The sequence below is a fragment of the Lepisosteus platostomus genome, chromosome 1, assembly GCF_059453375.1.
Source record: "Lepisosteus platostomus isolate fLepPlt1 chromosome 1, fLepPlt1.hap1, whole genome shotgun sequence".
Taxonomy (NCBI): Eukaryota; Metazoa; Chordata; class Actinopteri; order Semionotiformes; family Lepisosteidae; genus Lepisosteus; species Lepisosteus platostomus.
The window spans coordinates 19765396-19837484 of NC_142611.1; the positions used below are offsets into that span (position 1 = coordinate 19765396).

Here is a 72089-nt window from a genome sequence, read left to right on the forward strand (position 1 = left end):
TTGTAAGAGTGTTTTGGCCCAACATAAGCATTCTTACTTTTACCGCTGGGGAGCACTGACCGAATTAAATTGACACAATTGAAAGTCGCACATACAGAGCAAACAGCATTGTGCCCTTTAGCACAAATCCATCCCAGCAGAAATACAGCGAGGCAACAGAACAAAGTGCTACATCTTCGTAGTTATCTTGTGTATGGAGCTGGAACTTGAACAGCACAAACAGACACCTTAGCAAAGTTTCATGTCCCTGGCTTCAGGCTGAGCCTATAGCTACGGCCCAAGTGCTGTGGTAGCAGCAAAGCAGAAGAGTGTAGTGTGCATTACTTCAGAGGCGATAGAAAGACTATGGGCCTTTTTTTTTGACTGATGCCAAGACCTCCGCCTTTGCAAATATGATAAGGGAAAATGTGCCACTGCTCTCCACATACCCTGTTAATGTTTAAGCCTGATAACCCCCTTTTTTTTGGGCGGGAGTTGCAAACTGACAGATCTGAAGCCAAAAGTGACTGATCACAACTTGCTTTTTCCTCTCCTCACCCAAAGTGAAGTTTCTCTTTTTTTCTGGGGGGGAAGCAACATGGAGGATCGAGGTGAGAACTATCCACGCTCTGAAAAAAAGGACACAAATGACAACGAAGGTATTTCCTGTACTAACAAGAAATGTAGTCTTGGCAATGAGGGGATAGACAAATGCAAGGCTAATACTGTTGTAGTCACCGAGTTAGGGGGAGGACGAGTACACTAGACAATGACCTACAATTCAGAGACATTTTTGTTTTTGTTTTGTATTTTAATTTGTTAAATGGCTGAACAACACAAATTAGATTAACAATCTTAACCAATATGATACTGTTCTGTGTGCATTTTATACATTTCTAAATAACATAGAATAAAGCATACTGAATAGGGTGCTATTGAGCTACTTAATATGGAGAGGATTTCCTTATACTCAGGATGCAGACCTAGTTTTACAATGAGAATTGTAGTCACAATCATTAATAATCATTGTGATCATTAGAGACATATTGTATTTTATTTAGAAATTTCTAAAGTTTAATATGAAAAGTATATATTCATTTATCCTGATTTCGACTAGCAGTGTCCATGTATATTACTGAATCAATACTGGGTTTTAAGGCATATGTGATATTTAGTGGAATTTTAACATCATTATGACACTTATGCTGTCACATAGTACATCAGTCATCAGTTCCTTTATTTTTTATTGTAGCATAAAATGTATATTGCCATGTATATCCATCACCATGACAAAAAGTTAGGTATTTTAATGATATTTTGAGAAACAGAGCTGCTTGTAAAACCATTAAAATAACACTGAACAGACAGTGAAAATCATCTCATTTGAAACACAATAACACATCTCTGGACATTCATCTACAGTATGTAAATATGACTAAGTGTAGCAAATGAGTAATATGAACAGCACCATCTACATCATCTGTGTATTAAAAAAAGTCAATTTACTTACCTCTTGCTCATAAAAGAAAACTGATACAGTATCCTGTTTAAACTAAGAATCTATTATTGGGGTGCAAAACAATTTTGTGTAGGTAAACAGAAACTGGCTTCTGTTTTTTTCTGTTTTTCTCCATGTTGTTTACAAACAGTGCAAATTATTTTATCCAGAAAATTATCTTCATTTTTTTAAATGAAACGTGCAGTAATGTGAAATAGACAGGAGTATCATGTGGATTTGATTTTTATAGAAAGCAGAAATCAAATGTGCTTGTAAACCAAACAATAATAAATGATGTCAGCAATGTAATTTTAGCAATGCAGAGTAACAATGTGAGATGAAAAATGACAGCCTGGCATCCTACATACTATGTACATACTACATACTGGTATGTAAATGTTTATGTAAAACAGTATCGTGCATCACAGCTTTATTTGTTGTAATTGAATCCATAACATGGACTTCATTCACAATTTTACAATTAAGACAAGAAACAGCCCTTTTCTTGAAATATAAATACATAGTTATTTACTGTACATGTAAAAGTTAACTTAATTCTAAAGCAGAAAATCACTTTAGTTCTGCATATAGGGATAATTTCATACCCGATTAGATGCTCTTGTGTGAAGAATGTTGTCATGCAAGGTATTGACTGCTGAAGAGAAAAATATTTTAATTATACATTCTTTAATATATTACTACAGATATTCAGATCAGTACACTATAGTAACATATTTCATCTTAATTTATTGGTTAATTAGGTCCGTCAAAGAGTTTAAGTTAATATTAGTCAGCCTGTGCAGTTAAATAGATGAAACTAAATCTATTGGAAAGGCATTTTAGTTTATTAAAGATTTAAAAAATTCCTTAAATAGATTAGATGAATACAATAAATAAATAGAATAGATTGCATTTCATTCATAACGGGGGTATTTCTCTTCATCCACAATTGAAATGACATGTGGCAGCCATTATGCAATAGCCACATCACCATACAATCCAGAAATGAATCTGCAGACTGTCACTGCAGAAATAACAGTGACTTGTGTTGCTCCAGCACCTTTGGAAGTCACTATATATATTGTGTGTCTATTATACCTTGCAACAAACTGAGCGCACACATTTTTAATTCAGAACCTGAAAGCTCAGACTGGACACTTCTAGGGAAACAGTAAATGTCATCTAAAACTAAAAAGAAAAAAATAAATATGTTGACGGTAATAAGTAATCAGACCTCCGAATTCAATATTTGCTGGATGTATCTTAAGTCTCTACGTATTTTGTTCTTTGGAATAATGCAATATTTTCCCATATTTTCCTTGACTAATTTGTTCATGCTCTCTTTGAAGTTTCTTGGGTATTATGTATGAACAGCAGTTTTCAAGTCTTTTCACAGATTCACAAAAGGATTCAAGTCATTACTTTGACTAGGCCACTCAAGGACATTGACTTCCTTATTCATTAAACTACTGCAGTGTAGCTTGGGCCTTATGATTTGAATCCGATTGAAAGGTTAATTTTCACTCTAGTTTCTTCAACAGAATGAAACAGGTTTTCTCCTTATATTTGCCTATGCCATACATTTTCCCTCAGTCCCATCAAGCTTCTCACATGGCAAGCAGCCCCATAACATCATAACATAATATTGTCAACACTATGCTTGACAGTAGGGATGAAACACTGTGTTCTTGTCACTAAGATGTAACATTTTGCATTTACTCCAAAACGTTCCAGTTTTGTTGCCTGACTACAAAACTAATTTTGCCGAATGTTTGGAGTATTACATAAATACATTGTTACAACATCTATGCAGGATTTGAGATGTGCTTTTAGTAACGTCTTTCTTCTTACTGCATGTCAGCTTTGACTTGTGGACATTTTCTCCCATCTCAGCAATTGAAATCTGAAGCTTTTTCAAAGTCCCCATTGCTCTCACCCAGCTGCTCAGTTTGGAGGGACAGCCTGATGTAGACAGTCTGGACAGTATGATAAACCTTCCACTCCCTAATGATCCACTTCACTGTGCTCAAAAGAATATTATGTGTCTTTTTTAGAATTTAGTTTTCTTATAACCTTCTCAGGGTCTGTGTTTTTCTCCAACTTTATCTCTTAGTTGTTTTTAATGGTCCTTAGTCTTCATGATCAAATCTTTGCTGATATTTGCCTTCCTGACTGAAGGACCGTATGCAGAAAGTTGTTTTAGATTCTGAAATTATGAAATACCTTTATACTCATTACTTTAGCATTTTGTCACGTTAATCATCTGTGTAGTTCTTTTTATGTTTTACTTTGTGTGGAGTAGTTTGTGTATACAAGAAATACTCATTGCAAATTCAAAGTATCATTCAAAAATTCAGGTGTCACAGCAAGCTTTAAAGCAACATAATGTGAAAACTGTAAAAATGAAGTGTTTGATGATTGTTTTTGGTGTATATTAATAAATTGATCTTTTGTGATTGACTATGATACGCTTAAGTGATTTTAATGCATAAAAGTTTTGCGTAGATTGATCGATGTCACAGAGTCTAGTGCAGAATGATACGCTAATTGTTGCTAGTAATGGGAAAATCCAAGTTCAGTTCAGTTCAGTTTATTGTCATATGCACAAATGCAATGAAATGTGTATTTGCATGTATGCTCCAATACAAAGAATACAAAGACATTAAGAAAACACCAGAAACATAAACACAGAAAGTGTGATGGTTTAAGCAGTAACTCACTAACTGCCCTTCCTGTGGGCTTATCCTGATGTGACAACATTCCCACAGGACACAAAATGCTGTCATGCTACTCATATACAGTGAGTATATATATACACATATACAGCGCCGTCCTTCAGATGCTACTTAAAACCAATGTTCTGACTCTCTGTGGGCATTAGAAATTCCAAGACGATTCTTGAAAAAAATAGGGGTGTTACCCTGCCATTCTAGCCAAATTTCCCATTGCCCTTCTAATAATCCCCATCTATGAATTGGCTCTGACTCTGTTCTCCTCCCCACTGACAGCTGGTGTGTGGGGCGTGTACTGGTGCACTATGGCTGCCATTGCATCATCCAGGTGGGGGCTACACATTAGTGGTGGTGGAGGGGTTTGCTTTAAGTGGAGCGTCCAGAAAAGTGTTACAGTATATAAGTGTAAGGAAGTATAATTATTTTCTGTTAGAGGAGAATGTGACAGTTATTTTATGGATGCCCTATCTACCAGGCTTGAGGTACATCGAATACTTGTGGATTCTGGACAATGTGTGCAATGTGTCCAGACCACTAAACAGGCAGGTTTGAAGGTAGTATTGGTTGACCATTAGGATGTCAGTAGGTCTCTCCGGATTTGAATTTCTAAACTGATGTCCCAAGATAGTGACTAAGGAACATTGCACTATAGGAGATGCTATCCTGGGGATGGGATGTTAAACCCAGTTCCTTACTACTTGGTCATTAAAATATCCCATGGGACTTTTCAAAAGAAAGGCGTGTGAATCCCAGTATCTAGGCTAAATTCCACTCTGGTCTCCCAATTGTGCAATTTAGTCTTCCGATACAATGCCCCTTTAATTTAACCAAAGCAGTAATTACTCAGTTCTCTATCTGATCTTTTGTGTAGTAGGACTGGTGGCATACTGAGTAATGGCATAAAATGGCAGGTACCTGCAACCTAGGTGCAGGCAGAACTTCATTTCTGGAAACACTCTGTGGCCTTTTAGGATAAAAGTTTTTATACATGCAAGAAATTATTATCACTATTAGTAGTAGTAGTAGTAGTAGTAGTAGTAGTAGTAGTAGTAGTAGTAGTAGTAGTAGTAGTAGTAACTAAGCAATCTTAAAGTATTTGAGATTTGTTCTTGCATTTTAACACATACACAGTAGTTTTTTTGTTTTTGTGTCTCTCTCCTTTTAATTCACATTGGTCGTTTTGACTCTTTCAGGTCAAGAGAGATATGTAGGGGGATATTCAGCACAAACATTTTTCTGGTTATTGAACATTTTTTAAAAACTTCATGACTGTTAATTATGGGAGCACGGTGGAGCGTGGTTAGCATTGTTAACATTGTGATTTCTAAAGAGTCGGGGTGTTAACTGCAGTGTAGGAGTTCAGAAAGCAATGTAATTGGACACAAGTTTAACTTAAAACAAGGCAATGAGAGGGAAAATAAGCATGCTTGTTTTAGAGAAAACCTAGAAATACTTGAAGACAAAAAAATATGTAAGGATGATCAACAATTCAGAGTTTAATAATAATTGCTTACAGTTATATAGCACTTTTCTGGACACTCCACTCAAAGCGCTTTACAGGTAATGGGGACTCCCTTCCACCACCACCAATGTGTAGCCCCCACCTGGATGATGCGACGGCAGCCATAGTGGGCCAGTACTCTCACCACACACCAGCTATCAGTGGGGAGCAGAACAGATGAATAAATCCAATTCATTAATGGGGATTATTAAGAGGTCATAATTGGTAAAGGCCAATGGGAAATTTGGCTAGGATATCAGGGTACAGCAGCTATATCACCCTGCAACTCACAACTAGTAACCACTGAAACTAAGCAGGTGTGAGCCTGGCCAGTATCTGAATGGGAAAGACAACGTTGCTACTGGAAGAGGTGTTATTGTGGCCACTAGGGAGTACTTACCCTGTGGTCTGTGAGGGTCTTAATGCCCCAGTATAGAGATGGAGAAACTATACAGTAAAAAAAATCGCCGTCCTTCGAATGAGACGTAAAACGGAGGTCCTGACTCTCTGTGGTCACTAAAACATACAGTAGAATACACAAAATAACTGAGATTTTAAAAACATAACAAGTAGCTCAATTCACAACTCAAACATTATTCCAGCTTTATAAAGGTCTAGTTAATGGTCAGTCTGTGCTGAAAGTCATGGTAATAATAATAATAATAATAATAATAAACTTTATTTTATATAGCGCCTTTAAAGGTGGCTTCTCAAAGCGCTTTACAGGATGACAATAACAATAAATAAGAAGACTACAACAATAAATAAGAAAAATTTCACAAGACAGGACACAATTATAATTACAGCAATACAACAATAACAATAGAGGAGACCGTGGAAGATGGTATTAAGAAGAGCAGAGGGGTGAAGAATGGAACCAGTTAAGTAAAGGCTTTTCTGAAAAGGAGGGTTTTGAGTCTGGATTTGAAGGAGTTTAGAGAAGGTGACTCTCTAATATCCTTGGGCAAGGAGTTCCAGAGCTTGGGGGCATAGCAGGAGAAGGCCCTGTCGCCCATACAATGTAGACGGGCTTGGGGGACAGTAAGGAGGGCAGAATTTGAAGAGCGGAGGTTGCGAGGTGGGGAGTAGGGCGATAAAAGTTCAGACAGGTATTGAGGTGCCAAGCCATGTAAAGCCTTGTAGGTGAGCATGAGGATTTTAAAGTCTACGCGGAATTTGACCGGAAGCCAGTGCAAGGACTCCAGGATAGGAGTAATGTGAACACTTGCACTAGATCTGGTCAGGATTCTGGCTGCTGAATTTTGGACATACTGCAGCTTGTTCAGAGTAGATTTAGATACCCCAGGGAGCAGAGCATTGCAGTAGTCAATTCGAGAGAATACAAATATGTTGATCAGCTTTTCAGCCACAGTTAATGATAGCATAGGGCGTAGTCTTGCGATATTTCTAAGGTGAAAAAAAGATGTTTTGACAGTATGCTGTACATGTGGGTCGAATGTTAAGCCAGAATCGAATATAACCCCAAGGTTTTTCAATTTTGATTGGAGCTCAAGTACAGAGCCATCTACAGACAGGGTTACAGGACTGGCTTTGCGAAGTTGATGGGGGGTACCAATAAGCATGGTAGTCATGGTAGGCCCTAATGGCTTGTTTTTCAGATGGGATACGTCGCCGGCTGAGAGACAGAGATCTTCTCCGCAAGAGGAAGGCAGAGGCGCAGGAGAAGGAAACTTACCAGTGGGTTCATCGGTAAATTGTGACAAATTAAAAAGCCAAAGCCAAAACATTGCATATAACTTTTAGTGAAAACCATGTTGATAAACACCAAAATGTCACCATCTGCTGTTTACCTTGGGTAGTGCACCACAATAGAACTTTATGACTGAGAACCATGAACCTTCAGCGGTTCCTATAGTTGAAGTTGGGAATCAAGATGTTGATACCAAATTATTTATCTAGGAAATGTTATATGGCTTGTGCACAAAGTAAATACATATTTTTTCAGTTCCTAAAAGGTGTTATTTTTCAAATTGTAGACTACTTTTTGTAGTTCCACTTTCCTCTAACTTTTCAAAAATGATGAGATATAATTAATTCTATAGATATTACAAATATTATAATGTTTGCTTATTCAATGTGCCTTGAAATAAAAAAAAAGTTAAATCAGCCACATCAAGGTTTAGCTTCCAAAACAACTTGTTCTTTTTCTCAAAAACAAAGATTTGACTGCAAAGTACACCTCCAAGGACTACTTAAAAATAGTCAAATCAAGAGAGGCTAAGTAAATACTATTTTCTGCTCCTAACAAAATTTGACTCATTTTGTCAATATAAGCAAATGAGAGTAGGGCCTCTGGCTCTTATTGCTTGTTTGGTTGCTAATATTTGATGATCAGAGGATCTCACCCAGAAATTTTAAAAGGAATCTGTATTGGCTTCTCAACAATATGGTTTCTTCCTCCAGATCCCAATAACCTTTGGTGTAAAGAAGGATGATCAAACCCAAAAAGACTGACTTCTTTTTTACTTTTTAAACTCAGATGCTTAATGTCATGTACTGATCGCCTTCCTCAGGTCAAACTGTCTCAAAATTCAGTGGAATAACTAGATGACCACTGACCATTGTATTGCTAATGTATTGGGGGCAACATGGTGGTGGAGTGATTAGCAATGATGCTTTGTAGAGGCCCTGGGTTCAATATCTGGGGTGTTATCTGCGTGGAGTTTGCATGTTTTCCCTGTTTCTGGGTGGGTTTCCTCTGAACGCCCCAGTTTCCTTCAAAATTGCAAAGACATACCGATGGGTTAGTTCGCTTCAGGGAAAAGTGACCCCAATATGAGTTGTGTGTGCCCTGTGAAGGACTGGAATCCCACCCAAGTTGTATCCTGCCTTGCACACAATTCTTCCTGGGAAGGGCTCCAGGCTTTCTTGACCGTGAATTGGATAAGTGCTGATTGAAATTTGATTGATTTATTATTTTAATATCTGCATTTGCCCTTGCTAAATTGAACATCTTACAACCTTTACAAGCGTTAAGCGTTCAGCCAACAAGAAGTACAATTTATTTTACTCATCTGGCTCTGACAACGTAGCCGTTAAGCAATGAAAGTCTTAAGGTTCACACTGACCTGTTTCTGATCCCTTTCGCTCCGACTGCAGAGAGAAGAGTAGGAAGAAGAGGGAGAGGAAGGAGAAGAAGAGCACTTCCAGCCGGAAAGGAAGACCAAGGAGAAAGGAGGCCGACCTGGACACCCAACCCATCGAAGAAGCGCCTTTGACAGGGGAGGGAGCAGCTGGAGAGGAAGTCCCCAGCAGCATTCCTGTCCAAGACCAGCCTGCCAAGGTCCACATCGGGCAAGACCAGGTCCAAGGACAGGAGGAGATGCTCCCTGGTCCCTCTCAGACAGACAGCACATTGACAGAGCTCCCGAGCGGCCAGCTGGAGGAAGTAGTGGTGATCGAAGACTTGGGGCCAGACGAGAAAGAGGACGTGCCGAAAGCTGCGGAGGACCTGTCCACTGTTTCAGGTAGAAAGACACTCAGATTACACACTGATGAGTAACTAATTACAATGCTGTATTATTTAGCCTCTGAGGTGAAGCAGACTGCGCATCAATGTTTTCATTTCTGAATTGTTATTCTTGGTTCATTTTTTTAAAGGATTGATTTTTAAACACAGGAGGCACAGGCTTAGCATTGTCACCTCGCAGCACTGGGTAGTTCTGGGAAAACTGGCCCTGTAGTGTGTGTGTGCGTGTTTGTGTCTGTGTGTGCCCTGCAATGGCCTGGCATCCTGTTGGGATGGATTTTTAAACTTTTGAAAACTTCAACATGAGACGATGCTTGCTTAAATGCAAGATTGTTCATGCCCCACAGCCATGTTTCTATGTCGCATTTACCTCTCGAAGCTGACTCCACTATCAGTACCATTATTAGTGCCTGTAACGGCGTGGTGTGGAAAAGTAAAACTTTGAAATAGCTTTGTCCAGCTTTCAAGCTAGTGATAGCTTGTTATAAACAGAAAATCATAACAAAAGTATGATAAACCATAGTCACTGCATGAAACTATGCTATGGCATATCAGGCAGTGTAAATTTTAACACGGCATAATCTCCTGCTGTATAAATATAATCTCAATGTTGAGCTGGACTCCTAAATAAAGGATTGAAGGTTCAGTTCCCAGAAAGGGACCCAGTTGTCTCCCTGAGAGAGGTACTTCACACAGATTGTTCTAGCACACACATTTGAATGAATGTTGACTAAGAGTGACCAAAAACTGTATGGTTTATGACTGGAACAAGTTGGCTTTTGGCTTCTTTCAGGAAATGATGGGATGAGATGAGATCAATTAGCTGCTACCAAACTGGCTTGGTGGACCAAATGGCTTCATTTCATTTGTAACTTTTCTCATGTTCTTACGAATGCAGTTCATTCAATTGAGGGGTATAAATATAAAAATAAATCAATAAAATGTGTAAAATAAAAGTATACACTGTTGCTTTGTTGCATTCAATTATAAAGCCTATTTCACAAAAGAGTTGATTTCTTGCTGAAAAACAGGGTAATGACAGCTTAGACAAGGGAGAACAAAGTTCCAAAATCTTTTTGTTTCCAATATTATTTTTAATGGAGTTAAATAACCTGAATGTTGAGTAGTGATTAGGATTTGGTTCAATTCCCAGAATGGGATCCAGTTGTCTTCCTGAGACAGGTACTTCACACAAATTGCTCTAGCACATGCAGTTGAATAAATGCTGACTAAAAAATACAATTTTAATCTTTGTAAATTGCTTGCACAAGACTGCCAGAGTAATAACAATTAATTATTAATATTCACTTTCTTTCACAGACTCCGGAGGAGAAGCAGCACCTATGACAAGCTTTCACACGTTGGAACATGAGTACTTCTCCACAGTGTACTTCTGAAGAGTCTCCTCTCTATTCCGATCCTCTTCCTTTAAAACTCCTGTGATACAGATCAGTGATAAAATTCATAGGCTGTGCAGAAAGGAGACACTGATGTTACCAATTGCTCTTTGAATTCAGGCATACAATACATACAAATATACAATGTTTTGAATAGTTAATATGATACCTAATGTAATCCACCTTACTCATTGAATTATGCCCCCCTTTTTATAGTGCACCATGGCATGTGTTTATTTTGGAGTATATGGGGATTTTCCACGAAAAAAAAATACTGTGTATTACACAACGTTTGGGCTGTTTGGTGTTTCATTCATCGTATATTCCAATTCTTCTTATTATGGGAAAACCCAGTTTTCCACTAAAATGAGATAAACTAACTGGATAAGCTAGTAATTAAATACAATATGTTGTTAATTGTTATATAGAGGATTACACACCGGAAACCCCTATATGAGCTGGTAGTGTGAAAAAACCTTACAGGTAGCACTTGAGGTCAGACACATCCATTTTAATCATGGGCTGTGCTTCTAATTGAATTGCTGTTAACAATGAAGGTGAACCTATAAGCAAATGTTACTGCTTGTTTTATTGAGAAGAATTTGCAATAAAATGTAGTGTTTCTCACAAAACTCTGATTATTATTGTATTATCTCCACCTGGGGTGTCAGCAGGCTGATCTCAAAGTGACCAACCTTAACTGTTACCACATAAGCTCTGTTCCACATAGTCCACGGCAGTCTGAACTTCTCATTGTGGCTGTGGCTGCACACAAGTGAATGCTAACTTATCTTGGAGGGCTTGACTCCTTCTTTGCTTTAACAGGACCATATTCTCTATATGCTTTGACAAGATTCCATTTTCTTTGGTAGAAGTATATTTAAAGCCATTCAGTTGACCAGTAGATCTCACAGATCTCCCCTGCAGTTTCAAGGAAAGTGTTTTCAGCGCATTTGGAAGAAATTATGTTGTTTTAATTTTTGGATAGCTTGAGAAATGCTACCTCCTTTATTTATATATTATTTTCCATTTAAATTGAGATCAGAAAAGAGGGGATTCATTTGAATTTAAAAGCCGGGGATATAATGTATGTTTGCTTCTTTGGTTTCAGTTCTCCTTTAATTCTAACATTTTTGACATCTAGACATGTATTTAAGTGCTGTACAGTTTCTTAATAGTAAGTGAAACTCCCCCCCTCAATTCTGTCACATGTACTGCTTTTTAACATGCATTATTAGTATAATGCTGGGTATATTTAATCAATCTTCACATGGTTCAGACAGACAATTTCCAAGAAAACAACAGTGACAATTGAAGTTAGCATATCCTTACTGCTTTGATAGACACCCTTAGTACAGTATGTTACAGTACAGGAGGTACTGTATATAAAAGCCACTGGAACTGAGCACTACACAAGGAGGGTGTTACAGAGAAGGACTGCCTAATCTAATGTTTTTTAGACACCCTTTCTTTTCAGACACCAAGTGTAGGTCCTCCTGCTGACTTTTAAAGACCCACACTGCACGAATATTTGTGATGAGTCACGAACACGAACCATGAAACAGCTTTCTAACCTGTAGGCCACTTTTCATGTGTTCTCACCATTGTTTGTCAACATTACTGTATATGTCAAAGGAGAACATACTTACCCAAATATTAAGGTATTTTGGTTTTGATTCCAATTGAAAGAGCTGTCTTTAATGAGACACCGATTGATGATTAAATTAATGACAGCCATGGCTGGAGAGTGATATTGTGTATCATTACAAATAGAAAGCAGTTTCTCTGTGGCTAAGGATCTGCACCTGTGGCTGGATGGTTGCCGGTTTGTATCCCATGGCCAACAGTGGAATCCTACTCTGTTGACACCCAGAGCAAGGCCCTTAATCCCAACTGCTCCAGGGGTGCTGTATAAATGGATGACCCTGCGCTCTGACCCCAAAGCTTCTCTCCCTGTCTGTGTGTCTCATGGAGAGCATTGGGGTAAATGAAAACACAAATGCCTAATACAAGAAATTGTATATGGCCAATAAAGTGATCCTATCTTATTCATGCCATGTTGTCTACTAAAGGTGTTAACCCCAGGGTGTTGACTAAATTCCACTCGTGGTTTGCACAGTCTGGCCTAAATAAATTTCCTCCTACTGACATAAACCCTAACTTACTTTCAACAAATCTGTGTGTTGGGTTTGATGGAATATGAAATATCTTGTTGTGTGTTTGATAGAGGAAGCAGGTTCTCTCCTACATAGTATGTATAAATGTAAAGCACGTTGGATGATGAAAAATATTATTATCATCATCATTATAATAAGCTGCACAGGACTGCTTAAACAATTTTGGTCACCAATAGATAAATACTAGCTTTCAGCAAAACAACTTTAACCTTACCAAGCTTTATTCTGAAAGGGCACTAACAGCTGTGCATTTTGAAATATTGGAGTCGACGGTGTCCTGCAGATAATTTGGTTTAGAACTTCGCCTGCAGTTAAATTCCTACGTTTTTTATTATATTTGATAAATAATCATTTGCAAAATCAAGTCAATAATCATAAATACCCCGATTCACACAGAGATCTTAATCAATCGTATAATAACGTTGCTCTAATATTTTCATAGACCCAATTTCTTATTTTCATGCAATCGACGTCTTTTCGTTCGCCGACACAGGGTAAGTTTTTAGTTGGCCAGCAGCAAATAGTGTTACTCTTCTGCTAAACACGTTATATCTTGCAGTGCATGAACAGAATACTTTGGTTTCAATTTGACAATACGTAAAGTAACTTGCAGGCACAAGAAAAGGAAAAATATAAAACGTCTAGAATGTCTGAGTCGTGCAACTGTGGACAACATGTGCAAAAACTCCAGCAGCAAGTATCGGTAATGAGGAAAGAAATAAAAAATCTGAGGTAATGTATTAAAATATATTTCCCACGAGGTACATTTCTCACATTCAACACAAGGACGTAATGAATTCTAATTTTATTTGTAACACATCAGAAACATGTATTTTTTTAATTGTAGCCCGATTCATTTTTGGTAAATAGTAATTAATTCTGCACTGATACTGAAGCCATTTCCCTTTCTCACAGAAACATTACTTCAAACATGTATGCAGAAACGACACTATCCTGCGATTATCACAGTTTAAAGTACAATAAATACAGTAGTTGCTTCTCAGACGTACACTAAAAAACCTGGAGTAACGCTGTTAAGAGGCCGTTCAACTTCAATTCCATCCTGTTTAAGAGTTCCGGTGCTCCAGGGGCCAGAATCATTTTGGTCAACTTTGAAAGGGAATTTTAGTTAAGATTTATTTAAGTAAGCTAGAAAAAGGTTATGATACACTATAACGGAGATAATATTGGGTGTCTGACTAGTATATATATTTTTTCATTCTTTATTCTTTAACACAAGTTGTATTTACAGTTCAAGGAAAATGTAATTCCCCGAAAGGCTGGACTTTCCCTTCTTCAAAAGATTCTTAATTTCTTAATTGAAGAAAAAAGTTCCATAATTGTCCAGATTGACAGTGTTTCTTGATTTATATTAACATGCACAAAATAGCCCTTCTGTAACAGGGTAAATGAACCCTTTGAGTCTTTAATCCCTTGTTGCATGCACAGGACATTGACAGCGACATTTGAAAAGCGTCTATCTTTGGTTTAGCAAGAGCCCTCATTTTTGCTCCACTTACAGACAGCTCACTGATGGCGCAGTTCGCTCACACAGGAAAAACCTGAGCTCCCTCCAGTCAGTTCTGACAAGCATCAAGGAGGACAGGACTCGGGTGGTTTTACCACAGTCAGACAGAGAGCCTTCAGACCTGTCTTTGGAGCAAGGTATGTGTCACTCTGCATTCAAACTCTTCTTAACAAAGAATCCTCCCCAAGAAATAGTCTGTGTACTTGGAGTGTAATAACTGTCTTCCATGGATTTAGACCAACAGAACACAGACAGTTCTTGTTGAATAACTGATTGTCGTATAAAGAGTATAACTTTTAGGTCTTCCTTTAGCCAAGATAGATTGGCTTGTACAGAACCATAAAGCTGAAAGGGCCCCATATTGAAACTTGTTAAAGTATTAGTACTTATTTTAATGGTACTCCTTTGGAGATGATGACTTGACAGGTTAGACCAATATTGTTATGTTCTCCACCTTCAATTCTAAATGCAATAGTTTGCAGAGACAAAGGTTCTAAACAACTTTGAACCTGAAACATTAGTGGTAATATTTTCAATAGTAGAACCATTTCACCTTCATGAAGAAAATTGAAACAGTTGTTTTCTGATGAGAACAACCGTGAGCCCCTTGTAAAAATCCCATTGAATAATATCATGGTTAGCAATTTACAGAACACATCAATTTGGAATAGTAGACTATCACTGTGTTTTATTTACAACAAGTGTTGAATTATAAGAATATGTTTAATTGATATACACATGTACATTAATATAACATAATCCCATTTTTTCATTCTGTCTTCTGTCACATTCCATATTGGCTGTTTGTCTGGGATGATCTCCATAGACTGATATATTAATAAAAAATGGGGATCATCACCAGAAAGCCATTATTCCTATTAAGGGTCATAGCAATCTGGAGAACGGAACCAATGTATTGCTGAAGTTAAACCTGGATATACCTTTAGTAACTTCATTAAATTTTAAGTTATTTATTATTTGCTCTTAGTTACAGTACATGCATAGCTATTCAGTCAAAAGTTGAGGTGGAAGTCAAAAGATGTTGAGGAAGCTCTTCTCTCATTCTATTCTATTGGTTTGCAATACCTGCACAAAAATCCAACTAAAAAACGTAGCACAAAAATTTGACTTAAAGATTTGACTATCAATGATGATCAGATGGAACTGTGCAGTATTTTCAATGTGCAGAAAAGCTGCTGAAAAACACAGTGGCCTTCCATGGGAAGAAGTTAAAAAACGGAACTGAAAGTGAAAAAATATTTGTTTCTTTTTTTTTCCCCTAGGAATTATTCAGACTGTTCCAATTGGGTACATTGAGTCTTGCTTTGCTACAAAAACTGGCACCCCAAGGCAACCTACCATCTGCACCTCATCTAGAGCAACCTTGCGTATCAGGAAGGCGGTGTTTAACAATCCAGAGCATTCTCTGGTAGGCTTGGACCAGTATTCCCATGTTTGGTAAGGAAGAAAAGTGGCAACATTTTATTTACTTGATTCACACAACGCAAGGAATATAGGATTTTATATTAATTTTTAGGGAGGCATTCATTTATTTTTCCTTTTTCTGTCCTCGTGTTTTCTGTCTCCTGTAAAAATAAAACATATTATACAGCAGAAAAAAGTATGTGCACTCATCTAAGAGAATATTTTAGTTTGAGCACAAGATGACTTTTACCTTTATAGCTAGGTCTTTGTTATTGAGCAAAGAAACTCCAGTATGATTATACACAGTGTAATATGTGGTGCTCAATAGAGTGGACAGTTGTTAGGCCTCTGGAGTGCTAGGGTTTCAAATCCTGGATTGAATAGTGCTGTTGTACTCTTGAGCATGTTAATCAGCTTATAACTGATCCAGTAAATGCCCCCGCTGTATGAATAGATACTCTCTATGTTTTCATTCTGAACTATAGCCTTTTTCTCAGTCATCATATATTTAAATAAGATTTAAAGACATTTTAAAATTTAAAAAGGATTATTATATTGAAATTCTTTTGAAATTCTGAATTTCCGTTTTCCTGTTGCATTAATGGGTGGCAATGTGACGTAGTTGTTAGCAATGTTTTGCTAACAGCTAACAGCTAACAGCATTTCCTTACAGTGCTGGGGCCCTGGGTTCAATTTCAGACCTCTAGTGTTGTCAGTGTGGAGATTGCATGTTCTTCCCGTGTTTGAGTGGGTTTCCTCTGGGTGCTCCCGTTTCTTCCCACAGTCCAAAGACAAATTGGTACTGTAGATTAACTGGCTTCTGGGAAGACTTGCCCGGATGTGAATGCATGTTTGCATGTTTGTGTCTGTCTACCCTGCGGTGCACCGTTGTCCTATCCAGGGTGTACCCTGCCTCGCACCCGTCGTTGCTTGTCGGGATAGGCTCCAGATCCTCCAGTTGACAAAGTAAGAAAAAGGAAAGACGGGTATTGCATAAATTTTGATCCATATTAATTTTTTGTTTCCTCCATTTTGATGTACTCTTCAGAATGTAACAAAAATTATGCACATTCTCAAGTAAGTAATAGTAATGTTTGTGTCTAAAAGCTTTGAACAAGAAATGAATCAGCTGCTTTTTGTTTTGAACCAACATTATTTTTCCTAGAATATCAACAGAAATCAAAACCAATACCAAATCAGTATGTCAGAACAATATGTTCTCAAGGATTGGCACTTTTGGATGTAAACCTCAGTTTAGGCCCTGTTTAATTCCAAGAACTGGTATTCAGTTAGTAAAGCCTTGAATGCCCTCAGTCTTACATTTTTCTGGTAGTGTTTCTACTACAGCTGAATTTTGGACGATGCTAGCATCCTATTATGTCTCCCGCCTACAGGATTATTTTTATTTTCCACAAAAATGGGCACCAGAGCTACAAGGCAAAGGTGAAGCCTCCCAGACTGAATGGCCTAAAGACTGGGGTTTTCTCCACGCGGAGCCCGCATCGCCCCAATGCTATAGGGCTGACTCTCGCAAGGCTGGAGAAGATTGCTGGTAATGTCTCAGAAGAGTATATAGAGGCTTAAATTAGTTTGCTCAAAGGTTTTCCCCAAGGAGTGAGAATTTATGGGTGAATGAATCCTTTTTCTAAATTTGTTATGTAGCAGTAGTCCAGGACCAGAGCATAAACCTTTACTGAAATAGTATAGTATAAAAGTGTCAAAACAGTCATACGTTTCAGTTCTAAAAGGTTATTTAATTTCAATTGGTAAATATTAAGACTAAAATAACTTTACAAATATTACAACATCTATTTTTTGTAATCTGTAAAAAAATAATATTGTCTATGATTTTAGGCTTGTGCTTTCTCAAAATTAAACCGGGAGTGAATTTTGTTTAAAATAAAGCTGCAACATTAAAGGACATATCTTCAATATTATTACACTAATAGCTGCATCACTGATGGAACATTACCGAAATTTGGTTAATAAAAACACTAATAGTTAGTATAGTCATATCTGTTATATAGAATATATGATAGTGTTCTTTAATGGCTGTTTAAAATGACAGTTGAATAGAGCAAACACCAACATTAAACAAAACAATTTAGCCTTTTGGATCAGGACACTTGTTCTTTGTGTTTTGGGTTTTGAAGGTTTAACGCAGATATAATCAGTTGCCTTGCTGTGTTTTCCCTAAGTCAATAATAAGTTATGTTGCCAAATAAAAGAAATGTAGTTCAAGAAGGTAGCTGTATCAGTATGCATAGCCTGCAAAGGAACAAGTTACGTGTTTCTTCATTGTATCTTTATTGTATCGTTGTGTCTTCGTTGTTTCTTCAACTAAACACAAGAAGAAACACAACATCCTGGCTGTGGAGCTTTCTTTAGGTCTTCTTTAATCCTTCACCCAAAGAAGGCTCCACAGCCAAAATGTTGTATTTCTTTTCCTTTCTTTTCAGCATGAAATAAACCTTTACTTGTTCCTTAAAAGAAATGTTACTTAGCACAGGAAAAAATGCATTGAGAAAATGCTGCAGACTTAAACAGAACCTGTTTTTCTATACAGGCGACACAGTGCATTTATCTGGAATTGATATGATCGAAGGTACCCCTGTACTGGACATCAAACCCTACATACCAGACTATGATGCACCACACAGCAGAGCTCTGGACACTGTAGGCTCAGCCAGCACTGAACAGCATATGTCAGAATGCATATCTTCAGATGAGGAAACTGATGCTCTAAAACAGCAAAATACAAAGACTGAAGATTTGTCTGGGAATCCGTTGGCTTTGGAGGATGGCAGAGGCCTGCAGGAAGAAGGACAACATGCCAGCTCACATTCAAAGGTTATGTTCTCTGAAGATAAATCAAAGGCTTTTTTGATGACCTCCACTGGTGCTCTCGGTGACTCCAAACCAAACAGGCCTTGCCAGATTCCCAGGGAGAAAGACATTCCTTCTGTTTTAGCAGAAATTAAAAGCTATGTCAGTCACAAAAATATTTTCACCAACTTGGCTACAGAAGAAAATGTCCTGCAGGCAAACAGCTCTACTGTCAGGCCCTGTGAGGATGAACGGCTTCAGTCCAGTGAAGAGGTACAGTTTGGCGCAGATTCCTACACCACCATAGCCTCTTGGATCAGAGAGCCACCTGTGTCCAGTCTCAACGTGCGCTTTACTCCACATGCTGAGAGGAATCTTAAGGAGTTTCAACTACCAGGACAAGCAGGTATACATTCAAGGCATTTTTTATAAAATACTTAGGGAAAGGAGTCTAGTGTTCGACCACAGCATTTCAATATATATAAGCACATGTATATGTTTTTGTGAGAGATCATTCAGCACTGGATATTTTAGTCCATTCCAGCTATAAGGTACAACTGGCTGCCTAATAATGTAATTGTTTATAAACAATAAATAATGTGGGCATACAGTAGAAGTAATTGAAAGACCTGGTGTTTGACAACAATTAATTTTTAGTTTTTTCAACCAGAGTTCAGTGATTCTGACTGGTAGTCACCAGGATGAATGGGTGATGAACCAGTGAACTCAGTCCTTTTGGAGACCAGATTTTCAGGTTTCTTTGAGTATCCACGAGATAGCTAATGAGTGTGATTATGCACTACAGTGATATTGCATATACCCTCTGTAAATAAAAAGATAAGCCTCAAAACTGGATCTTCCATTTTCATATGGCAAAAGGGTATAGATGATGCCTCTGTACTGAATCATGAGTTTTTGTGTTCTGTACAGTTATAGGACAAATCCAGATTTACCTCCCTTTCAAAGAATGGAGCACATGGAGGTGAAGTGACTTTTTCAGAGTGTGACACAACAAGTCAGTGGCAAAGTCTGATCTTGATCCAGGGAACCTCCCTGTAATAAGTACTGTACAAAGAATCATCAGATCCACAAAGGCAAGGTGGCTGTTTGACACATAATGCTTGTTTCGTACCATTTCTCTATTGTCTGTCATATGTATGATCCAATATCTATATACAGTCTAACAATTATGCAGAAGTATGTTCAGATTTGAGTAAAGGTTAGATTGTAAAACAGTCCTGATGTTAAACAGGACGATGTTTTAAAGACAGGGATGGGGAGGTAGTGTAATTCCTTGAAGCCAATGGCAGTGACCTTGGAATCTCTCTGTGTTGTTGTCTAGTTCCAGGGAAGCCCTCCTTCCAGTTTCTGCAGTCCACAGAGGAAGCCGCCGCCGCCATCAGGGGGGTGCTGTCTGCTGACCCCCGCTCTGTGTACCGCCGCACACGCTGTCAGGACCAGCTGTTCCACTTCACCCTGGACACCGCGCACATCACCTGCTGGTTTGGAGAGGGCTTTGCAGAGGTCCTCAGAGTCAGACCTGTTCAGTCCTCTTGAGTGCTGCAGCAAAGGCAGGCTGTAAAGCCAGCACCTGTCTGTCCCCGTCTACAGGTGGCGTTTGGAATCACTGCTGTGGGGAATATATTGATTAATTTGTCTCCGTGGTTTAATAGCTAACTACTTTATATATCCTCATGTGAAAGGCTGCTGGTGTTACTTCACATTTTCACTTTCCTAAGAGACTTCACCACGGGTTATGGATCGCATTGTAGAATCCTTACTCTTAACTGGTTAGTCTCTACTTCATTCTCTTTTAGTTTCACATTTACCAGTCTATTCACAGAGACAACGTATTTATCAATTACTGTAGATTTTTGGGAAATTTTCAATTTTAACACCAACCCCAGCCCTGAACTACAAATACAGTAATGGTGTCTATAGCCCAGAATAAAAACCTCAGCCAACCTGTTACCTTCATAGATAACGGGCTAAGTAATTTATTTCAAAAGATTTGTATTGGCAAGCCAAGTACCTGATTGCTAGAGTTTGTGTTCAGGGATGAGCATTCTGTCATAGAAATCTCACTCAGGGATTCCTCAGAAAAGTAAAGTTGTGTGGGTCCACATTTCATGGCAATACTCACTTCACAGTTGTAGCCAACAGAATGTTAATAGTGCATATATAAATATGGGTATGTTTTTTTAAATTGTTTTCATTCACATTGTTCTTTAACTGTACAGCAACCAAAGTGCATTTAGGGTACCTCGAGTGGACACTATGTGCCTAATTCTATAAATTTATTTATTTCGGTTTGAACCTGAAGGTGTATCAGGAATTCTGTCCCTGGAATACCTTTCATGGGAGTTATCTTCATGTTCCATGTATTGAATTTTATTAAAAACTTTTGGAATTTCTTCTGCTGCCTCTACAGTTTTTGCTAATCTTCCCCTATTGGTATCATCTGCAAACTGGACCAGAGTACTAACTATAATAGAATCAAGTTCATTAATCTGAATTAGGAAGAGCAGTGGTTCAAGTGCAGATCTCTTTTGTACTTCTCTAATTACTCCTGCCCCATTTAAGCATTCACCCTTCTGTACTCTGTTTTCTAATTAACCAATTCTAAACACAAGCATTTCCCCATATGCCTACTGCTTGTAATTTGAGAATGTTTTATTGGGAACTTTATGAAATGCCTGCTGAAAATCGAAATATTCCATATTTCCATATAAGTTCAAGTTTCAAGTTTATTGTCATTACACTCATATACATGGTATATGGTATAACGAAATGCTATTTAGCTAGCTCTCGGACATAAGTAGTACAAAGAGAAAAAACAACAACAACAACAACAACAACAACAACAACAACAACAACAACAATACAATTGTGTAGCAAAAGAAAGACAGACAACAGGCAGTGTGCAAAAAACAACAACAGGCAATGTGCAAAACAACAAAAAGGTAACAGGTTATGTGCAAAAATATGCATCAACAGAATAAAATAAAGGGATAGAAATTATGGGGAGTGAGCTTTTGACATGTATGGTAGAGGTAGATTTTCAACGTGTGTTTGGGTTTTTGGTAAGAAAGAAAGAAAGGAAGAAGGCACTGTGAGGTTCAGATCATAGGTGAGAGGTGAGGTGAGAGTGAGAGAGGCTGGGAGTTTAACAGTTTGATAGTGCGGGGGTAAAAACTGTCTCTGAGTTTGGTAGTCCGGGCCCGAATGCTCCGGTATCGTTTTCCAGATGGTAGCAGATCATAAAGTGTGTAGCTGGGGTGTGTGGGGTCTTTGATTATGCTTAGAGCTTTACTTAAGCACCGTCTGTCATAAATGTCCAGGATAGATGGGAGGGTAACCCCAGTGATGGACATATAACATATGTGATCCATATACATGGTATTGTTCTATTATTTATTTCCTTAACTTTACATCTAATAAGGTCACAGCTATTGGTCTATAATTATTTGGTTCAGTTTTGTCATCCTTCACCCTAATGAATGAGTACGAGATTGTATCTCCCGCTGTCTTGTGTCTCTGTTGGAAGATCAATAGCTTCCGATAACTTCTGTTGTTTACTTGAGTACAATTAAGTACAACTGATAAGACAATATTGGGCCTAGAAGATTTATTGAACTTGAGTGTTTCATGTACCTGAAACACCTCTAACTCTTCTATGCTGATACTATTTAATAAAGAGCTTTGTCCTTTCACTGCCTGAGGCATGTTATTGAGATCTTCCTTAATGAACATTTAGCACAGCAGCTGTCAGTTTCCCATTCATTGTCTAAATCTTTCCAGTTTTTGTCCCAGATAACATTTTACTCAATCGTTAATATTTCTTTAAATTCTGCATTTAAAACTTTACTGAAAATATCCTGTATATGATATTAAATTGTTCACAGTCGCAGTCTAGTGTATCTGAGCAGTGAGCTCCACAGTGAAGGGTGTGACTGCCGCCCACAGTGTGGATCCTGCTTTTCAGCCAGGTCTGAAGAAGAAGACCTGAAGAGCTGGACTTGCAGCATGTCCCTTTGATAGTCTGGAGCTAGGCTATTCACTGCCATCTCCATGAGCAGAAGAGCCAGAAAGTCCACTCTGAATTTCACAGAGTCTCTGCTTTTCACTGATGCCTCGAGGCTTAGTGTTGTTTGTTAGCACACAGGCTGCAGTAGTTGTTCACAACAAAGTTTCCTGAGGTGCAGTGTGGCAACAGGTTGATCTTCAGCTTCTGCTGCATAAATAATGTGTTTTGAAAAGCCAGGGGAGTGCTGTTTGAACTGGACTCTCTTGGCAGAGCAATTTGACGTTATCATCAGTTACTCAGTTTCTTTGTTTGCATACCCTCTTTTGGAGATGCTTGGTATGCATGTTTCATCTTGCCAGTTAGACTTTATATGCAAACTGTGCTGCTCGCACATACCTTCCTGCTGGCATTCGACTCTTACCATAATGATAACCCAGATTTCCCTCACTGCTACTGCATGTGTGCTAGAAAAATCACCCTTCATTTCTTTGTTCTGTTCTGTTACACTGACCAACTAGATGGGTTTTTATAAGTAAGCACAGGGAAACTTGATAAATGAACAATCACTCCCTGCCACTCTAATTTTTACATCCATCTTGTTTGTTTACTAACCATCAAGAACATTTAGTAGATTACAAACACTTATGTACCAACAGTTATTACCACTGTCTTTTAAATGTATTATTGTTCATCTAAAATGATTGATGCCCAAAAATCATTAAATATTAAAGGGGAACTGCAGTCCTAATTTCTCAGACCGTTTAACTAAACTAAAGAGTAACTAAATTAATTGATGTTATAGAAAGAAAATAGTTTCCGAATAAAGCACTAAGTCATTAACTTTGTGAAAGCCCTGTAAGTTCCATGTTGTCGCTAACTCGCATTTGAATTCCCACCAATTGTGACATTATTTGGCCCTTCCTGCTCACTAGCCTCCAAAATGACTAATGAACTGTGATGTACGAGCGAATAAATACAGGTTGTGCAGCAGACATTTCGCTGCAGAAATATTCCAATGTGATCTGCATGCAGAGTTAACAAGTTAACAAGTAAGCAGTATTTGTCTGCAATACCGTCTCAAAATCGAAAGCGATATTTCTATCAGATTAAAAGAGATGTATTCACAATCCTGCTTGTTTACAATGTAATGAGGCCACACACGTCATCAGACGTTTTGTTGCCTCGTTCTGAATTGCAGAACATGGCACTGCACATACCTGGAAAATTAATCTATTTTATGGTGTAAGTTGGGGGTTTTACAAGTTATTATGTACATTTTGCTATTATTGTGGCTTGAAATGCACTCATCAATGCCGATTCTTTCAAAACCCCGAAATACGAAAATACTGTAGCTTTGGAATTCCCCTTGAACACAATTTTTTTTTGTCTGAAAATTACAGAAGTTAACCTAAAAATTAAATGTGTACTGGATTGTAATTTGATTTCCTCAGAGGGTCACAGCATCAAAGCAAAGACATTAGGGTTTCTTTGCGCAGCTTTGTTACACATACTGTATTATGCGGACATCTGATAAAATCACATATGTTCTTTTTTTCTTTGGTAACAACAACCCAATTCCAAGCTGGCTACATTGCAAGATTGTACAGAAGGAAATGCACTGCAGATTTACTTGGGTTTCTTTTATCAAAGGCTGACCATTTTTGGACTGCTAACTTTTTCAACCATCCATTTTCTAACCTCTTTATCCAATACAGAGTTGCAGAAGAGCCGGAGCCCATGCTGGCAATAAACAGATGCAAGGCTGCATATCCGTTGGATGTCAGTTCATCGCAGGGCAGACACATCACAAACACAGACACACACACTAGGGCCGGTTTTCCCAGAGATGTACATTATTAACATACAGTACCAGTATGTTTTTGGACTGTGGAAGGAAACCCATGCAGGGAGAACATACAAACTCCACACAGATAGCACCCTAGGTCCAGAATTGAACCCAGGGCTGTGAGCCTGCTATGCTGGATGCATGTTTGAAGCTTTTTATATTCAGCATAAAGTACTACTAACTAAATAATAAAGATAAAAGCTCAGGGCATTTGCAGTTCAGTTTCTTCTTCAGTCTGGGACAAATCAAAACCTATTTTCTTTACCTGGGATAATGTGGTGGATTCATAGTATTTTAGGGGGTAGAAATGATTTCCACTCCTTGTGAAGCTCTTACCTTGCCACAGAAGACTGTCTAAATGTGATAGATTTATTTTCACATCCATTCTAGATTACAAGATCAATGACTGTCCTTCAGTGGAACATGATGGTAAATATACAGTATGTTATGCCCCGGAAATACCATGTCACGTCATTTGCCAAACTGCTTTATACCATATGGTGTCGCGGGAAGCCAGAGCCTACCTGGCAAGCAACGAGCGCAAGGCAGGCTACACTCTGGACAGGGTGCCAGTCCATTGCAGGGGGAGTGCAAGCCAATCAAACATGGGGACAATTTGGAGGCCACGGTAAAGGCAGAGGGGGGAAATTTGGTTCGGACACTGGGATAACTCCCTACTCTTATCGAGAAATGCCCAGAAATGACCACTGAGAGTCAGGACCTCGGTTTAACGGCATCCAGAACAGTATAGTGTCTCCTCCCCTATACTGGGGCATTAGGACCCACACAGACCGCAGGGTGGGCATCCCCTGCTTGTCCCACTAGTACCACTTCCATCAGCAACCATAACTTTCCGGGAGGTCTCATACCAAGGTACTGACCAGGCTCAACCCTGCTTAGCCTCAGTGGGTTGCCAATTGAGAGCTGCAAGGTGATATGGTTGCTGGATAGAAATACCATCTCAGTTTTATAATAAATAATAAATGTTAACTCCTTTAAATGTCAAATAAATCAGGTGTACATATGTGTCCAGGGCATAACATTGAAAAGTATTTGTGGAAGGGATCCCACTATGCATAATATCTTATTCTAGTGAGGGCTGTTTTTAAAATAAGTCATTGTTATGTGAATAAGAATACAGCACAATTCTTCAGAGTACTTCTAAAGTTTGCAGTGATGTATAAAATGTTACATAAGCTGGTGTTTAATATTTTAGGAATCACATTTTAATTGACAGCACTTACAAAATAATTATTTTTAAGAATGTTTTATGAAAATTAAAAACATTAATTGTGTGGAACAAGTTTTATCTTGAGTATTTTACTTTTACTAGCCTTAAAAAGGATCCATTCTTATTTCATTTAGGATTGATAATTAAGCTATTCTGTGGCAAATATTTTATACTCTATAGTTTTTCATTAGAGCAAATTCTAAAGTCTTGTACAGAGTACATAATTTCTACATTTTATTTAGGGTGTTAGTGTACAGTATCTGTGTGCCTTAGAAACTACTGGTATGCTTGTTATTTACTTAGTGCTGTCCACCTTTAGCATAATTGCACTTTATCATTTTAAACATACAAATCTCTTGCAGATATGAGATTGCATGATCTACCGTAACTGTATCTAGAAACAAACTGATGTTTCCATAACAAATCAGAATAACGTGTATGATTTAAATATATTTCTAGAGAAATGTTCTTTGATACAAACTTAAAATGACATAAACATAATGTGAAGATCTATTTGATGTCTGTAGCATGTTTACACTTTGAGTATTATATTATTGCAATTAAAAAAATATATATAACCACATTAGATTTACAAAATGGTATATGGACTGTATGGATTCATGATTTTTTAGGCTAGAAAATCCACCCACTACACTCACTAGTAGGTAAATTATTTAGGATCACCCATAAATCCATGAATTTTGCACCAAATATTACTGGAGAACCAAAATGGTTCCCAAGTTTCACGCACATATTTTTTAAAATTTTCTTTCTTCTGTGATTTTTAGATTTGTATGTGAATTTGTCTCCAGGGAAAATTAGGTTACTATGATCTTCCTTACCTGCAGTATTGTGTCTATCTGAACCTTCTTAAAACCACAAAACAACATTTTCTCTTCGTCATGCTAACATTCCCGAAGTCCACTGTCAAAACAACAGTAAGTCAAAGGGTTTCATTTCAAAATGCTTCACTGTTTCAAGTGGCATTTTTTATAGTAAAACCCAACTCTCTCTCAGATGTGAAAATTCCTGTTACATTTTGTTCCTATGCAAGAAAAAGTAAATAAAGAAAATAAAGATCATTTTAATATATTATTTCTATATACATATACAGTATATATTCTTATAGCACTGCTTTGTATTAGCTTTTGTTATTTTATAAGTGGTCCAAATTCTTAAGAAAATCCAGCTCCATACTTTACTTTGTACTTTACTGTCTTACTATTATTATGATTTTAAACAATAATCGCTCAAACATAAGATATTATTTTGCGTCTGGGTTGCAGTACCAAAGGTTACAATTCCTGTGTGCTGTCAGAGTGTGCAGAAAAACACTGATGCAGAGAGTGTTTTTTCCCCTATTTATTTTATTGCCTTTTCTTAGGATATAGAACACTGAGAGTGCTTATAGTACAGTTTTTTCTAAAGTTATGCATTTGAGATGCATGAGTGTCAAAATGTTTACCTTTTCAGAAATGTTAAGCCATAAAAAAGGAAATTAAATCAACGGAAAGTGATGATTTACTGTTTTACTTTTATTTTCTTCAGAATGACAGTTTGTGAAGTTTTTATAACAATAATATAGTATTTGGTTTAGGACATCCATATACTTTTAAACTACAGAGAAGTGTGATTTATCACTGATTTAAAAAGAGTTAAGTCAAGAACCAAGAATTCAATTAAGAACTAAGTTATCAGGTAGACGTGTTTCAAACAACACAACCTAAAGTGTTTAAACAGTGATGAATTCCTTAAACCACATAGTGTGATTTTATGAAATCACAAATTGGTTTGACAGTTCAATACTGAACTGAGCACTACATTCTACTTTTGAAAAAATACTTAACCGCAAAAGAAAATGAAACACAGCAGAGCATTTGCACTAGAAAAATCATGCGTTGACCTCATTAAAGGAAACATTTGTAAAATTGCAACTAAATTTGACAAAGCTTGCTATTTTTTAAGTCACATCATTTAAAAATAGCTAGTTATTAATAAAAAAAATGAAAATCCTTTAATTTTCAGGGCAAAAAAGCAAATGTTAACATGCTTTAAAAGATGATCATCCACCAGAAGCTTATGTTTGAATGGCCCCATTGTGTTTTTGTGTTGGTCTGAGGAATGATCTTTCCTGCCACTGAGATGCTGTCTTTTTATTCTCAGTAACACTCAAGTGAAGGATTAACCAGCATTGCTTTGTTGCCTGTGGCTGCTGCTTTCAAAGCCTGCTGTTGATTTGCTACAAAGGCCATGTCCCCTCCCATTAGCAACTACAAATCACACCCTGGCCCCAGCTGTGTGTCTGGATTGCAAACGAGGTAGAGCTTTGCTCCTTATGAAGTTCATCTTTCACGATGGCAGAGGTGTACAAAACAGGGTGTTTAAGAGTTATGAAACCACTAGAAAAAGCTACAGCATAGCGTAGAGAACAGCACTGTAGATAAGAAGTAAAAAGAAGAATAAGGTAAGATCTATTGGGACTACTGAGACTGAGAACCCTGGGAACTCAAACATCGACTTTAAAGACATATTGTACCCCCATCTTGAGCAAGAGGCATAGATGGATCTCCATCAAGCCATAATCAAGGGAGACTTTTTGCTTACGAGGAGATTAGTAGAGGCGGGGGCCGATGTTAATGTGATTGATAATGAGAGACGGACTCCTTTAATGGTTTGCTGCCTGCATGATGGGGAATCAAGGGCTCTGGCAGTGGCGAGAATCCTGCTGATGCATGGAGGCCTTGTAGGTCTCTGTGATGGACAGGGCCGCAATGCACTCATGTACAGCGTGCTTTACGAACGACTGGGCATAACCAAGCTTTTTCTGGAGGCGCTGGACTACGACTTGAACTACACAGACAGGGAGGGCTGCACAGCCCTGTTGTACGCCGCCAAAGTGGGCAACTCCTCCATCACCAAGATGCTTCTGAAAGCCATGAAGAGGTATGGCTTGGAGGTTGACAAACCTGACAAGGAAGGTGTCACCCCGCTCATTCTCTCCTGCCGTCTGGGTCACAAGCAATGCGCTGCCGATCTTCGAAGCCTAGGCAAAGCCTCGGACTGCATCAAAGACAAGGTTCATGGGAAGACTGCAAAAGACTGGGAGCTGCACTTGAAGACTCAAAAGCGAGGGTTTAGGAGAGACCTACCTTACAAGACCTTGCCCAAGGACCTCTGGGAGAAGCGAGAGAAGTTTTATAAAGGTCTCGGGCACAGACAGCTTCCGCAACCCAAGACGTTATCCACGATGGCAACTCCAGAGAAGAAGAAAGGGAAGGTGCCCCCTGTCTCCCCAAGGCCTGCCAGAGACTGGAGATCAGATATGAGGAGCCTGACCGAAGCCCAACAAAATCAGATCAGTCCCTCGTACCGCTCTCTGGCCAAGCCCCTGCCCCCTTTGCAGCAGACACGCAGGAGAAACCTGCACCTCGACCGCCGGCTGGACGCCCTCCTCCAGCAGAGGCGGGGGAAGGGCAGGAAGATGTCTTTCGATGCCATCAGCGATGCCCTGCTTCAGGACAGCCTGTCCAAGAAGACGTTTCGGCGCAGGTGCAGCGTAGCGGTCATCCCCCTCATTCGGCTCAGCGCTCGCCGGCGCCACAGCGCCCACGGCTCAGAGAATGGTGCAGAGGACAAGAAGAGTCTAACATCCCTGGGAAAAGCCACGGCGAAAGTTTAACTTTGGTCTTTCGATTTTAACATTGTCCAATTCCCTTGATGCAGATAACTGTTAAATGATTGCAGTTACAGTAAGTGCTCTGTCTTTTCTGTAAGATTTGAATATATTAATCTAAACTGAAAGCTTACTTCTCGCATCCCTGTCTGTAATAACGCTGCGAGCTGAAAAATAGCCGCGTCTGACTGAGAGCTCACAAGCAGGTCTCAGGCAGCGGTGAGGTGGTAGGGACCGGAACAAAGAGGATGGCAGAAAATTCAACAAAAGCACGCAAACTAAACCCAACACTCAGGGCTGAAAAGCAGTAGCAACTAGGAACAGGAGAAGTGCGGAAACAGCAAAGCAAGCGCAAAAAATAGAAAAATAACTGGTGAGGAAACTACGAGTAGCAACACACAGCAGCTCTGTTACTCTTAATAGCGAGAGTATGAAATTGAGTGATACATGTACATTGATATACAGAATGGGCATTCTCCTTTGCTCCAGTTACAGTAACCTGTTGGCAGTCTCCTCAGCCTGACCAGGCAAAACAAAAATGAGAAATAATTTCTTGAGAAAAAGCATAAGAAGCTGACAGGGTTCATTCACTACCGTTTTATGCCATCTCACCAGAAATCCATGGGCATTTTAACAGAATTAGGATGTGTGGGAAATTCTCCTTAATATTAATAGAAAAGGACAGCACAGTGACACAGTGGTCAGCACATATACATATACATATACATATACATATACATATACATATACATATACATATACATATGTTGTTATTCCAGTACGTACCCCTGAACTGCATTTTATTTTAGTTAGAGCATGGTTTACCACAATAATTTAAATTTGGTATGAACTGGTGGCATTGTGCTTTTACACTATCATTATACTGTATGTAACTAAAGCTTTCATAACATGTATATGTAACCGAGGCAGTAAAACACAGGCAATTAATAAAATATATTTTGAAAAGTGGCATTCATCCGGGATACAGTGATTTAATAAAAGGACTAAAGAAAGTTAACAAATGAGAGGCCATTCTGTCAGCTTAGTTCCAATTTGTTTTATAGCCTGAAGTTGTTGACGTTTGTCTGCTTTTTAAAGTGAAATCTGAGGAAAAGTATAATTTATGTATGTACAAATCTGAATGTTTATTTTTGGCCTGCCTTTTAATGTAGCATTAATGTGTTTTAATGTTTTCTTTTGTCTTTTGCTTACGTAAGTCTCTGTAGTTATATTTCCAAAGCTAAAGGTTAAGGAATTTCACTATCAACTATTCCAACAATAAATCATTTCTAAACAAATCTTCCAGCATTCTTTAAAGCTTTAAACACACACACACACATATATATATACACATACATATGATCCACATAATCTACTGAAACTGCTTGAAGCAAAGTGAGTCACTTCTGAATATGTGTGGGCTGAAGATTTACAATCAGGCAAAACAAAATTTTACAATCTTCAGTGTACTAGGGTACATGTTTTTTTCTGCCTTTGTTATTTTTCGCAGGAAAAAATAAGTTAATGGGCAGAATGGTGGTGTAGCATTGCAGTCCTGAAGTGTTGGGACCCAGGGCTCAGTTCCTGGGGTACTTATTTAGTGGAGTTTGTATGTCCTGCCAGAGTCCAAAGACATGAACGTTTGGGGAAAGTGTGCCCTGTGATAGCCTGGCATCCTGCCCAGGGTGTCTCCTGCTCTGCACCTGTCACTTGCCAGAATTGGCTCCATCTCCCTTTTCGACCTGTATTGGATGAAGCAGTTAGAAAATGGATAGATTGAAAAGAAGCTCATGACTCTTCTAGCAAGTACTATGTATGTGAACTAAAATCTCCATTTTTGTAAACCTCATTTGAGAGGACATCCAAATTACTGCATGTTTACACATGACGCATAATTATCTTCCCACATACGTGAGGTACTGTAAGCAAAATGGCAAATTCCTTGTGCATAACTGCAGTTAGACAGCTTGGTTTGTGGCACAGCTGTTCTCTGGAAATAGTAGAAGACAACCAAAGGCTATTTTTTTCCTCTACACTTTAATAGACTTGAACATACTACTGCGAAGTCAAGTAACTTTGACCTTTTACACTTCCGCAGTTTTGTTTCTAATAACAATTTTTAACTAATGAATGGGGAAATCAAAACGACCTGTTTAATGCAGTCCAATTGGGTATCCATTGTAAAAGGATATTGCTATTTGATTATTTGCTCAAAGGTGTGTCATCTCTAATCTTAAACTTTCGCTTACAATATTTGCTCTTGCTAAATACAGTAATTCGGCATTGTACAGTATACAAACCTACTGCAAATGGTCTTGATGAACAGAAGATGACACAAGGCGTGGAAAAGAGAAACAAAAATGAATGTTTGAATGAATGATTTGAACTGTATGTATTCACAGGAGCAAAGACCTTTGGAATCATGCTGTTAGTCTATGTACACTAATTTGTCATTCCAGGCATTATCTGAAATTACTTCCTCACCTAGAGGGTCACAGCGAGCAGGACAGGTGACATAAGATGGAAGAAGGCATGAGGTGGACCTACACTGTGTGTGGGATACTAATACATTGCAAGTCTCACACACACACACACGCATACAGGGTCAATTCGGAGACACCAATTAACGTAGCCAGCATATATTTGAAATGAAACTGGAATATCCAGAAAAAAAATCACAAAAACATGGAGAGAACATGCAATCTCTACACAGAGGGTGACCAGCCCAGAATGAAGCCATAGTACTGAAGCATGCTGCCTTGCCTCCATAATCAATTTTTTGTACAAGCAAAAGGATTACTCCTGATATTGCTAATTTAATAAAATGAACAGTTTTGCTTTTTAATCAGAGTCATACAATATACAGTAGTACACTCCACTCAAACATTTTACCTTCAATCACACTACAATACCCTAAATGCAGCACTGTCTTATCGCTGACAGACAAATTCAAATCAGAAACCTCATATTGAAATACACTGAATAAAATAAATTCCAGGTCTTCTTTCTAAGCACAAGCCATCATTTTGTGAAAGTACTGTTAGATTGTGCCTAATTCTTCGTATACTGTACTTCAATATATTCAGAAATGTAGTATATTAATACTCATTATTCTTTAATAACTCTTACAATGATATTTTAAGTTGCTAATTGTGTTGTAAAGATGGAATGCATACTAACAGGGAATTTACATTTCCTGTATTATGTCTTAGTTCTTCCTATGTCAATATTTCACTATTTCCTGTCACTTCTCTTCTAGCTTATGTTAAACTTACTGTTGTTTTATTTATCTACTTTTGTTTTATTATGCTTGCAAGATTGTTCTTGGTATTACACTTAGAATACATTTCCTACACACCACCCAGATAAGGGGGCCTTCTAACCAAATGAATAATATTGCCCATTATTGTAACAGTGTTGCTATTACTCCTGCTTCTTTGACTAGTAATAGTTTTAATGTGAAAAATAAAGATGGTGGAGCAGAGGTTAGCATGGCTGCCTTGCAGTGCTTGATCCCTGGGTCCACTTTTGGACATGGGGTGCTGTCTGCATGGAGTTTGTATGTTCTCCCTCTGTTTGCACAGGTTTTTGCCAGGGGAAATTGGCTCCAGGTGTGAGTGTGTGCAGGTCTGTGTCTGCGTGTACCCTGTGATGGACTGGCGTCCTGTATAGGGTAAACCCTGCCTTGTGTCTGTTGCTTGATGGGATAGGCTCTGGCTCCCCTTTGACCTTGAAGTGGAAGAAGTGGTTAGAAAATGGATAGATGAAAAATGACCATTAATTGATATTCTTTAATACTAATAAAGTTTCGATTTCCTACTTACACTGTTCTTCTGAGCGATTGCAATGTCAGGTCTTGCCCACTGGGTGGAAGCAAAGGAACAGTGTTTAGAGTAATCCATAAAGGTTTGCTGTAATCTCATTACTTCGATGTGCTGAGGTTTAATGACGAAACTGAAAAACGAAAGAGAAAAAACACCGGAAGATATTTAATTCAGAAACACATCACAGGATTTGCAAACTAAGCCATTATTTTTCCAAACGTAACTCAGCACAAGTGCAAGTAGGTATTATAATATTCGAAAGAATTGTATTTACTGGATAAATAACAAGAAATAAAGACAGGTCATCATTATTTATCTTTAAAAAGCATTGGATTTTATGTATATGAATATGTGTTTAATAAAATGCACATAGCACTGCATGTTAGTTTCTACTAACTTTTTTCACTTACAGTGAGAATTATCGTGTTCAGGATTTCTGTCCCTGAACACTCTTGTCTTCTGACAGAACGGGAGTAATAAGCCAATGTGACCGCACAGTACATTGTACATTTATAGCACATTAAAGAAACATGGCGGCTCCTCGATCTCCATTTACTTCCAAAACACATTTTTTCTCCTTCTTCACCTTGGAGGACAGTTCAGTTTTGGTTGATATAGTTTAAATGTTCCGTAACAATCTCAGCATTCAGCATTCAGGAGCAAGTATTTCACAACCCATTCACCAGTTTGAAACCAGTCTTGTCACTTCTCAAATGTGCAGCGATGATGGGTCTGAGCAGCCCTTGTATGGGAGACATCTGTCGAAAATGAGCACCAGGCAGTGATGTAGAGTGACCAGACATTCAAAACCAGATCCCAGTTGTATTGGAGAGCAATGTGCTAGTATTTTTTACTATCAACCCCATGACCCAAATTCACATTTTGGATATAAACTCTTCCCTACATAAACTACTTGCCTTTAACTTAAAGTCCTGTTCCTCCTTAATCACCATCCCTTTCAAAGGTCTCTGTTAATCTTATATATCTTAAACCTCTGGCACTTTCTGTTTGAATTATTTAAGAACAGAAAATTGCACATCATGTGGACTAGGATTAGATTGTAACCACTAATATGTTGCTGAGCTTCTTTTAAATTCCTTCATATTTTTTCCAGCAAAGTGAGTCATACCTTTAAATGGCTGTTCTTGTATAATGTGTTAGCTCCTACCTTTGCTTTATCAGATATATTATAGAGTAGTGCCTGTAGGCACGAGTTCACAATGTGCTGGAGTTCACTACTCTGCCCAATCATTTCATTTTCTGTCTGTCTTTTTCCTTTGAGGCAGAATTAAGAAATTGTTTTCATTCTCTGCTGTTATTCTGTAGGAGAACTGTCACTCTGATCAAATATGTCACCAGTAACCCCAACCCACAGTGCTTCATAGTTTCTCTTTGCCCCCTCATTCCTCCTTCTCCTTGCCTCTGCCTGGCAACATTTAGAATCTTTTCTTTTGAACTTTGAAAACAATTTAAAAGGTCTCATTTGTAAATGTTTAGTTCAGCTTTAAGTTCAGATAAGTAAATGAGAGCTCAGTTGTGATGAAAACTCCTAGTTTAAATGTGTGCCAACAGCCAGCACATCAGCGACCTACAGGCGATATTAGACAAGGCCACGGGCCCAAATAAAATAAACAGATATAAACTGTTATGGATTGACGATGATTGTCCAAGTTCCATTTCTTCCTTGCTGTTTGTTCTCCATTGAGCTGTTTGTTTTTATTCAAAAGCCACTTGGCCCTTTTCGACTTTGAAACTTCCCGGCAAAACTGAGGATACTTTGAATTTGGATTTTGCATTTCTAGTATTAAGGAATCACATGAATATAAGGCTTGAAAGTTTGGCTTGTTTGGGTTAAGCCTGTGTCTTTTGTGCATCCTATTATATGTAATTTCCAAAAGCTCCCATTCACCATCAAAAAGCTTATTATGATTAGTAAGAGTTGTCTCACTCTAGAGTTTATGACAGAAGTTTAGAGCACAAACCAGAACTATTCCTTGATCACACACTCAGAACCACACTCCAGTCCATCACAGGACACAAAAACGCAATTAAGAGACACCATTTAACCTAGCCAGTGTGCCTTTTGGAAGGTCGAAGCAAACCAGAGCATATATAAAAAAAACAGGGGTAAACTCTACACAAAAGGCACCTCAGTTTGAAATCGAACCCAGGAAACAAGAGGTGTGAGGCTGTAGCATTCACCACCACGCTAACATGCTGCACTCGTGAAAAGAGAAACAAGCAAAATGCCCAGGCTTCTGACAAAAGCCTGATTGTTTTGATAGAAAAGACCATATAAAATGCCAGCAATTTTCTTGTGCTTAATTATTCAATAATGCAGATTGCTTTTGACATTTGTGGACAAGTGCAGGGTTTTGCCAGCAAAACAAACTAAATACAAAAGGGGAAACACTGAGACAGAAGAGACTACTTCTGTAAACAACACATCACTGTCATTAATGTTGACACACCATTTACATCACCCAAACAAAGTGGGCAAGCAATAAAGAGACCAAATGGTAAGATTCATAGTTAAAAGAATAGAATATGAAACAAGAGATGTTATGTTAAAATTGTGTGCTGCAGTAGTAAGTCCTTATTTAGAAAATTGTGTACAATTTCAGTGACCACATTATAGAACAGATATTGACACTCTAGAATCCATTCAGGAAGAGCAAAGAGATACATTCCACAGTTTAAGGGAATGTCTTGCACCAGTTGTACAAAACTCCACTTCCAGCTTCTGATTACCTAAAATTCTAAAATTGACTTTATTGATTGCTTAAACAGACTAGATTACACTTTTTTTCTTGTCCTAAAGCAACCGATAATTTAAAAAGAACTATAAAACTTGCTGTACATTGACCACTTAAGGAGCAGAGACTGGACTACACCGACAGGCCGAAAGGACAGAAACTTTCTAGTCTTGAGCGCAGAACTCTAAGAGGGGAGCTAACAACAAGTGTTCAAAATCCTCAGTTTCACCAGAAAAATCAACACAGTGAATTTCTTTAGAATAAACAATGAAACACAAATCAGAGGACACAAGTGGAAGCTATGTGCAAGAGCATTTAAAACCGAGGAGGATCGTATTTACCGAAAGGGCTGTGGGAGTATGGAACAACATACACAGCAGTGTCTGGAAGAGATCCTTGGATCAATTAACTACTACTTACTACCTATTACTAAAATGGTCTGAATAGCCTCCTCTCATCTGTAACTGTTCTGATGTTCTTGTCTATTCGGTGCTGTTCTGCAGAATTACATAAAGAGGATCTATTTTTACAGTAAAATTATCGGATTATTTTTCGTCTTTGCCTTATCCAGCTGTCTTTGTTTCGTTTGAGAAAGAAATAAATATTGCAACAGAGGTGAAAATAATGTAAAGCACTTTTTTTCAGTACTTCAACAGTAAAAGTACAGTAAAAGTGGGAATAAACAGTTTGATAGGGCATTGATAACAGAAGACAATAGAGACATGGTCAACATGCCAACTGAATATTCCACAAAGGTTATGTTGTTATGTTATGTTTACTTGTATTACTTAAAAAAGATCAGGTACAAATATAGTATGGAACATGTACTCCACATTCAAAAGCTAATTACAGTTTTAATACACTGTAATTAATGTATCTGTATTTTGATATATTGTGTTATATTACATATTTATTTGCCATGTTGTCTACATTTTAGGGATGGTAAATGCATACATTATAATCTGAATAATCTCAGTGCTACACAAATTGTTGAAACTTTATACTGTTTATGTAGCAATTAACTTTTTATTAGTGATAATTGGTATAATTTTTGTTGCTGCTAATAATTTAATCATGCTGACACAGAACATTTCTAGGTCAGTATGAATACCTCACATGTTGCACATAATTCATTTGCTCCTGTCTTCACTAAAAACATTTGAAATTAATAACATCTATTAAAAGGAGTCATCATTCTAAACATTATATTTTGTTGTTTTAAATGAGATGTTTTCCAGGATATATGTTTTAAAACAGCAATAGCATAGTAAATAATGTTAAATAATATTAAAAAATAGCAAGAAATGTGTGCTTAAGCAGATTACAATTCAGAAAAAAATGTACCAGATTATACATGCTACTGTACATGTTTTGCAGTTTTGTAACATTGTCAACATCTTCTTAGAATTATGCAATGAATCATTACCCAGCTTTAACACAAGAACTGACTTCAATGTAAGACTTTAAACCTCAACTGTTGTGCTTCTAGTATTCATATTGCGTTCTTTTCCCACCAATCCCAACAATAAAATTGGATTTGCTGCTCCCCAAATTAAAGTGTCCTAATTATGTGATGAACTCCAATACGAAATTAATTAGCTGGAACAAACACTAACATACGTTAAATCAGCGTAGTTTGATTGTTCGATGATACTGTAGGTTTAACGTAACGAGGATGTGTATGTACTGTATGACGCGTCCTCCACAGATCTGAAATGCAATTAACCTTCCACCTTATCCATTTATCAGCTAACACAGTCGTTCTGCTTCTTTTGCCTGTTCTGTCATTAAATTGTTACCTGTAATGTAATCTTGTAATTGTAGGCTTTACCTTGTAGCATTAGTGGAAGGCATTTAGGCAAACAAAACAGAAAGGACTAAACCTTCAATGCAATGTGCAGAAACACAAGCGCTAACATGTTTTTTTTACGGAAGCCACTTTGAAACGTGCGCGATTCCTTGCATGAACATTATAGTTATGTCGACTTTAACACAATAACAGAAGATTCGAAATATATTTTGTAAAACTTTATGTTCATGTTTCCTAATGAATCCAATGAATTAACGCATTTTCTGTTGTTGGTTTTTTTTGTCATTTTTGTTTGACAGTAATTGTGCTCTTAAAAATGGAAAGAAAACTCTTCCTAATTTTCCTTTTGTCTGAAGAAACACAGCACGGAGCAATCAATATCTCATTCGTCTTCCAAAAGCGCAGTAACTGTGCTTAACTAGATTTATCTTGGATTTACAGCAAAGATATCTTGAGGTAATTTCACACTTCCTCTCCTTAGAGGATCAATGTCAAACCATTTCTTGTCCACTATCTGCCCAATTGTATTCATTATCCTTCACACAGAATTAATTAATATCAATAGCATCATCGTATCTTTATAGAGCTCCTTGTCACGACACATAATTTCAAGGCACAAAAAACACGAAGGAAAAAAAATAGAGACAGGTATAGTACTGTACATAACAGTATATTGCCTTTATTGGCTCCAACTCCCCCTAGGCCCTGAATTGGATGAAATTGGATGAAAAGAAGATTAAGAAGATGGATGGATGTATTCAATATGAGGCTTTGGATGTATTATACTGTATATCGATGTACGGGATGGATGTATTAAATATGAGGGAATTGCAGCCTGCCTGTGAGGACATGGCTGACAGAACCCCCAAGAGAGATAAAAGAAACCCCATAACACGGATGCATCATTCTTCAGCTCCAAAAGGTAATAAGGGAGCACAGAAAAGTTTGAATGAAGTTTTAGCAGCATTTCCAATTGAACAAGGAGAGAAGACGCTTGGGACATGATGAGAATAGTTTTTGAATGAGAACATGTTTTTGAATGAGGGTAAATAAGGGGAACGTCAACCCATAACATGGAAGCAGAAGCCTTAATTGTGTAACATGGCAGGTATCACTAAAGTGGATTGGGATAAAAAATTAATGTAAAATCAAATTTGTGATTGTGATGTAATGCTTAATTTTGATAAGCACTCGGGGAGACTACAGTAACTGAAGAAATAACCTGAAAGCCTTTGATATATTAACATATATTAACAAGGGTTAACAAATTATGTAGCCACAGTTGAACATGTGGGCACAGAGGAGAGGAAAATAAAAACGCAAAAAATGGGAGAAGATAAACGTTTGAGGGTCCAGGTTTCTCCAACTGCCAGCATTGAGCTTGGGGTACATTCATTCAGATAAATTATGGATGATCTCCATTTTCCAAATCAGGCAGAAATTCAGGAGCTTGGAAGATGCTGAGCTGATGTGGAAAGAATAGCCCAAGGCTAGCTGCGCTGAGTTTTTTGTATTGACATGGAAGTGGTGTAGGAGGCTGTAGGCTGAGAAATAACTTGCTGATGCTCTTCGGGAAGCAGGATGATTGAGAGAGAAGCACAGAGTGATAAGAACTATGACCTGTTCAGCTAATACAGGAATTTTAGTCTAATGTGCATACAATAAAAACGTCTGGGGTCTTTCACTGTGAATGGATGCATATTCCTACAGAATCTCCAAATATTAGTGAATAGAATGATGAATGTAAAGGGTAGATAGTAGCCCAGTATGCTTGAAGGGGTCTCCTCTGAAGACTTGGGTGGGTGAAGACATGGAGGAGTCCAGAGAGTTGGGAAGTCATTAGCACCATGCCTTGGAGCAGTGAGAGCTGTAAACGAGAACACCCGGCCAGAATGGTGCAGAATGATGTGCCTTCACATTCATAGTCTGGAGAGAGCATCAGTGATCAGGGAACTCAGGAAGGAGCTGAGCTCAAGTCTGGTGCACTTGAGAAGGCCATCAGTTAGGGAGGGGGAGGGGAAGAGCCAACACTGTAGCAGTTGGACACCAGTCGTGGAGGGGAAGTGTGGGGAGCAAGTCAGCCTGTAAGTCCGCACTCATGTTAGTCACTGAATTGGGACTAAGTAACTAGAAGACTACAATTGACCCCGTTTTGATTTTGCTGGAACCAAGCTCCTAATTACCAAATCTTATTAATCCTATAATCCCTGCAGCCATATCACCTAGTAACTCATGACTGGCAACTCACTGAAGCTAAGCAGATGTGAGCCTGGTCAGTACCTGGAGACCTCCTGGGAAAAACTAAGGTTGCTGCTGGAAGAGGTGTCAGTGGAGCCAACAGGGAGTGCTCACCCTGTGGTCTGTGTTGGTCCTAATGTCCCTGTATAGTGACAGGGACACTATAGTTTAAAAGGTGCCGTCCTTTGGATGAGATGTAAAACCAAGGTCCTGACCCTCTGTGGTCATTAGAAATCCCAGGGTGTTTCTTGAAAACAGTAGGAGTGTTACCCTGGCATCCTGGCCAAATTTCCCATTGGCCTTTACCAATCATGGCCTCCTAATGATCCCCATCTAAGAACTGCCTTCATCACTCTGTTCTCCCCCCGATAGCTGATGTGTGGTGAGTGTACTGGAGCACTATTGCTGCCACCAACTCATCCAGGTAGGGCTATACATTGGTAGTGTTGGAGGGGAGTCCCCATTACCAGTAAAACATTTTGAGTTGTGTCCAGAAATACACTATTTAAGTGTGAGGAATTATTATTATAATAAAACTGTAAACATTCAGTTTGAGGTTCAATTATGAAGGATAATTAGACATCCCTTTTTAATGTCAGAGCTAGCAAATGGCTTAGTATGGTTTGTCCCAGAAAGACAGCTATATACACAAGTCCTAAAACCCTCTCGACAGCTACAACATTCCATACACCGCCTCTCTCCTGATTACCATGGGATTCTGTCTTTGTGGTTTTGTATGATTCACTACCTCCCTCTATATTATGTCATTCAAAGTCTGTTTTATCCAGTTTAGAAAGAAAATGTATACTCGGGTCTCAAAGGGTTAAACAAGCTATTATGGATCTTGTCTTGACTGGATTGTGCAAATTCTAATGGATTGCTTGGTATGAATATCATTTAAAAGATGTGCCTGTCATTTACTGTTGTCTGATATTGGATTAAGGGATTGAAAAGAGCCAGGAGGATTGCTGAAGAGGACGACAGACAGATATGTACATTCATGTACTCCGCCGTGCAGAAGTTTTAGACATTTTGCATTGATCTGCTCTTTTCAATGTTTTACCTTTTTTATGCAAGTACAACTTCTCTGTTGTTCTTCTACTGAAGGTGTAGCCATTGTGCTTTAAGCTAATAGTTAATCCTTACAGAAGTGCATTTTGTACACCCAAAAGTAATCTTTAGTTTTATGGAAGTTTAGTGAGGAACAAATAATGGCTAAGTACACACCTGAAAATCCAATTTAATAGATTCATTAGTAAGTGTGATTGATAAACTGTTAACACCTCAGGTTAGTAATGAATAACTCATCTTGAGCTGCACTGATCAAGATGTTGACAATTTTTTATCATTTTGACTTAAATTTTATTGTTTAATAGTAGATGAGTGCATTGTTAATTGACAGGCTGGGCTTACCTTTCTCACTAAGGTAACTTGGTATCGTACAGTCATTGCAATAGTAGGAAGCACGCGTAGAGGCTTTGTGTAAATTATTGATGTTCATATATACATTTATGCATTGTAACTCCTTATATTAGGAAAGATTCCATTCAAGCTTTATTATCTGCTGGGAAAAATTATTTTACGGCACAGTCCAATACAACAATACAAGAAAGAAGACAAACTTTACCGATGGAGAAGATGGTACAACATGGTATAACTGTACTACAGGTTATAAGACATTGTCTGAGAGAAATATTGCAGTGGGGATGAAAAATTTCCTGAGTCTGTTACTTTTACACCTGGGGACACATAGGCAGGATGTAGTGTTGATTCACAATGGAGGGCGGTGAGACAAATAATCCATAATGCTCTTGGACTTTCTTAAAGTCCTTTGTATGTACAGGATAATTAAGTTGATTTGATTTGCCCCCTTGTGTTACTTGTCCATCAGATTGTGCCCCATTATTGTGTTACTTAGTTTTGCTTAATTTCCACAAATTACAGTTAACCAGTACTGATGTTGCCAAACCAACACCTAGACAATATGTTAACTAACACTCAATAAATGACTCATAGAAAAGTGTTAAAATAGTTCTATTTACCTTATAATAGCCTGATTTCCTAAGAAAGAAGTATCTTGTGGCCTTGTTAATAAGTGGTCTCACAACACAAGATGTCTAAAATCTTAGTAGCAGCTGTGTGTATATGGAACCAAAGGAATGTACTTGAAAACTGCATTCTCATGAGTATGATTCCTGTTACTGCTCAGATCTGAATGCATGAGTCCAAAAATCCACAACACTGCATGGGTGTAGTCATGGATAAATTGATAAATCTGTTTCTTGGTAATATGAACTGTATGGCTATTAGCAGACAGCGCAGTCTGCAGCAATGCATCAACAGTAACAGAAACCAACAGCAGTGTGTCAGTTTGAGTCATTGTGAGTTTTTAAAATCAATATAAGTTATTAAAAGTTATGCACTATACTATAGGAGTTGCAAAGCTAAACTGTTGCTTTACAAATGTACTACATCTGTACATCTGTATGTTGTTAATATCATTCTACTGATTATGCAAACAATTGAAAACAAAAATCATCCCTTCATCACCCTTGACCTAACATACATTATGTAGTTCTATGTTAGTATTTATCCTACAAACACATTGTGAAAATACTGTATAAATGCACACACCTCACAAATGCTTCACTAAGTATTGGTATATTCAGTATATCTGTGCTTAGATATAATGTATTTCAATAAATCTGAAAAGCAAATTCCATTTTCTCAAGCACCTATATACTGTTGTGCCTATATACTGTTGAGCATTCTTCTGATAAGTTGTGAGTCGGAGTGAAATCATAACTACTCAATTGATTAAACTTGAAGAGGCAGGAGGCTAGCACAAAATACTATGGACTTCTGTTAGAAACGTTGACATCTATGTTGTATAAACAGCTCAGACCAGCTGTCCTTCAGAGTAAAGCAAACAAGGGAAAATAACATTTTGCTATGATTGCGCAACACTGTAGAACTACCATCAGCTACCAGAAATACAGTGATTTCATTCTATTAGGTTAAGCCTATTTTTAGTTAAGCCTTTTTGGCCTGATTTTAATCTTATGCTTCCCTACAATCTTCCTAGATAAACTTTATTTTAAAATTACTGCCAGTAATCTGAAAGTCACTCTTTATGCATGCTCTTAATTTTAAATTTAAGTTTCAGTTTGAAATCTTCAAAAAAGGTGACAAAAGGTGACTTTTGTGCCATAAGGAGAAAGAAGCACTATTTCCATGTATGCGACTGGCTCCTCTCTGTTGTTCCTCTGTGCTGGCTGTATGTCATGTATGTCAGTGTTATATGCTAAACAAAAAGCACAAAAACACATTTTCTAAGATAAAATAGAAATATAAATTATTTTTAAATTAAAGAATAAACTGCTTTGATAAAATGTTTGGGATTAAGCACACATACTGTATAAGATGTCTTCACCAAAAATTAAATTTTATGAACATTTTGTCATTGCAAGAAACATTCTGTAGTTCCAGTACTTATGTTGAAATAGGACAATCATCTGCTGCCTATAGGGTTGCACTGTGTAGATTATACACAGCTGTTAACGGTACAATTTGTTCTCTATTAAATTAATATTACCATTACCTTGATTTAGGTAAGTGCTGTACACAAAATGAAATCTTGGAGCGAATGTATGTTCTGATTCGTTTTTAAGGTTTTGATAACACTGGGTTTCTACAACATATAATAGTATAGTAATCTATATCAGTGGCATACGTGTTAATGAAGTCAATTGAAAAACCAGTATTGCACATCACATTCAAAATAATTTACTCGCAATGGATACTTTCTCAAAATGAGTTTCCTAAACACCCCACAGCATTATCCAAAAAACAAAGGTGTGATACACCTAATTTCTAAAATATTGTTTATTATAGTTAATTTGAAATTAAAAGGAAACCCAGTTTCCACGGGTTTCGTAATAAATTAGATTATAATAAGCTGTCAATTGTTTTGTATTTATTTTTATACATATGCAGTCACTTCTTCTTTCTAAGCTTTTAGTTTACTTAAAATATATATTTATTTCCAATTATTATTTTAAAAAATCGTTGTCTCTAAATGGTTTGTGTCCTTTTCCAAAAATGCTCAACTCAGCATCCTGAGCGTGGAGTTTCTGTGCAAATACTCAAAGTCTTCAAAAATAACAGCAAGCAAACTTTTTTTCACAAAATGTTTAATCGATAAACTCTTGTTTACAAAAGTAGTGTAGATTAGAGATGCCATTATTATACATTAGGCAAGTTATTTTCTAGAGGTCGTGCAGTTGGTGGTGTTGACCGGTTCAGCTCAGTGGTAATAATATATATATGTTTTTTTTATTTCATTAGTGTAACGCAATCAAAACTAATTTGGGCTCTACTAAATACCACCGCAATTGGTTATCTTTGGTATAGGCCTATAGAAGCCTTTTCTTCCTAAATAAATTTCTTAAAAACAACAAGGTGGTGTTTATTTCCTGTATTAAAAATATAGGCCCATTTTATCTTGTTAATATCTTTTCAGGTTGCAAAAGGTAAGTAAGGTAATGGAAGGTTTTTTTTTGGGTTGACTCCCTGTGCTTTTCTTTTATCTCCATGAATTTATTTACAACAACACATCAGCAAGTTAACATCGTGTGACCGCCACAGTTTAGTTTTAGTTTATTTGAAAGAGATTACGTGGGTAAAAATATCGGATTCCTCCTGATTGTTCTCTCTTAAGGGAAGATTAACCGCAAGCAGCTTTTTTCTTCAAGCGCGACGCCGATGTCTGGACACGATAGTCGTATTTCAGACACCAACAAATTCCACGGCTCCAGAAGCTCTTCAAATTAAACGCAACTGACACAAAATGAAGGCCCAGGAGACTAAAAGCACTTTAAAAATAAAAATGGGCTTTTTAAACAAAAGGGACGCATGCTTTATAAAAGGAAACAGTTTTGGAAGTGCTGGTATTTCCAACTAATTGGTAGAGATAGAGGCACAGGTGTCTGAGATCTCAACAGCCATTTTTAACCCACGAATAATTGGTGGGCTGTTGGTTTAAAATAAAACGTAACTGTCTGGACATCGAACATTGGATTTTTTTATGCTGAGATTAAAATAACTAATCTGTATAATTGGGCACAAGTATAAATCGATTTGGACAAAACCTTCAGACAAAATTAATCCAGGACTCCTCCAAGACCACAAAAACTGGCGATTTCAGAGCGCTCAGTAACTGTACGTCTTTAACGTGTAGCTTCTTCACTTTCAAACTGCCAAAGTGCAAATATCTTATCAACTGCAAATATGAAACATGCAACAGTCCGGCTTGATGTGCCTGCTTGATATTCACAATATCTGTATGATGTTCCAAACCTTATCCTATTATTTAAATTTTTGCAACTGTCAACCTTTAATTTGTTTATGTGCAGTATTCATTTATCGTTTAGATAATGTAAATTGCAAATGTATTAAGTCGACTTTGATAGGGACGTCTATTAAAACAACAACAACAATAATAATAAAGAAAAGCCATTAAAAGTGGGGTTGTAATTTTCTAAAGGCAGATAGTTAATATTTCCACTTATTTAAAGTAGTTGCTACGAAACGTTCATCCTGAATAATATTATTCAGGATATTGTTATGTGATACACTGTACATGTAGACGTTGTTTATTAAAAGTGTTTATTTTATTTCTTTTCGGTAAAATCTCATTAATCCATGACATGGGTGAATGAATAGGTAAGGTTTCTCATTAATTGACGAATTTAAGACATAAAGAACATTTATTTTATTATCTTGCCTTATTGTCTTTGAAATTGTGCATATTTTGCCAGTGATTTTTCATTAAACGTTACTCGTCGCCATCAATTATTTTTAATACAGTACTGCGAAGGTGTATTTTTGTGAACCATCGTTTAGTGATTTTTGGTCCAAAACATCGTTTCTTTTTTAAAAAAAAATTAACGTTATATATATTTATGACCAGTTTAAGTGTAAAGGGAAAATGAGTAATCTTCCAAAATGACAAATGTATAAATGATTGTGAATTATAAATCCTTTTGAATTCTAGAACTTACCTTGACAATTACAATAAGTATTTTTTACGTCCAAAACCAGCCTATTATTTCAAAGACGGGTAGGCTTTTCTATATGATAGCAATGTGCCTGACTGCATCATTACGAGATCTTACAAGGTCTTTAATTTTGTTTTCCTTTGTTTAACCCCTTTAACAGCCTCGCAATAAATTTTGGCTTTGAACAAATACAAACATGTATTACTTGCTATCTATACAAATAGAAACATTTTATTTCTTAGACTTCTTGATGTGACGTATTAGAACAGACTACCTTGGTTTCTCTATTCGTTATTGACTTTTGCGTAGAAGAGAATATAAATCAGTCTTTGTGATAGACTCTATAATGTGTAGAACCACTTTTATTTAATTTCCCCTTTCTGTGTGTGAGCAATATAACATAAAGGAACTCATTGAATGTTCTTGTTACAAGAAAGTAATTCTTGAATGCTGTTGGTATGGGCGATTTAATCTGAAAGAGTACTGATTACATTTTCTCGACGTCTAGTGAAGAATTTTAAGAATACTTTATTTTACGGACAGAGAACATTATAACATTGAGTTACATTAAGAGAAACAATAATTTATTAGATTAATTCCGATTTATCTACCCTTTCTCCCGCTATATATAAATCATTCAAATCATAGACCTGAAGCCTGTTCTGACAATTTGTCAGATTTGTCAGATTTGGAGTAAAATTTGGAGTAAACAGATAGTACAGACTGAAAATGAAAATTTTGTTATGATCGCCTCAGTATATATGTATTTCTTAGTCTGTTTTATCCATCTGTACGTTTTAATCGCTTTATCGAGTACAGTGTCGCTAAGACGGCAAACAACGGGAGCAAGACGGGATACAACGTGGACTGGACACCAAATCGTTGCAGAGCACACTCACAACAGGACCAATTTTCTCAGAAGCCAATTAACCCACAGATATGTCTTTGGACTGTGTGAGGAAACCGGTCCACCCAGAGGAAACCATTTTTTGGAGGGGGACCCATGCGACCGCGGGGAGAACATAACAAACTCCACGCAGATACACCTCAGTTCCGGAAAAGAGCCACTGCGCCACCGTGCAGCCCCAGGTTCTGCTCTTCAAGAAAAACGAATTCTATGCATCCATTAAATTATTGATTTCTCTTGAAAACGCTGTCACGTGAAGTACCATAGCATGGGGAGCTCAAATGAAATATATCAATATTATATTTTATGAAAATGTATAAATATATTCGTATACCGAAAACTGTGTGATATACAGTACACACAAAATAGCCAGATAAACCATTTTACAATTCAATATTAGTACTGTAAACACTTTTAGTATTAAAATATCGAGCTTACTTGACAACACTACAATCGAGTGACTATACAAATTAGTATATTTCAAAGAATTTATGTGGTCACATATCACAGTCTGTTTACTTTTTTTTAAAAGTAAGGGACCTTTATGCCACATGTTCGTTTATAGGGTTAATTCTACACATAAACAAGAGTGAAAGAGAAAATCTTAACAAAAGAAGACTGCACTCATATTACATTAAAAGGGAAGAAAGTGCATTACTGACCTCTTGAATTCGCAGGGAATATGTAGATAGGGACAACACTTTGTCCTCACAGAAACGCGTTCAAGAAACGGTCACATAATCGTTACTGCTGTCTATATAATTCATCTCATGGACGAATTGACCTACTGGTATCGTAAGGTTAATTTATTACTAGGGTTTTGAAATGTGACAAACTACTTCTACACGTCCCCCTTTTGGTAATAAGGCACACCACTTTCCCAACTTTAAAAACATCTATGAGTAGATTATAAGAAGGAAAAACAGATTTATTCCCTTACAAATACAGTTAATTCAGCAATGCAATATAATTTACAAAACAAAGCAAAAAGAAGACAAATGTACATGCTCGCAATTGAAAGAACCTTTACAATTCTGAAATCAATAATTAGCACGCTTGAAAACAAAGAAAGGCAGATTGGACTTCGAAATTTTCATTCCAGTAATTTGCTCTAGCATGCTATCACTGATTCACCCTACATCAGTTACAATGAATTAAATCGTCGTTTGCCAAAACGATGGATATATACACTGGGTCGTTTAAAAGTGCATTCATTGGTGGTATTGTTAGACCACTAATTATCTGAGCCCAAATGAAAATGTTTACAGAGAACAAGAAGCAGAATTCAAAATCACGAAAGAGCGCGTAATGATGAAATCGTTATCTAGCCTACAGCAATAAAGGCTAAAGTTAAATATGAAGTCTTTTGAAAATTAAATTGCTGGCACAAACCTTTCCATGTTACCGGAGTATGATGCGTGTCTTAGGTAGGCATTCGTGCCAGTGATAGGAGTATTGCTATTGTACTGTGCTAAAGTGGTAAACTGACCAGGTGACATTCTTCCATAGGGGTCCATAGTCTCATTTGTCACCGAAGGAGAAGAGCTGGGTATCCCCAGACGGCTCGACGCCCCATAAATCTGTCCGTTTCCTTGGGAATAAGAGGTCTGGTTCATGGACAGGTGTCCGTTCGGCACAGAATAAGGGAAGGATATCGGATTGGAAGACCTGGATAACATTGTTCCGCTACAAGACTGACTTTGATAGCTGGCCCCAGTGAAGCTACAGGAACTAGCCCCTGAAGCCAGATCAGGACTGAAACTGCGGTTGGGCTGTTGAATGAGGTCAGCCCCCGTGGCGAGTCCGCCGTGGTGCCCTATGATGGTATTAATGCTAAACATCCGGGACTGAGTTGAGCTGAAGCTCGGTGAAGACGCAGGATAGTAGGTTGATGCTATCTGTTGCGTATACGGGGGGTTTACTGTCATGTTTGGGTACATGGAATTGGCATAAGCCGACCTGGTCACTTGCATAGGGGCGAATACGGAGGACTCGTGGACGTAGGTGGGGTAGGTGGTCAAGTCGCATCTTTTGAACCTTTTCCTCCTTCTCAGAAAGCTGCCGCTCTCGAACATGTCCTCCGCGTTGGGATCCAACGCCCAGTAGTTCCCCTTTCCAGGTCTCCCGGGTTCCCGCGGTATCTTGATGAAGCAATCGTTCAATGTCAAATTGTGGCGAATGGAGTTCTGCCACTTCTTGGAGTTATCCCTGTAGAAGGGAAACCTTTCCATAATGAACTTGTAGATGCCTCCCAAAGTGAGTTTCCGGTCCGGGGAGTTGGCAATAGCCATGGATATCAAAGCAATGTAACTGTAAGGGGGTTTCCCTCGCTGCAGCGGCCGTTTCCTCCGGCGACCTTTTGGGGGTTCTTCTGTTTCTGTGTTGGTCGCAGAAAGAGAAACATCAGACGATGAGTCTTTCTCCAGTTTTACTACTGGCATTGTTTTGCCGCTGAATGCGAGGGACCGGTGAAGATTATACGGAACAGAAGAATCCTTGCAGGGTGATTGCTGTGTATCTGCAGTCATTTAGCCTCTTGTCAGCTTGTATTAATTCCAAGCGCAGGGAGCGCACTTAGGTAAACTGTCACAAGTTTTAACTTGTAGGTGCAAGAGTACCGGGAGTGGAAAAGCTTTTTTTCCGCAATGCCTTGCCGTCAGGAACTTTTAGAATTAGAAACGCATTAATTCCAGTTGAAACCTTCTGTCTGCGAACTGAAGTCCCCCCTCCCAAATAGCCGGATATAGTCAGTAAAAGTATCATCAGATATGAGCAGATAAATCGTGTAGATGAACTTGGATCGTGCTCTAATTACATGCGATACATATTCCAAAAGTCCATGTAGATGAAATAGTAATATAACTTGTAATTACTGTATGACGCCGAAAGAAAGAGTTGCAAGTTTTCCTGGCAGTTGTTTTCGTTTATTTGGAAATTTAAATGTTCACGCCTCAGCGCAAAGCAACCTATCGACTTGGCGAGGATCAGTGGAAATGAATGTGTGCAGTTTGAGCTATTCTTATACCTGTCCCTCTGAAATTCAAGGATTGCAGTGACGATGGAGAGGTGTAGAGTGATTTGAGGATTCAGCCTGGTCACACCCACAGAGAGAACACCAAGCTTTAAAGTGACAGAAATATTTATTACAATAATGTGCTGTATTTGGTATTAGAGAGCATTAGCACATACAGTGCCAACAATAAAAACAAATAATTGTTACCGTTTTCTAAGTTACTTTTAGTTATCGGATATGTTATATAAATACTAACAGAAGTAAATACAATTCAACAATACGGTAAACGTGAACCAAGCCCAAGGTGATCTTGATGCGTTTATCTTCGTGCCTTTATTATAATTATTCAGACCAATAAAGTGAACGAAACGCTACATTTCGCAAGAAATGCTACTTTTGTCAAATTAATTTAACTATAGAATATTTCAGTTTAATTTAACTTCAGAACTCAACTCTACGTGCCATTCAGTAAGATTAACTTTAGCTAGCGACATACATAAAATTTCCTTCAATGAATCTTTTTAAAGTTGCCTAAACGCCTTATATTATAGACGGCCACCTGAAAATATTTGAACAAATTTACATCTTTAATGTTAAGCATATGCAAACATAAAACCGAGATGATGTATACATGATATCTACTCAGTTCCTGGGCAAAAACAAGCATAAGATAAAATGAGGAAGTCGTGTTTTTTGTCACATAGGAAAGTAGAACAAAAATTTCAATGTTTCTGCTGTGTCCGTTTTATTCAGGTGTGGGGGACGACGAGAGAGTAGATTTGGCAAAAGGGATGGGTAACGACGACAATAGAAAACACAATCATATTAATTACCCTTCAAAAGGTAGGAGAAAGTTAAATAGAAACATTGTTATTGCTGTTTACATAAAAACAATTTATTTTTAACTGTTGCTGTTTAATTTACTATATTCTAATAAAAAATAAAGAAGAAAAGGTGAATTTTGTCATTACACACATTTCCACATTATTCGTCCATGGTTATTTTTATTGTCGGATACCAAAAGCACAATATAATATGAATGTATGCTTTTTAAAGTATTTACCTTGTTTCCTAATCGATGTCTTCACTTTTTTCTAGGTGACTAATTTGGTCAGAACATTGGATTATGGATTATGGAATTTATAGTCTTAATTCGCAATCTTTTATTAGGGACTTTAAATTTCTATTGTAAAGTACTGTATATTCTCGGTCAATCCCTCGCTATGAATTCTCGGAAGGAACCGTTAAAAATAATCCAATAGAGAAAAAAAAACGTAGAGCTAAGTAAAATTCTAAAATAACGAACAAGGCCAATTTGAGTGTGTTATTATTTATACATATATCTGTGCACAATTCTCTAAAAACCCATCATATGTATATCATATATACATTTCACTATTTGTTTCGATTCAGTGAAAAAGCACTAACACGAAACGATCGCTAATTAGAAAACTGTAACTGTATTGAAATATAGAGGTAGTGGTCGGTGTTTCGGAAAACCACAGACATTATAAAACAAGTCTTTCTATACTGCCACGTATTCCTGTTTATCTCGGATACTCGGATAAATTAATAAATGAAATTTGCGCATAAGCATGAGAAGTCTTCGCTAAGTTTTGTTTACACTGCAACAATGTAAAATTGCCTGTTTAGAGCGGCTTTACAAAATCTTTAAAAAATTAAGAAAACGTTTTCTCTCTCCCATGAGTCTTTATAATCTCATAATAAAGATGAAAAGTCGACTAAAAGTATATTCAGTGTTATATAACTATAATTATTAATATATAATTATTACATATTAAAATTACAATCCAAATGATAATCAGTACAACAGTGTTATGTTACACGGTATGGTCATTTTTTAGTTATTACAAACATGTTTCTGAGGTATAAAAGTTACAGATTATTGCCCAAAGACGTCATAAAAACAATTGAAGAGAAAATATAACGAAAAACCATCAAATGTACAGTATACCATATAGAATTACATTTTCTATTTGAATAATTATATTGGAATAATAATAATAATAATAATAATAATAATAAGAAGAAGAAGAAGAAGAAGAAGAAGAAGATTATTATCGACGTATGAACAACAGTTGGAATTGTCCACGTTACATGTCTGTTTCCTACCATTCACCACACATTTTGCAGATTGTTAAGCATTCAGAGGTTGAGGGGAATACGTAACACTGAAGAATACCTTTAAAGTCTTCTAGTTCAAGAGAATTCTACAAAAACGATCTGCACATAGGAAAATATAATTAATGAATAATGTATAATTAATTTCAACTACAAGATATGTTTTCTTCTTTTATCTAATCACAAACATGTTTGTAAACACTGATCGAAGGAATTCGATGCGGCCTAAAAAGGCAAGTTGGACATCTTGGTTGATATTGATATTTTAGAATACATTCATTGTCCGTTAAAATAACACAAAAAACGTTATTTTATTTTTATACTTCATTACATTTACATTTACATTATATTTTTATACACACAGAAGATAAACTCGGTATCTGTCAGGTCACATAGAGCGAAACACACGGGTCATGCATAACGTTTTAAGGACGTGCAATGAGGACTGAAAGTTTGTGGGTGGTGCTTCTTTACAAAGTCACAGTGGTATGAAGTAAACCAGACATTCAACTAGCTTCGTTTTGTTGAAAGAGTGGTACATGTGATTTTGGGGGTCATTTAGTTTTTAGCAATAAAACATTAATTGTTTTTTTTATAGTCTTAAGTTGATTTGACAAGATCTTTTACTGGTATTTGCAGTTTGAAAAGACATTTATCTTAATAGTGATTTGGATTTAGCGACTAGATTTCAGTAAAAGAATGTCTACGGCCACTTTCTTTGCTCTGGTATTCGGTGTTAATAAGAGTTTGCCCCTATTAAGCTCGTTTATGAAATTAATACCTGTAGATGTCAATTCAAGCTGCCGTACATAAATTACTCATAGGACTGTGCATAAAGATTTCTAAAATACTAAGGTTTCAGGTGGCTGTGTACTGTACTTCTTACATTCGGTTACCTGAAGTTTCTAGAAACACTGACAGGCAGACAGACAGATTAAGAATATTAGATTTCTTGATTTTCAAGATAACACAAATAATATATAAAATATAATATATATATAAAATATAATTTACATAACAAAAACTATATATATATATTATATAATATAAAAATAATATAAATATAGGATGGGCCACCAATCCATTGCAGGGCACACACAGACGGACATACACACACTCACACCAAGGGCCAGCTTTAACAGAAGCCAATTAACCCATCAGGATGTGTTTGGACTGTATGGGGAAACCGGAGCACCTGGAGGATACCCACACAAACACCAGGAGAGCATGCAAACTCCACACCCCAGGAATTGAACAGGGCTCCAGTGCTGTGAGTCAGTAATTCTAACCATTGCTCGACTGTGCCATCCATTTTTCCAAAAATATTAAAGAGGCTTTCAAACATGCAATTTCTGTTCAAATGCAGAACAAAAATGCCCATGGATTTCTTGTATTGTGGCAGAAAACAAGAAGTATTTAAATGATCAAGTTTAGATAAATATATTAAAATCTGATAGAAAGGACACAACACTGTAATGATTTATATACCTGTGCATCGGGGAAACTAGGCAATATTAAAATTGTAATTAAATTTAAAGACTTTTTTTTCTCGCCCCAAAGATCTGTAGGTCAAAACCCACACAAACAAGGGAAGAACATACATACTCAACATAGGAGTAATTGGAATCCCACATTGCTCAGTGCTAGGACTATTTCTATTTAAAAAAAAATATATATTAAGCCCTCAACAACAAATTAACCAAATACTGATGATAAGTGTCTTGGGGAAATAACCACCTGTGATGCAATTAAGTGCAGAAACAACAAACAAATTCTAATTGAATGTTTCAATCACAAAGAGTACAGTATCAAAGGGTTGAATGGTCATTCTCAGCTTCTCTACTGTATATTCTGATCAGTCGTAATTTTGTCCCTAACACAACATTTTCAGCTTGAACACCACAAAATGAGTCTTGAACCTTTTGCGGCTCTTCCAACAATATTTTATACCAGATCTGATGTTTGGATTGTTTAAATTTGGGGGCTATAGGAAGTGTTTGATTCCTTTGGATTTGGAGCATGAAACAATAAAGACACTGGCCTTGATTTACCGAATGACAAAAAAGCAGACATTCATTAACTAATGTCAAATTAAGCCTTCCAGGTTTGAATTGCTTACCAGCTTTTAACCATTTCTCTCAGGAAGACGTGGCCCATAAGCTAAAAGGATACATTTCCTTCCACTGATCAGCATTGCTTCTCTCTAGTGTCTTTCTACAGAGGCCAAATGACAATGGTATGGTGTATTCAAATAGAAGAAAACAAAAATGAAAATGTACAACGCAATTATTTGGTTAACAGACTCAGAATATTTGTAAAGAATCACTAGTGCGTTTCAGTGCTGCATTGCTTATCCAAATTCTGATTCACTGGAGCCTGAAGTCCTATATTTGCTCTCACCTTGTTATAATATTTGTCTCAAATGTTTGGACACAACAGTCACCCTAAAAGTTCACCAAACAGCACCTGCGGGGAATACTGAATTTGAAGACTAACATGGTCTGCTGGGACTATTTGATGAGACAAACAAACATTTGGGATGCTTACTGAATGCACAACCTGAAGGAAAAAAAAAACACAGGTTCCTTCTTTGTCTACAGTATTTCTCACAATAGGATTAGCACTCATGGGATACATGTACTGTTGTGTATTTTAATTTCCAGTACGTGGTCCATATATATGAAGCATGGTTCTGTTGTCTGAACATTTTTAATGAGAAAAGGAACGTCTACTCTCAGTGTTACAAATAATAAATAAAAAAACCATCACATTATATAATTCCAGAACTATCATTTAGTGTGTTCAGAGGGTAGTGGAGGGGTGCTGATGTAAGCCTTACACAGTGAATACCAGTCAATATCACAATGAATATTGGAACCAAGATGATTTCCCTCTGTAGTGTTGTCCCAGAAGCCAATTAACCTACCAGTATGTCTTTGGACAGTGGCAGGAAACCGGAGCACCCAGAGGAATCCCATGAGACCATGGGGAGAACATACAAACTCCACACAGACAGTACCTCAGGTATGGAATTGAACCCAAAGCCCCAGTTGACAAAAAAAATATTTTTCAAATAAAATAGAAATAAAAAAGGCATTATCCAGAATATGAAACAAATTGCTGTAATTTTTAATAAATATCCACATTAATGTTAGTGGGTTTGTTATATTTTGTTTTATTTAGATTTTGAACTGGTACCTAAAAAGGAAGTATACCATGTCAATTAACTGGGAAGAATTCAACACCGTCCATCCATATTCTGACCTGTTCATCCAGTCCAGGATCACAGGGGAGCTGGAGCCTATCCCAGCAAGCAATGGGAGCAAGGCAGGGTGCGCTCTGTAATGGGCACCATTCCATCGCAGGGCTGGACACACACGGACACACACACTAAGACCAGGGTCAGTTTTCCGAGAAGGAAATTATACAGCCACTATTTCTTTGGAGAACATAGGGAAAACATATCAACTCCACATGGATTGTACCCCAGGAATTGAACCCAGGTCCCTATTGCCTGATGATAATGATGATGATACTACTACTACTAATAAAACCACTTTAAGAAATCACTCATGCTATTATAAGAAATTAGTGAGCAGTTATATCATCCTTAAACTCACACCTGTCAAGCCACTGAAGCTCAGCAGGTGTGAGCCTGACCAGTACCTGGATGGGACACTTCCTGGGAAAAATGAAGGTTGCTGCTGGAAGAGGTGTTAGTGGGGCCAGCAGGGGGTGCTCACCCTGTGGTCTGTGTGGGTATTAATACTTGCTGGAACACGGTGCTGTCTTTTGGATTAGATGTAAAACTGAATTTCTGATTCTCTGTGGTCATTAAAAATCCCAGGGCATTTTTCAAGAAGAGTAGGGGTATTACCCCAGTGTCTTGGCCAAATTTCTTCCCTGGCCCATACCAGTCAAGACCTCCTAATAATCCCCTAATAATTAATCTATTCATTGGCTTCATCAATCTGTTCTCCTCCCCACTGATAGCTGATGTGTGGTGAGCATACTGGTGCACCATGGCTGCTGTTGCATCATCTAAGTGGATGCTGCACATTGGTGGTGGTCCCCATTACCTATAAAGCGCTTTGAATGGAGTTTCCAGAAGAGTGCTATATAAATGTATTCATGCTATATAAATGTTTTTTGACAAATCTGTTAAAGCTAGGATATTATTGTCTAAGTGTGTTTAAGATACCATTTGCCATGTTTTTCTAGTGAAGTGAGGTAGAAGTAGTTGAGTGGCCTGTGTCTGTGAACAATAATCGTGGTTCGCATGATTTCTGAACAAAAACATATTTTTCTGGTCTTTCCAGAAAGTTGTCAAATTCCAACAAAAATTAAATCATGAAGACTTTCAAAACAGTGCAGTAAGACATTGAATATAGTCTTTGGTACAGTCAACTTGACCATTAAGATGTGAAGGTATTGCTCTACCCAGACACTGCTTAGATCAGGCTGTCTCTGCAAACTGAGTAGTTGGGAAATGAAGAAACTTGTTAGAGATGCAACTGTGAGGCCAGCAACTTAGATAAACCTTCAGATTTCATTGGGTAAGATGGGAAAAGATTATCTATGAGTCAAGGCTAACCTAGTGCCTTAGCTATTACGATACCTAGTGATAACAACACTGTGTATCACCCATCATTATCCCTTTTACTTTTTAGGTGTAAGATTTACAGCACAAGGCCAAGGCTACACTGGAGTGGCTTCAGAATAAGAAAATTAATGTTATGGTGTGACTCAGTCAAAGTCCTGACTCCAATCCTATTGAAAATCTGTGGAAAGTCTTAAAAACTGTTGTCTATACATGATTCCAATTTGAGAGAGCTTGCCAAGAAGAATGGGCACAAATTGCACCCAGCCAGTGTGAAAAGCTGGTACAGACATACCAAAAAAGACTGTCATGGCTGTAATTGCTAGCAAATGTCCTCTTGTCAAATTTTGATTTCACTGGTCTGAATATTTCAGTCAACAGTCAACATATTTCAGTTATTGTGCTCTTTAGTTTTTGACATGTCTAGTTTCTTACTCTTAGAAGTCTTCAATTTGAGCAGTCAGGTTTTGAATAAACTATTCAATTTAACCATGTGTATTTTACAATTTCTCAGTTACAGAATTACAATTCCTATGGTGCATAGGGTGTGAATACTTTTGGAAAGAATTGTTTTGTATTATTTAATGAACGGCAATGGATATCAGTTGCTCACTTACTTGTATCCCAGGTGGAAAATATGCTTACTACAGCTTATCCAAAGAAACCTGATTCTATCGGCTATCAATGGCATACAGTAAGCACTGCTTAAGTAAATGCTGTGTGCTAAACTTGCATTTGCATTTTGAAAAAAATGCGACTATTTCTTTAAACAAATCTCACCTTTTCAAACTGCAGTGCCAAGCAGCTTTTGGGCCAAACAAAGATTGTTTTTTAATTCAATGTTCAAACCACACTTTCCCTTCTTATCCATTTCTGTTAGGCAATGATATACAGGATGCTTCCATCCAGCAGCTTCTGATAATGTTCCTGAGATCCTGGGTCAGGATTATTTGCAACCAATGTACTGATTTACCCTTGTAGCAATTCTTTTTTATGTCTTCTTACAGAGAGGTTGCTCGATGCCTATGCTTTCATGGTTTATTTATTTTATTTTCCTGCTGAATTTAATTTGAACTTAGTTGTCTCACTTTACACCAAGAAAAAAAAATACTTGGCCTTCAAATTGATGTTTAGTGTGAAAATGGACAAAACACTGGACCTGATGAAATTTAAAAATATATGAACATAGAAACAAAAATATATAATTTATATCTTTAAATTGTGGGTGGCATAGTAGCACAGTTGTTAACACTGCTGCCTCTCAGCACTAAGGCTCTGGATTCAATCATAGACCTATCTGCATGGAGTTTGTATGTTCTCCCTATGTTCATGGGGTTTCCTGTTGTTGCTCCAGTTTTCTCCACTGTTCAAAGACATACAGTACTGGCAAGTTAATTTGCCTATGAGAAAACTGACTCTGGTCTTAGTGTGTTGCTGTGTCTGTGTGTCCAGCCCTGTGATAGAATGGTGTCCAATACAGAGCACACCTTGCCTTACTCCCATTGCTTGCTGGGATAGGCTCCAGCTCCCCTGCAACCCTGAACTGGATGAACAGGTTAGAAAAAGGATTGTAATGTAATGTTTCTTTATTAGCCCTATACTATTTCTTGCATTAGGAAATCATCTTTTTGCATACCCCAGCTTTTCTCCATGGAGACACAGACAAACAGGGATAGAAGCATGAGGTCAGAGCACAGGGTCTGCCATTGTACAACACCCTTGGAGCAGTTAGAGTTAAGGGCCTTGCTCAGGGGCCCAACAGAGTAGGGTTCCTCTGCCAGCCACAGGATTTGAACCAGCAACCTTCCAGTCACAGGCGCAGATCCTTAGCCACAGAGCCACTGCTCCACCCTCTTGAGGGATCTTTCAATTCTGTTTCTGTTATTTACAGTAGGTGTTGACTTCAGGTGTACTTCACCATGGAATGGAGTTCTCGGTTCTTAACCAGAATCTTGGTTCATTGTATGGCATTGTATATTACAGAAGCGCATTGCTGCCACAAGGAAAAAATAAATCCTCACTCTTATGTTTCTCATAATTACGAGAAAATTATATCGGAATTACAAGATAATTTGTTAACTCGTAATTACGAGATACGTAGGGGTATCGTGGGGTGATTTTTTTTCCTTATTGGCAGCAATGCACTTCCGTATGGAATAAACACGGAATAAACAAAGAGAAAAAAAGCATGGAATAAATAAAGAGAAAAAAAAGTAACACAACATTTCGGCTGTGAAGCCCTCACAGCCAAAACGTTGTGTTTCTTTTCTTCTCTTTTCCGCATGGAATAAACCTTTAACGTGTTCCTTTGCAATCTACACACGCTGACGTAGCTACCTACGTGATTTAGGTATTAAATGACAATTGTGCTATCGAGTGAGCACATTAACTACACAAGAATTACTAAGTCTTAATTACGAGATAATTTTCTCTTAATTAGGAGATATGTTTCTTGTAATTAAAAGATAAGGGTGAGGATTTTTTTTCCCTTGGTGGCAGCAATGCGCTTCTGTAATTATGTCATTGTGAAAAGAAACACAACACAACAATGTGTCACCCGAAGAAGGCTCCACAGCTGAAACGTTGAAATGTGTTTCTTTTCTTCTTTTTTTCAGCATGGAATAAACCTTTACTTGTTCCTTTGCAGCCTACGCGTGCTCATGCAGCTACCTCTATATTCTATATTCTGGATAATGTTTTTTATTTTCATTTTTATTGGAAATATTATTATTTAGGAATAACTTTATTAGCACCTTACAGCTGAGCCTCCAAAGCCCTAAACAAATCCCTAAACAAAAACAAGAAAACCTGAGGTACTATCTGTGTTGAGTTTGTATGTTTTCCCCATGTTCACATGGATTTCCTCTGGTTTCCTCCCATAGTCTGAAGACATACTGGTAGGTTAATTGGATATTGGGAAAATTGTCCCTGGTGTGAGTGTGTGCATGTCTGTGTTTGTGTTCTGTGTGTGTTCTGTAATGGATTGGTGTCCCATCCAGGGTAATTGCACTCTTTGGCTCCACTGTGAATCTGAATTGGAAAAAGTGGGGAAATGAATATAAAATGAATAAAAAGATGGATGGAATTTCATAAGCCACCAACATACAGTTCTGTCGAAAGGTTTTTCTTTTATTAATTAAAGCACTCATTTAAGTAAGGTTACCTCCAAAGTGTATTTCTTGGGGCAGCTGTTTGTGTTGCTGCTGTGATTCGGTGACCCAGCTGTACTCTGTGATGTAAATGATGGCCAGACATATAAGCTGCATGCAAAGCATGGCGAGAGCTTTTCACCAACTGCTGCAAAACAGGGCCAGAGGCTGACAGGTTTGGTCACCTAAGCAAGACTTTCAGTGTAGATTCTCCACTGTGAAAAAGTGTGGTAGTAGTGCCAATAGATGTGACATCTGCAAAATCTTCAGAACCACGTTGGACTGCATGCGATTCACTATGAGTGATTTCACATTATCAGTAAAAGGTACACTGATCTGATATACAGTATAAACAGTTTGTACATGCCTAATAAATTGTTAAAATAAAAAGTTTGCTTCTTTGGAACAAAGCTAAATTAATATATTGATGATAAAAATATGGAATATAACGTTCAATTTAATTTTGCATTTTTAATGCAGTACTATGATTCACTATGATGAAACACAGATATGTGCAAAAACCAACAATTCCCTGGACATGAATTTTCAAATATTAGTTAATTGTGAAACAAGGACAATGTCGAGAAATAAATTGTGTACCCCTCAAGATTTTTCTAGAATTTGCATATTTCAAACGGAAATGTTTCTAGATCTTCTCCTAATTCCTCAAAATAGATAAAGTTAACCTGATGGAACCACTAAATGTGATAGTCTTTCAAGATTTATTTACCCTCAAATGATGCAACATTCAATATGTACATGTGTCAAACTTCATGGAACTTTAGATTAAGTTACTGCTGGTACCTCTTTGGCCAGCAATGACTGCAACTAAATATTTCCTGTAACCATTGATCAGTTTCTCTCATTGGTCTTAAGGAATTTTGGCCAGTTCCTCCCTGACATTTGAGGGCTGCCTTGCAAGGAAAGCTCACTTCAGGTTCTGCCACAATATCTGAAGGCATCAGCTCATGCTATGATCAGAAGATTAACTGTGACTCAATTTCTTCTCACAAATCTCTTTGAGGGTAATTCTGAAGGTTGCATTTTTTTATTCTCGCAAATTTGTTCTTTGAGACATTTTAAAAATATTAACTATTGGTCTTTTATTTCTTGGTATTCCCTCATGGTAGTTAATCACTTTGATCACTTTGCCTTGCAAACAAGTGTCACAACCTGATTCAATTAGCCATAACACTCTGCAACTTACAACTGGCAACCCACTGAAGCTAAGCAGGTGTGAGCCTGGTCAGTACCTGGATAGGAGACCTCCTGGGAAAAACTAAGGTTGCTGCTGGAAGAGGTGTTAGTGGGGCCAGCATGGGGCGTTAACCTTGCGGTCCATGTGTGTCCTAATGCCCCAGTATAATGACAGGGACACTATACTGTAAACAGGCACCGTCCTTCGGATGAGACGTAAAACCGAGGTCCTCACTCTCTGTGGTCATTAAAAATCCCAGGGCATTTCTCGAAAAGAGTAGGGGTGTAACCCTGGCATCCTGGGCAAAATTTCCCATTGGCCCATCTATGAATTGGCTTCTTTACTCTGCTCTCCTCCCCACTGATAGCTGATGTGTGGTGAGCGTTCTGGAAAACTATGGCTGCCGTCGCATCATCCAGGTGGATGCTGCACATTGGTGGTGGTGGAGGGAAGTCCCCATTTCCTGTAAAGCGCTTTGAGTGGAGTAAGTATGTAAGTATAAGCAATTATAATTATTATTTTAATTTACCTCTTATATTTGATCATTCACGCCCTCTGGCTGTTTTGAATATGAAGTAAAAATAAAAACAAACATCACCCCCCCCTGAATTTAAGTCGGATTGCCTAAATGTAAATATACTGTACTAATGGACAGTCACTGCCTGAGATTTGGGGGACTTGATTTGACCAAAGTATCCTCAGTTTTCTGTACAATGGCGACCTTTCCAACTGGCTAGGTTTTTGTTAGTCTGCATTGTTGTAAGTTAGCGTTGCATAATCGCTCTAAATGATGCTAAACTTTTGGAAATAGGAAGCTTTTGTATGTGTGAGAAATAACAAATGTATCAGAGAAATATCAGTTTTATAGAAAAGCCTGCTTCTTGTATACCTTTTTAAGGTCCAGGAGTCAGAGAAGTGAGCCAACTTGATTATCAGTTGAAATTCCCTAATTGGGAATCTGGAATCAGGAGAATGTTGATTCCATCCATGTATCAGAATGCCTGTCAGAATGGAGCACAAGGATTGTGAACACATGACTCTGCTTGGCCTGGAAGGGATACCAGTCGCTAATAAGGTCATGCACAAAGGTAATGCTAGCCACTGGGAGATAGAAGGAAAACTGAGCACCCAGAGAAAACCCTCACGATCATGGGGATAACATCATTCAAGTTCCATGCAGAAGGAATCCCAAGGTAAACCATCAAAATATCATTTATCATAAGAACAAAGTTTACAAATGAGAGAAGGCCATTTGGATTATGAAACCCATTTGGTTGCTTGTTGCTAATTGTTTAGATGATTTCAACCAGCCATTCCTTGAAAGAAGTCAGGGTGCTGCTTTCAACAGGTCCAGGGGGATGCTGCACATTGGTGGTGGTGGAGGGGATCCCCATTACCTGTAAAGCGTTTTGAGTGGAGTGTCCAGAAAGGCGCCATATAAGTGTAAGCAATTATTATTATTATAGTATGGCAGGGAAGCTTGTTTCATACTCCGACAATCCTTTAAAATTTTAAATGCACTTTCTTGTCATTTCAATTTGTGTTTTCTGGTTTATGTGTCAAAGTTGATTTTGAAGAAGTCCATTTACTTGATTTGTCAATACCTTTAATAATTAATAATAATAATAATAATAATAATAATAATAATAATAATAATTGCTTACACTTATATAGCGCTTTTCTGGAGACTCCACTCAAAGCGCTTTACAGGTAATGGGGACTCCCCTCCACCACCACCATATATACTTTATACTTTAGACATTTAATTGTCTTCAGGTCCTCTCAAAACTTTCTCTGTTCAAGACTAAAAACATTTTATTCTTTTAGCCTTAGTCAGTAATAAGATATATTAAGGAAATATATCTGTTCACTCTTCTCTGGAATAATATTCTAAATGAGGTCTTACTAGTGCATTGTACAATTTAAAGTAACATTCTTGGTTAAATTTTAGCTTTATATGTTCAAGCATTTTGTTGGATGTTTTTGTGCTTCCCCACACATTTTCTAGAAGATGTAAATGATGTGTCAACATAAACACCTACGTCTTTTTCTTAATTAGGGTTTTCAGGCTCCAAGTTTATAATGTTTGACAGTTTGTATCTATTATTTATAATTTATAAATGAATGCATTTTATGTTAGAGGTAATATAAAAAGGATGTTTTGTCTCAAAGTGTTATGTCAATCAGGGGCCGCTGACTGTCGTAATACAATAATAGCAATTAATCATACATAATTTACATGGCTATAAAGGTACTTTACTCAATCTCAAATGAATACCCTGAAGACTTGTACTTCTGGCGTCAGTCCTATTATTTATCCTTAAATTACAGAGTCACATCTCATTCAAATTTTTAAGAGACAATGTTCTACAAAATTAATTTATTTAAACTTGTTGTTCAGCAGCAAACCAACATTTTGAGAATCTGGGCCTTGATTAAGTCAAAGCCTTGACCCCCACCCACTAAGTGAAAATGATAAACGTTCGTAAATAATTGAGATTTTATTTTCCTAGAGCCTCCTTCCTTTTTATCTAATGGAAACTTGCCATGAAGTAATGGGTTTAGAATTTGCAAAAATGGGTGTGATCAAGCTTTAGTCTAATCCAAACCTTTTCATCTCTTTAAACAAAACCACCAAACGAGGTCCTTAAATTGAAAAGTTACACATTCAATCAGCTGGATCACATTGCATAATTAAGGTATTAAGCATCTCTATTGGAAATCCTTATTCATTGCTATATCATGACAATATAGTAAAAAAATGCAATTTCCTTTGTAAGAATAAAGTGTAAAAAGCTGACACAACACTCACTTAAAATGGTTCAGGTATCTTGCTCAATTATGTTGTTCAGTTGGGCATATCTACCCTTCTAGCAGTTCCTGAAGAAAAGGATATTAAAATTAAGCTTCTCACAGCTGGATTTCTGGGATCCATTTCAGCTTCTTTCTTTCAATGTTGAGACAGCTTTGCTGGTTCTTTGGTTCCCAGTGCTGTGCATACCTCATCCAGAGATAGGGGAAAATCTACTGAGATCCAGTGCCGTTGATAAGAATTTTCAACTCACTTCCCCAGCTAACATGAATTGTGGTAATGTAACATTTCAAGTTTATCTGTGCCAGAGTGTGGTGAACCTGCAGATCTAGGACTGGAACTTCATAGCAATAATCAAGCTACAGTTTTAGAAGACCCAGAAAGTGTGAAGCATGTACAGTAGGTACAGTACCTTCAGAAAACATTCATCACCTTTGGTGGATTTTTGCACTTTTATATTGCAAAATCAAATATACATGTATATGGAATGTTTTGTCACTGTTCTACGCAAATTATTCTATAATGTCAAAGTGGAATGAAAGGTCTGGCGATTTTACATTATATTTTACATATAATTTAAAAGAAAACACTGACATGTCTTGATTTGATAAGTATCCATCCCCTTTGTTTTGAAACTCCAAATTGAGCCCATGTGCATCTAATTTCATTGTGAGAGCACTCTAAAACATGAATTAAGTTGAAAGATTTAGGAAGAAATCCACCTGTCTACATAAGACACCTCAGTCTACAGTGCATTTCAGAGCAGAAACTATATCATGTAGACCAAGGAGATACACAAAAAGTCACCACCTCTGTTCCACATCTTAATAATTTGATTTACAGTATAATTGCTGTTTATTATGTACCTAGAATTTATTTGTTAATAGAATTGTTTTTATGAAAAGAAATGTTTATTTGATTTTTGGGATGTATGATATCTATACCTACAGAATTTGCATCTTTTATCTTTACGTATGGGGTTCCGTAGTGGATATTGCTCTGGGACATTGCTGTATTTCAGACCAAACCCCACAGCATCACACCCTGATCTGCTCTAATTCTATGTGGATTGCCATACACTCTCAACTGGTGAAGAATGCTATATTTTTATATACATAGTACAATATGTAAATATACGGTATAATGCATAATCTGCATATTGTGGATTTTATTATTGTTGATAATTGTTTGAAAAAGTGTAGAGTATAATTTATTAGGTTTTCACAGTGTCACAAAATAATATTGAGCCAAGTCTACGTTCAGTACAGGATGCATTAGGGAGAGATAGAATAACATGCTAAATAAATTGCGGTCACAAACCCGATGCATGAAAACCTTTATAATCTGGTAAGAAAACAAGCTGCACAGTAATAAGCAAGTGCTAAGTAAATAACCTCAAATGTGTGTATGCGCACTGAGAGACTCACCGATTCTTTATTCATCTGACCTTATTGTAACAGATACTGCATGTGCTGCTTCTCTCTAGGCTTTAAACAATAGAGATGATTTCCCTTTGATTGGACTGTTCAGCATCATCCACTCCTGATTGTGGATTTCCAGTGTTTATTTGTCTCCCGATGCCTATAATAACTTAATGAGACACAACATTTAATTTTTAATGAGGACTCCAGGAGGCACCAGCAAAACAAGCAACATTTCATGGCATTTTTATTTATCGGTCTATATTTTTCTAGCTCATCGCTTCATGGCAAGAAATTGTCTTGTACAGTACTTAAATATAGCAGGTTTCATACAATTACAGGTTATAGTCCAGAAAATAGATCATAAATATGTAGATGTTTACATTACTTTAAATAAAGAATATAGATTGTTTAGTTTTACCAATAATATGCATATTTACTGTATATATGAAGTGTTTACCGGGATAGGCTCTGTCTGGCTCCCCCACAACCCTGAATTAGAAAATGGGTGGATGGGTATGAATATTGATTAGGCCTTCATCCAATCACGATGGTACAAGAGCCAAAACTGTCTCGTGACTTAGCATTCCAACCTTTTTACAAATCTAAAGTCAAAGTTAGCAGCCAGACAGTTTTGCCTTTATTACAGCTCATTAATAAGGTATAGTTGCATTATAATATGGTGAAGAACTAATTATTTTTATCTAAAGTTCTTTCCTCCTGCCCTAAAATATATTCTAATGTATATATTAGAAATATATACTGTAAATGTTAATTAGATAGCTATAAATTATTTCTGTTTTTATGCACAGTACTGTGTTTTATATTAGACTGACATATAGAGGTTTTAAATGGTTAATTCTAGTTTGTAATACGATGTATACTACATTTTCTACATTAGTAGTACATGACAACATTTTACTCTCAGACATCACCATGATTACAGAAAGTCCTTTAAAGCTTTTTATTTCACTTTTTAGTCCCTACATTAAAGTCAGACTAAAATTTTATTGTGAGCTGGGAGGATATAACATTTATAGCTTACATCGTATTACAGAATACATGACAAACTTTATTCAGGCAATGGGTACCATTTGAGGTGTTTGGTAGCTACAGGTGAGCACGGAGCAGGCTAATACAGTTGATGAAGGGGATTTTCTGGTGAATTACTCTGAATGATCAACTTCATATTAAATCAATAGAACCTTCATAGAAACACTACATAAAAAAAGACAAACACAGCAGTTAGGAGATAGGAAGGAAATGGAAGGGAGACAATGAGACAGAGGAAAAGACACCAAGAAAAGAAGAAGCACACCATCTGCTTTTTAGCCTTTTTGACATGAAAGGATCTTGTTCTGATTGATCTTTGAGACCAGGTTATAGCTAGGTAATTCAAACCTTGTTTAAAAATGTTCTCTTGTTTAGTAATGCATGTTGATAATAGAGAGATTGATTCCCTTTTGGAATTCCCAGGAAAGTTGCAGGAAAGGGGAGTCGTGTTCTTTAATTTAGGATGTATTTCCCTTTCAGTTACAGGGGTAGACTTCTGTGGTTCTGGGTTTGCAGGACATACCAATAGGTCTTGGAAACACATTGATTTGTATGTGTTATCATTTCATGTCGTGTGTCAATTAATATCTGTTTGTTTGTCCATGTTTGACTCTGATTTTCTTACTGGATTGTACCAGAGAACATAATGAAGTGAGTGTATATGCCATTCCTCATGTGCCTCAACATTTGTGCCTGCTTCTTGGGTACAACATTTTATTTAACTACTCAGCTCCCATTTTGTAACAATATATATAATCGTTATTGTCATTATTGTTAATATGCATTATCATTATGAGTTTTCTACTTTTAAACACAACATATTCAAAACAGTCAGCCCGGCTCTTTTATTTCTTTTCTAAGAGAAGACCTTTAAAAATCTATTATTTTTTATCTGCATTTCAGAACCCACTTGCTTTGAGCAAACTCACTTTCCAGCAGATCCTACATGGAAGACTCTAAGCACTGAATGCATAGATGGGAAACCTTTCTTCTGTTCTTGGATAGAGTGGCTCACACTGATTACTGGAACAAAAAAAAGCTTGATTGAATCACGCAATTCATGAAATCACCTCACTTTAAGACAGCCTTACCTACCGCATGGATTAATGTTTTACAGCAGGCCACCTTTAGACACAAAACAGCAGCCCTCTCTTTTTGCCTTGATGAACAATAGGGAGATCTGTCAGACTGAAGAGCCCATATCCCTTCTGAGATAAACACCCTGTGATTAACCTTTTCCAGCACTTTTACTTTGTCACTCATTACTTACCTGGGAGCAGGGCCACACAAGGTGGAATGCAAATGGCTTACAACCTGCCCCTCCCCCCCTTTCAAAGGACTGGAAAAATGCATAAAACACAAGTGACCAACCTATTAACAAATCTGACATTCCACGTTCATATATTCTCTTTACCATACACTCCTTATGTAGTGTAAAAATGTATCTAGTTCTATTTATTCTTATATAACATGGATGCACTTTGCTAATTATTGTTTGCTACAATAATGGGCATTTTTTTACATGCCAAATAATAATAATTTATATTAATACAAATTGGAAAACAAGTTACTGTATGTTTCAAGATAAATCAACCCCAAAGTATTGTTGTTAGAAATACCCTTGTCTAGTTTTGCATGTCATGGCTAATGTCATTATATTTATTTGTCGTTGTCACAATAAGAGATTTTATTTCAAAAGGCATAGACATGATTTCATGTTGCATTTGCATGACAAAAGTGTGAAATGTTGCCATATGTGTTGCTTGTTTCATTATCATAAGGCCTATAATAGCGTATACAAAATTCTGTATCAAATGTTCGGTTTGTATAAAAGTGTGGAATTGTGGGTTTCTTTGTAGTGCTACAGTAAATGTTTTCAGGTGTGGTGCAGAATTTGTATGCGTGGTAATATTACTTTTTAAATGAAAAGGTCTTTGTTGTAGAATACATCACATTGTGTCCTACGTGAAACTATTTTCTCTTCAAAATATTTTTCTCAGAAGAAAATACTATTTTTTTCTACATTGTATTGCTTTTATTGACATCTTTTTAACTGGGGAAAGTTTACCTGTAGACACAAAACATTATAGGTATTTCTGTGTTGGTTTATTCTCTGTGCAGCTATTTATACCTGCATAAATACTTTTATTATACTTAGAAAAACACACAGAAACTTACTGCAATATTACACGAATAATGGGGACAACATATACTTACACCTAGTTATTGTATAACACTTGAATTCTATCAAGTCAGAAGTTAAACAATGCTTCGTAGAATATCAGTAGTAAATAGCTCCTGAATTTATTTTCTTTGTCTTGTCCACATGAAAGCCAAGGCAATCTACAAATGATTTATGTAAAGCAGTTTTTTGTCGACACGAGGAATACAAAGATCACAAGTACTCTTGTTCAAACTCGGGGCTCACAGTTGCTGAGCAAACTTACAATATGCAAAGTTCACTTGCTCATTAAACACTTTTCCTGATTCTCTGATTCTTTGGCACAATGTGTAAAACAAAGGCACATGACTTAATCACTGAATTACTGATGACTGCGCGCTTAACAAGAATGTCTGTGGACACAGTCACTATTGTTCGTTTTTAAGAAGCATTCATTTTATTATAGCAAAACAAAGAACTTATGTGTAGAGAATGATCATTTGCTGGTCACCTCTATACAGTGTCAAAAAACATCAGTTACTGAATGAAAAAAAAACAAACAAAAGAGATGCTGTATAAATTCATTCTTTTTCTAACAGCATCATCCAATTCAGGGTGGCAGGGGAGCTGGAGCCTATCTCGGAAAGGAACAGGTGAAGGCAGGCTACTCCCACGATGGGATGTCAGTGCATCGCAGGGCACACACAGATATACACACTTGCTCCAAGGCCAATTTTCCCGGATGCCCATTAACCGACCAGTATTTGTTTGGACTGCGGGAGGAAACTGGAGCACCCGGAGGAAACCCATATGAATACAGGAAGAACATTCAAACTCTCCAAGCAGGTAGCACTCCAGGGCCAGAATTGATCCCAGGACCCCAGTTCGTCAAGGCAGCAATGGTAGCCATTGTGTCGCCCTACAGTATTAATAGCATCTGCTAAAATAAACAGTCTCATATTGACATGTTAAGCTTTTCAGGCTATTATTCTTGAGATGAGCTCTGATCCAGATGTTGAGACTTGGAGTCCAAACACTAGCAGCCTATAAAAGGGCAGCATTTATTTGGCTCGACAGGGAAGGGTTCAGATTATTGTGCCAGCTGTGTCAGCTCTTGTTTCTCAGGTGCACGCTGGCTTACAGTGGTATCAGCGAGCGGACACTCCTCTATTCAGTACCCGCCCTTGTGTAAGTCACCAGAGAGCTTGTCACATATTAAATACGTTAATGGCTGAACAGATGGGGGGGGAACAGAGGAGTCTGTCTGCCCTTCTTCATCTGTATTGGTACAGGCAGGCCTAAAATCATTGGACCAGGGAAAATTCCAATGATGACTTCACACAACCCTTCCAATGCCAAGACCATAGATTACTTCATGCACAGGGGATAGTCAACTCTCCTCCTACCAAGCTCATGAGCTCAAGGGGGACCTCTTCTTTCCCAGATGGGTGATGAGTTCTTTATAACCTGGAGCCTTGAATACTGGGTAGACAAGTTATTACTGTGAGTGAAGGCACAGTATGCAAAATGTTTCAGTAAAAATATAAGAAAGTAATACACAAATGGTACATCTTCATCATATCATTGCATCTCTGTCAACTGAGCTTAATACATTGTTGTGAACACACAAAGAAAACCTGTAGAAAACCCTTTACCTTTTCTTATTTGAAAACGCTTTGTTTTTATGTTTCTCATGCTTTTCTGATTGTTAATAATAATAATAATAATAAACTTTATTTTATATAGCGCCTTTAAAGGTGGCTTCTCAAAGCGCTTTACAGGATGACAATAACAATAAATAAGAAGACTACAACAATAAATAAGAAAAATTTCACAAGACAGGACACAATTATAATTACAGCAATACAACAATAACAATAGAGGAGACCGTGGAAGATGGTATTAAGAAGAGCAGAGGGGTGAAGAATGGAACCAGTTAAGTAAAGGCTTTTCTGAAAAGGAGGGTTTTGAGTCTGGATTTGAAGGAGTTTAGAGAAGGTGACTCTCTAATATCCTTGGGCAAGGAGTTCCAGAGCTTGGGGGCATAGCAGGAGAAGGCCCTGTCGCCCATACAATGTAGACGGGCTTGGGGGACAGTAAGGAGGGCAGAATTTGAAGAGCGGAGGTTGCGAGGTGGGGAGTAGGGCGATAAAAGTTCAGACAGGTATTGAGGTGCCAAGCCATGTAAAGCCTTGTAGGTGAGCATGAGGATTTTAAAGTCTACGCGGAATTTGACCGGAAGCCAGTGCAAGGACTCCAGGATAGGAGTAATGTGAACACTTGCACTAGATCTGGTCAGGATTCTGGCTGCTGAATTTTGGACATACTGCAGCTTGTTCAGAGTAGATTTAGATACCCCAGGGAGCAGAGCATTGCAGTAGTCAATTCGAGAGAATACAAATATGTTGATCAGCTTTTCAGCCACAGTTAATGATAGCATAGGGCGTAGTCTTGCGATATTTCTAAGGTGAAAAAAAGATGTTTTGACAGTATGCTGTACATGTGGGTCGAATGTTTGTTCTTCTTCTAAGACTGGTCCATGGACTGAAGTCTGGTTCAACTGAACAAAATGTGCCTGTAAAGAATGGAACCACCCACTCCAAAATCCTATACAAACTGTGCCCTGTTCCAAGGTAGTTAAAAATGTCAGCCCATCTGTTCATGACAAACACAACAAACGTTGAGAATTGGATTAAATTATAAAAGGAAAATTGAGTTGCCAATTCTACTATCTCCTTTACAAGGAAAATTAATTTTCTTATATGCAAAAGCCCACTTTGTTTTTAGCTCCTTGACCTTTTTCATTTTCTGATATTTGTTTCATTTATTTAGAATAACTAACCAAAAAAGCTATCTGTAGTCAGTTGAAATCACATTTAGTGACAAAGTTACCTTTAAAGTCAGTATTAAAAAGTTCTGGCTGGCATAAAAAAATCAGCCTACTCAAATAATTTTATAAAACCTTTCGTTTAAACAAACAAGCATGAGCAGTTAGTGTGTAACATTGACATTGGGATTTTTAAGTCTTCACTGCTTTATCACATCTGAACTCCAAGATTAGTTCTTTATACCAATGGAAATCATGAGCCTATGTAAAACAAATAGTGATCAGTCATTTTTGCTGTAATAAACAAAACTTCTCTCTCCTCTTTTCAAAGTAAAATTATTCCAACTCTAATTAAGCAAGAGATGGACTTAATCCAAGAGACACCTAGAGATTTTTGGAGCATAACTTAATTAGTTTTGAAAATTTTGAGTTTCAAGAACCGCACAGTTTTGTACTGTACATCTGTCCTTACAGAATGTTTTACCAAGTATGTTTGTCAACAAGCTACTGTATATGTTAAAGATAATGACCACAGCTCAGTAAAATTCCAACAAAAGGTATTCTATCACAGCAAAGACACTGTAACATAGTAATGATGTTTTTTATATATAAAATAAAGATATATTCATTGTCTCCCCCTGTCTGATTATGATTATAATTGATTGTATAATAACTGAGAATTTGAGCTATTGTATAAAATAAGCAAAATAGACATTTTAGAAACAAGTGAACAAGGAATATAAAAGGTCTCAAAACTTAAGGTAATGAAGGTGTAAAATTGAAAAGGAA

General features: G+C 37.4%; 3 protein-coding genes and 1 long non-coding RNA gene across 9 annotated transcripts; 3 read left to right on the forward strand and 1 right to left on the reverse strand.

The window, feature by feature from the left end:
- The first annotated feature begins 399 nt into the window (after positions 1 to 399).
- hemgn (hemogen) lies at positions 400 to 11229 on the forward strand. Of its 6 annotated transcripts, none has more exons than XM_088626877.1 (5): positions 400 to 638; positions 4486 to 4537; positions 7330 to 7420; positions 8831 to 9198; positions 10521 to 11229. In XM_088626877.1, exons 1-5 carry the CDS (start codon positions 627 to 629, stop codon positions 10595 to 10597), a joined length of 600 nt encoding a protein of 199 aa, XP_088483003.1. In that variant the 5' UTR covers positions 400 to 626; the 3' UTR covers positions 10598 to 11229. The 6 variants fall into 6 exon arrangements, with proteins under 6 accessions (XP_088483003.1, XP_088483021.1, XP_088483042.1 ...); XM_088626895.1 differs by having other exon boundaries at positions 404 to 638; positions 7330 to 7408; XM_088626916.1 differs by lacking the exon at positions 4486 to 4537 and having other exon boundaries at positions 407 to 590.
- Positions 11230 to 13281: 2052 nt separating this feature from the next.
- trmo (tRNA methyltransferase O) lies at positions 13282 to 20969 on the forward strand. Its single transcript, XM_088626807.1, has 6 exons — positions 13282 to 13506; positions 14297 to 14439; positions 15586 to 15760; positions 17122 to 17279; positions 18294 to 18959; positions 19896 to 20969. Exons 1-6 carry the CDS (start codon positions 13421 to 13423, stop codon positions 20108 to 20110), a joined length of 1443 nt encoding a protein of 480 aa, XP_088482933.1. The 5' UTR covers positions 13282 to 13420; the 3' UTR covers positions 20111 to 20969.
- A 12070-nt stretch (positions 20970 to 33039) lies between these two features.
- Positions 33040 to 38873, forward strand: LOC148677828 (uncharacterized). Its single transcript, XR_015935533.1, has 3 exons — positions 33040 to 33393; positions 38020 to 38176; positions 38423 to 38873. It is a non-coding gene; the product is annotated as an uncharacterized LOC148677828 (long non-coding RNA).
- Positions 38874 to 47456: 8583 nt separating this feature from the next.
- Positions 47457 to 50008, reverse strand: foxe1 (forkhead box E1). Its single transcript, XM_088626827.1, has one exon. The coding sequence runs from the start codon at positions 49450 to 49452 to the stop codon at positions 48298 to 48300; it is 1155 nt and encodes a 384-aa protein (XP_088482953.1). The 5' UTR covers positions 49453 to 50008; the 3' UTR covers positions 47457 to 48297.
- Between the last annotated feature and the right edge of the window lie 22081 nt (positions 50009 to 72089).

Coding starts and splice junctions, on each gene's coding strand:
- hemgn (XM_088626877.1), top strand. Junction 7,421..8,830: donor ACTTACCAGTGGGTTCATCG/GTAAATTGTGAC, acceptor CTCCGACTGCAG/AGAGAAGAGTAGGAAGAAGA. Junction 9,199..10,520: donor GGACCTGTCCACTGTTTCAG/GTAGAAAGACAC, acceptor TTTCTTTCACAG/ACTCCGGAGGAGAAGCAGCA.
- trmo (XM_088626807.1), top strand. CDS start 13,421: ATGTCTGAGTCGTGCAACTGTGGACAACATGTGCAAAAACTCCAGCAG. Junction 13,507..14,296: donor AAAGAAATAAAAAATCTGAG/GTAATGTATTAA, acceptor CTCCACTTACAG/ACAGCTCACTGATGGCGCAG. Junction 17,280..18,293: donor AAGGCTGGAGAAGATTGCTG/GTAATGTCTCAG, acceptor TTTTCTATACAG/GCGACACAGTGCATTTATCT.
- foxe1 (XM_088626827.1), bottom strand. CDS start 49,452: ATGACTGCAGATACACAGCAATCACCCTGCAAGGATTCTTCTGTTCCG.